The sequence below is a fragment of the Miscanthus floridulus genome, chromosome 9 (assembly GCF_019320115.1).
Source record: "Miscanthus floridulus cultivar M001 chromosome 9, ASM1932011v1, whole genome shotgun sequence".
NCBI lineage: Eukaryota > Viridiplantae > Streptophyta > Magnoliopsida > Poales > Poaceae > Miscanthus > Miscanthus floridulus.
Window position 1 is genome coordinate 120,610,619 of NC_089588.1, and position 71,018 is coordinate 120,681,636.

The 71,018-nt window shown below is 53.2% G+C and overlaps 2 protein-coding genes and 1 pseudogene across 2 annotated transcripts; 1 reads left to right on the forward strand and 2 right to left on the reverse strand.

Annotated features, from left to right (window-relative positions):
- Positions 1-21,233: 21,233 nt before the first annotated feature.
- LOC136480753 (E3 ubiquitin-protein ligase Os04g0590900-like) lies at positions 21,234-21,803 on the reverse strand. The gene has a single exon (XM_066478215.1). The coding sequence runs from the start codon at positions 21,801-21,803 to the stop codon at positions 21,234-21,236; it is 570 nt and encodes a 189-aa protein (XP_066334312.1).
- Positions 21,804-32,010: 10,207 nt separating this feature from the next.
- On the reverse strand, positions 32,011-33,078 carry LOC136482797 (ethylene-responsive transcription factor 1-like). Its single transcript, XM_066479992.1, has 2 exons — positions 32,829-33,078; positions 32,011-32,681 (listed from the first exon to the last, which is right to left on the reverse strand). Exons 1-2 carry the CDS (start codon positions 33,076-33,078, stop codon positions 32,011-32,013), a joined length of 921 nt encoding a protein of 306 aa, XP_066336089.1.
- A 5,207-nt stretch (positions 33,079-38,285) lies between these two features.
- Positions 38,286-39,943, forward strand: LOC136482799 (probable galactinol--sucrose galactosyltransferase 2; annotated as a pseudogene).
- Positions 39,944-71,018: the final 31,075 nt, after the last annotated feature.

Sequence of the window (71,018 nt, forward strand, 5' to 3'; positions counted from 1 at the left end):
AGATGCTCGGCAGCAAACCCAGCAGTGGCTGGCGGCAGAGGCACGCACTACTACACAAATAATTTTTATTAACTGAGGTAGTCATAAAATTCAACCGTTTCAGTTAATGCCTACGATTAACGGAGGCAGTGATTTTTTATTTACCAAGGCGGGCAAAAAGTGACCGCCTCGGAAAATGGATTTATAGAGGCGGTCGTCGTAAGGCAACCGCCTCCAAAATTGTCTATTTTCGGAGGCGGTCGTCTAAAGATACCTGTCTCCATAAATCTATTTTTGGAGGCGGGCACGCTATAAGACCCGCCTCCGGAAAGGCCGAGGCCCAACAGGCCCAGTGAGGCCTGAGATCTGACTTCAAGTATAAATACATAGACTTTAGGGTTTTCACTGCTCTCTCCCTCTGTCTGACCGCCTCCCTCTCCCACCGAGCGGCCCTGCGCGCGGCCTGCGCGAGACCGAGCCATCTCCCTCTCGGAGACGCTCACCTCCCTCTCCCTCTCCACTCTGGCTTCCCTCTCCACTCTGACCTCCCTCTCTCGGTGGCGCGCGGAATCCCCATGCGGTGGCGCGGCGCGCCTCTCCTCCCACCGGCCTCCCTCATCGCAGAACTGGCAGATCCGGTTGGGGCACTCGTGTCCTGGCGGGCGAGCTCCTCCCCCTGCGGCACCGAGCTCCCTCCACCATGGCTACTGTGGCGCGGCGCACAGGGCCGCGGTGGCGGGCGGCGCATGGGCAGCGGTGCACAGACGCGCGGAGCCGCGTTGTCGAGCGGCGCGCGGGTCACGCAAGCAAGGAGGACGCGACAGCGGTGGAAGCCGGCCAGATCTGGTGGAGGGCGGGCGGATCCGGTGAAGGACAGCTTCGTCGGCGGCGGGGGTCAGGTACGGCTCGCCCCATCTCCCTCTCTCTTCACCTCTTCATCTCCCTCACTCTTCCCTCTCTCCCCTTTGCAGATCTGTAGCAAGCAAGCATGATGGCGGCGTACCGGAGTCTAGAGCTGGCACGGACGACTGTGGCGAGCCAACGGACGGTGACGCATGGACCGCCGGCCTTGGGGACGGCGACAGGAGCTGGAGCAGCAGACGGTGATGGCGAGAAAGCACGGACGACTGCAGTTCCAGAAGCTGGAGCCAGCTCAAGGGCCTGGAGTTTTTTTTATTATTTTAATTGATTTATGCAGGCGGGCATTATACTATGCCCGCCTCTGTTAATCGAATTAACGAAGGCGGTTTACCCGCTTCCGTTAATCGATTAACCGAGATGGACAAAGCAACCGCCTCCGTGATTCATCATTAACGGTGACATTGGATTGGAGGCGGTTGCAATGCCCGCTTTCTTTAATAAAAAATGTCCGTCTTCATTGACATTTATGTAGTAACGGCGGACGGGGAGAAAGCCTGTGGCCGTCGTCGCCACTGGCGTTCTACTGCTGCGGGCTCTGATGATGTCATCTGGCTGGTGTGCTCCGGGCAGAGCACAACCGAGCCCCGAGCGGAGGCAGCGGAGTTGCTCTGCATCTGCTCCGTGGATTCAATTCAATTTCAAGACAGAGGGACCGGCCGGTTCTTGTCCGGCCTTCTTCCTTGCTACTGCTGGTACGGTGGCGGGTCTTGTCAGAGTTTGTACATACATATACATACTGCTGATGATGACTTTGGTCCATGTATGTCCAAATCCGGTGCTATTGCTGTGCTGTGTTGTTTACTATCGTTGGAACGAAACAGATTTTGTTAGGTTGCGTCAATTTTCCTTGCCGTGGTTCTATGTACTGTATATGTTTGTTTCTGCGTGCAGTTACCAACGGGTTAACAATCCTTTTCAGCTGGCTGAAAAAACGACCGATGCTGATGCTGATTCGGCTGATAAGTTTAAGCGAACAGATCCTTGAGTTTGAGTAATAAAAGAAGACGAAGAGTTGGAAACATTAACTCACTCACTGACTGATACAGGCACAAGCTCAATTGATGACCGTCTTCTCTTGCGCACCGTTGTTGTACGTATTGTATGTGTATGTGCAACCCTTGGTCGTCCCAGACAGACACAGTTTGGATTCAAGTTCAACTAACGTGCTTTTCTTGTGTTGGTTGCAGCAGCCGACTGCTGACACCGACAGGGATTTCGATCAAGCTAATTAATCACCCACGCATCCCCCTCCCTCTACTACGAAATACGCCACATACCAGAGAGCACAGGTCTTGTTCTCCTGCGATGAAGGCCCACCAAACATACTTTGATTGAACACGCACACAGACCAACTGAGATGGGCCGCGCGCGAGACCAGGATGGGCCGGGCCTTTTCTGCTGCGTTGTCGTGTAACGAATGGAGGGCCACCTCCCCGGTGGTAATCAGCATAAGCATCAGCGAAAGATATAATCATCACTGGTGGTAATTATAAATAGATAAATAGGGTCTCCAATACAGTTACAGCACAGTGATCCTACTGCTTGAGTTCAGGACCGTCACTGTGCTCACACGCGTTGTGTTACGGGTTACGGCGAGACTTTATTACATATTACGTGATTTTTTGTCAAATTTTGCTCTGGGTTTTAACGTACGCGCGACGTTGTTCGGAGAACCTTAGATATAGCACGCGTTGTGTTTTTTTAGTATTTAATATGAAATTAAATACTATTTGTCGGTGTCTTGGACCGGCGGGCCCTCAACCCACTAGTAAAAATGTACTGCGTGCCTCTAATTCCGGATGGTGATGCAAAGAGACACAAGGTTTATACTGGTTCGGGCAATGGGTGCCCTACGTCCAGTCTGAGAGATCGATCTTGTATTCCTTGCACCGAAATGCTCATAGTAGGGGGTTACAAGCAGGGCGAGAGAGGAAGCTAGTCCCAGGTCTCTGCGTGGAGCGGCGTGGATTGCTTGAGATGTTGATCTCAGGCGGCGGAGAAGCGTGCGCGTTACAGAGTGTCGAACGTGTGTTTGTCTACCTCGTGAACCTGTCTATGCCTGGGTGAGTGCGAGCATGAGAGTGAGTCTATTTTCCTATACGTGTTCATCTATCTCGTGAGCTCGGGTCCCCCCCTCCTCTAGAAGCGGCCCCGGTCCCTCCCTTTTATAGTTGAAGGGGGACAGGGGTGATACATGTGTTAATTACGCGGCGTCGTACGAACAGAGGCGGCATGTCCGAGCCCTGTAGCTTGTGACTGTGGCGGCATGGTCGATGGAGTGGTCCTGCCCTTGAAGTGCTGGAGCAACGCGCCGGTCACATCCGATCCTGTGCGACGTGGGAGCTCCAGTGATAGCTTGACGCAGGGCCTGGCAGGCGGCGTGCCGGTCGCTGTGTGTTGACCGCGTGAAGAGCCGAGGCTCAGTTGGTGTCGAGGCCGAGCCATCGTGGTGGGCTCGGCGGGCGCGAATCCCGAGGTTGCCGAGACCCTGAAATAGATTGTCGAGGCATGGAGGGAGCAGTTGGAGTTAGGCAGCATAGTGTGGTATGGGTGTCAGTTGTGGGCACAGTGCTAAGCACAGCGGCCGGTAACCCCTGCTCTGTCCTATCTCAGATGGCATGGCTTCGATGCGACTGGCGTGTCATCGCCCACTCCGCTGTGTCGAGCCGTCGTTCGGCTGATATCGCGGGAGCGGTTGAACGTGCTGGTCGGACGTGACATCTTGTCCGAGAAGTTGGTCGAGGCGGAGGCGACGGGGTTGTTTGCCGAGCCAGCCTTGAGCGAGGCAGAGAATCGATAACTCGTCCGAGGCCTTCCGGGCGGGGCCTCGGGCGAGTCAGAGAATCGGTTCCCCGTCCGAGGCCTCTCGTGCGAGGCCTCGAGCGAGGCGGAGATTCGGTAGGCCGTTCGAGGCCTTCCGTGCGGGGCCTTGAGCGAGGCGGAGAGTCGGTGGTCACGGTCAAGGCTGGGGTTAGCCAATAGTTTGTCTCTTGGCATTAATTTTGATGGGGTCTAAGTGATTTTTTCGGTTGTTGCTTTGGGGACCCCTTCTTATGGTACCCGACAGTAGCCCCCGAACCTCGGGGAGAGTGTGAGCGCTCTCCTTGAGGTTTTGACGAGACTCGGCTCACAGCAGCTCCTGGTAGGATGGTGTTTCATACTCTAGGCCTCGGTGGGTGCGCGCGAGCGCACTCGCCGGGTGTAGCCCCGAGGCCCTGGAGGAGTGGATTTATTCCTCCAGGGGCTTTTCTTGCGTCGTGCGAGGGGTTTATTGCGTTTGCCGAGCCTATGAGTGCGAGTTCGGGTCGCTGGGCCTTGGTTTGGTTGCAGGAAGAGCCCCCGAGCCTCTGCACGGAGCTAGAGGTCGATCAGGAGTTTCCCTGTCTTTTTTGTGCGGCCCTCACGCATCCTTTTCGTTCGGAATGAGGGGTGGGGGTGCCATGCTACCCTCGGTGGGCGCAAGCAGTGACACCTCCGGTGAGCTTTTATCGGGTTAGTCCAAGTGGAGGCCCATGCCCCATTCGATAGGGGTCGGCTAGCGGTCCAGAGATGCACTCCAAGAGTACCAGAGGGCTTCTCTAGTGGGTGCCGGGGCCGTTCGATGGGCCCCGGTGGCTCGGTGCCTGGATCCCATTCGAAGACCTCCCTGCCGGTCTTGGACATGACTTAGGGTGTCCCAAGCGATCGTTTGCTCGGGCCTTGGCCATGCGTGGGCTCACCCATAGTTGTCCCTGACTCTGCTGCCCTGGGGCGGCTGTCAAAATCCTCGGGGCCCCAGCCTTTGAACCCCTGGACCGTAACAGGCTCGATGCCCTTTATCACGTTTTCCGAGCCTTCGAGTGTGAGCTTGAATCGCTTGTCTTCGTCCTAGGTGCAGGAAGAGCCCCCGAGCCTTCGCACAGTGCGAGAGGGCGGTCAGGGGTTCCCCTGGCTTTTTGTGCGACCCTCGCGCATCCTTTTTGTTCGGACGGAGGGGTTGTTTACCGAGCCCCCTTGGGTGCGAGTCTGGGTCGCTGGGTCTCGGCAAGGTTGCAGGAAGAGCCCACTAGCCTCTACATGGAGCGAGAGGGCCGTCAGGGGTTCCCGTGGCTTTTTGTGCGACCCTCGCGCATCCTTTTTGTTCGGAAGGAGGGGTTGTTTGCCGAGCCCCTTCGGGTGCGAGCCTGGGTCGCTGGGTCTCGGCAAGGTTGCAGGAAGAGCCCCCTAGCCTCTGCACGGAGCAAGAGGGCCGTCAGGGGTTCCCCTGGCTTTTTGTGCGACCCTCGCGCATCCTTTTCGTTCGGAAGTTGGGGTTGGTTGCCGAGCCCCCTCGGGTGCGAGCCTGGGTCGCTGGGTCTCGGTAAGGTTGCAGAAAGAGCCCCCTAGCCTCCGCACGGAGCAAGAGGGCCATCAGGGGTTCCCCTGGCTTTTTGTGCGATCCTCGCGCATCCTTTTCGCTCAGAAGGAGGGGTGGAATATGCTAGGCTACCCTCGGTGGGCGCGAGCGGTGACACTTCCGGTGAGCTGTTATCGGGTAAGTCCGAGTGGAGGCCCGTGCCCCATTCGATAGGGGTCGGCTAGCGGTCCAGAGACGCACTCCAAGAGTACTAGAGGGCTTCTCTAGTGGGTGCCGGGGCCATTCGATGGGCCCCGGTGGCTCGGTGCCTCCCTACGGTGGGATCCCATTCGGAGACCTCCCTGCCGGTCTCGGACACGACTTAGGGCGTCCCGAGCGATCGTTTGCTCGGGCCTTGGTCATGCGTGGGCTCGCCCATAGTTGTCCCTGACTCTGCTGCCCTGGGGCGGCTATCGAAACCCTCGGGGGGCCAGCCTTCGAACCCCTAGACCGTAACGGGCTCGGTGCCCAGTTCCTTCATCTGAAAGGAATCAAGTGGGGGATATTCCCCCCCCATCGGCTTGACAACAGCAGGCGCGCCTTTTGAGGCGATTTTCTTGGGGAGGCGGAACGGCGCCTGCCGCTGCTGCGGTCGGACGCGACGCTTTGTCAGTGGATGGGACATAACTGTTCACGCGATTAATAAGGAAAAGGTGGGTGCGTGGGTGGTTAAATCGGATCTGGATTAACTGTGCCGGATCTGAGGGAAACTTTCCCGATTTCGTCGCCCGCTTGTTTCGCCCCCTTCCTGCATAAATACGCAACGAGCCTCGCCCCTCCCCTCCTTACCTTGCCTGCATTCGCCTTTGCCGCCCTTGAGCTATTGCTAGGAACAGAGAGCGCCGGGGAGAAGAAGGGAGAAGGGCGAGGTAGAGAGAGAGAGCGAGAGAGGCTTACCGCCGTAGTCGTATTCTCCATCGCACTCATGGCTGGCGCTGTTGTCATTGAGGCGGACCCTTGGGGTCAGTCCGATGTATCTGTGGAGACGCTCTAGTCGCTCATCGACGACGGCCTTCTCCGTCCGGTTACCGACCCCAACAGGCCAGAGTGGATTGCTCTGTCGGGCGAGCCGGAGCCGAGGCCGAGCGATGGCTACATTATGAGCTTTGTGTCCTTCCACAAGCGCGGTCTTAGCCTACTGGCGGACCGGTTCATGCGGGCGCTCCCACACTACTATGGCATGGAGCTCCACAACTTCAACCCCAACTCCATCGCGCAGGCGGCCATCTTCGTCGCCGTCTGCGAGGGGTATCTGGGGATTGCCCCCCATTGGGAGCTGTGGCTCCACCTCTTCCGGGCGGGGCATACCACCAAGCCGACGGGCATGACGGGCAGGAGGAAGGCGGTGAGGGCTGGTGGCTTCACTCTCCAAGTGCGCCAGGATCGGCAGCACCTTTACATCCTGGCCCAGCTCGCGTCGACCAATCGCCGCTGGTACACCAGCTGGTTCTACCTCCGCAACGACGATGGCGGACTTTCCCCCTACACCGGGTGGATCATGGAGAGCTGTTCGGAGAAATGGAGGTATGGCGTCCCGAAGGAGGATCAGCCCAAGCTGCAGCCGCTCCTGGATGGGCTGGAGAGGCTACGAAACCACAGCCTTACGGCGGCTGTGGTCGTGGCTGCCTTCCACCGCCGGAGGGTGCTGCCGCTGATGGCTCGACGGCGGCGCCTGTTTGAGATGAGACCGGACGAGCCGATCGAGGGCATCCGGATGTCCGCCTCCGCCCTCTCCAACGAGGAGATTCTTCGTCGAGTGAGAGAGATGGTGGAGGGGCGGCTGAAGATCGGTGGTCTGACCCCATTCGTGATGCGCCCATCGTAGGGGTACCTTTCTTTGGTAAGTCGCACGCTGCTACGGCCCCTAAGGCCTCCCCATTCCTTACCGTTTTTTGGTCCTTTATTTGCGTTCGCCGTTCCTACAGGGGATGAGAGACGTGCGAGCCTCCCCGCCGCCCGTTCCTGAGGACGCAGCGTGGTGAGCAGCGAACCGGGTGCACGTCGAGGCGCCGAAGAGGCGGAAGGACGCCAAAGAGGCAAAGCGCACGAGGAAGATCCTTGCGTGCGAGGGACTGGAGAAGCGCTGCCGGCAGCGGAGGCAGGACGGTCTCCTGGTGGAGTCATCTCCATCGCCGTCACTGTCGATGGATGCTTCGGATGGAGATGATGAGAGCAAGATGGGGCGGGGTCCCCTGGACCATGTCCCTGACATCGGGGAGATGACGCCTAGGGCATCGGTGAGCAGCCCGGCGCTCCCAGGAGGAGGAGGAGAGGACGCCTCAGGGCCGGTGATCGCCCGCCCCGAGGCCGAGGCCGACACGCCCGAGGCACGGGCGTTAGGAAAACGCGCCGTCAGCCCGGTGGGCTCGATGGCAGAGGTGGAGCAGGTGGCGGCAGGGGCGATGCAACTGCCCCCGTAGAGGACCGGGGGGGTGCCGGAGTCTGGCGAGGGCCGGCCGGCATCAGTGAATACGGAGGTCGTGTCACCGCCGCCGCCACCGCCGTTGCAGAGGCGGGTCGCAGTGCCGAAGTGGTTGCACCCCTGCTCGAGGTGAGCATTTTTTCAGCAGAGTTCAAATCGTTTCTCGCTCGCTTTATGGTCATATGCTGACCAAGTGGGTGTTTTGCCTTCAGCCGGAAGCATAAGGCGGAGGTGCCTGCCCTGGCGCCGCTTAAGTCGCTCAAGGTGAGCACGGGCTCCACCGCTCATCAGGTGGTGGAGGCGTAGGCCGCCGTACAGCGCGGTGGGGCATCGGTGAGGGCCAACCCGAAGGAGCTGGTCGCCCAGGGATAGGTTACCGGGGCGGCCACGGAGCGAGCGGGGGAGGAAATGCCTACACCCCATGAGGTTGAGGCCCGCGAGTCAGATGGGGCCGAGGTGCAATCAGTTGCCGAGGCCACCGAGGGCGAGACGACAGAGGCCGGGGCGCCCAGGACCGCCGAGGCTGAAGTGGCGGGGACCGGAGCCCTCGAGACCTCCAAGGCCGGGGTGGCGGGGACCGGAGCCCTCGAGACCGCCAAGGCCAGGGTGGCGGGGGCCAGCGTGAGCGCAGTGAAGCCGGCGGCCCAGAAAGTGGAGGCAGAGGTGGGGCAAGCCTCAATACCGCCGCCGGTCCAAGGCCCGCCGCCGTTGCAGGAGAGCGCCCGGGAAGTGGAGGTCCATTCGATCTCCTCCGATGATACTTCCCGGGCGAAGGAGGTGGTCGGTGCCGAGGCGGCCGGCACTATGGAGCAGCCGGCTCCGACCTCGGGCGAGGGAAGCTCGGCCCTCGTGCGGGTATGACCCGAGTCCCACGGGTGGGATCACCCGCGTGTCCTGTGGCAGAGCCAGGATGACCCTAAGGGGAGCCTCTGTTCGCCCTCGAGGATGCGGCCGAGGGGGGGCACTGGGACACCTTCGAGCAATACCGCCAACTAGCGGAGCGGTCACTGCGGACAGCGCTGTCCGTCGTGGCCGACAATCTGCCCGGGGTCACCCAGGTTCGCGTCTTCTTTTCTCATGTGGTGTTGTGTTTTTCCGAGTTTTCTCATAGTGAATGACCCCTGTTTTGCCTATCTAGGAGCTCGAGACCCGGTCCCTCGGGAAGTCATTGTTCCTCCGACGGGAGAGGGACGCCTGTGACCAGCTCTAGCGGCACAAGGGCTTGCTCGCTGATGCCAACAAGCTTCTATCGGCGCAGAGCATGGAGGTGGAGGACCTCAGCCTCCGCTATGCCGATATGAAGGCCGGGGCGGCCACGGCTCAGGAGCAGGTCACCCCTTTGGTGGCAGGGGTCAAGGAGCTAGAGGAGGAGCTAACCTAGGTGGCCAGCGATCGAGACGCCTTTTGGTCTCAGGCTGAAGAAGCGACGGCCTCTACCAAGGCTCTCGCTGGGCAGCTAGGGGCGGAGCAGGGTGCGCACCTACTGGCGAAAGGTGCCCTGGCAGAGGCCCTCAAGGTAGTCGAGACCTCCTGGACCGAGGCTGTGGTCTGGAAGGAAAAGGTCGAGGGTGAGTCCTGTTCTCCTTGTTTTATTTGTTTCTCTTGTGTTCGACTCCTACCTCCCTGGCGTGATGCAGAGCTAGAGAAAGAGGCTTCCAGGGTGGCCGAGGCTTCTTGGGTCGAGGTCCAGGGCTGGAAGGAGAAAGCCGAGACCTTTCGGGTCGAGGCCCAGCGCTGGAAGGAGAAAGCCGAGGCCTCTCGGGTCGAGGCCCAACACTGGGAGGAGAAAGCCGAGGGTGAGTCCCGTAGGCCTCCGCCCCTATTTGGCTTGTTTTCCTTTGCGCTCAACCCCATTCCATTTGTTTTGGCGCAGAGTTGGAGAAGGAGGTCACTCGGGCAGCCGAGGCCTCTGTCGCAGTGCATGCGGTGCTTGAGGCCGAGATCGGGGAGCACGACGCGTTGAAGAGTGCCGCCCGTACCATGTGCGAGGCCCTAGAGGTTGAGGGGGCCCAGTCGGGCAGCTCCCTTAAGAGCCGCTTGGTCGCATTGAGCGGCCAAGTGCGCGAGCGACTTCGGGGGGCGCTGCACGCGGGCGTCAAGCGTGCCCTGGCTATCATCTCCTCGCACTACGCCGGCGTCGACCTCGAGGCCGTCAGTGACAGCTACATCTTGCCAGAGGACGATGAGGAGGCCGATGAGGAGGTCGCGAAGCTGATGGAGTCAGCTGAGGGCCCCGGCACGGCGCTGGCCAAGCTGTTTGAAGAGGAGGTGGTCCCTCCCCCGCCGTCCGCCGATGCTGGAGACCCTGAGCCCTGACCTGGGCCCAAGAGGCCATGTAAATAAATTAGGGATTACGTTACCGTATCATAACGCTGGTGGCCTGTCGAGGCCTTTTTGAAATACTTATGCGTCTATGCTTCTTAATCATTTTTCTTTATTGTATTTCCGAGCCTCTGCCCTCTGTCTTGTTTCTGAACATATCATTCGCAAAAAACTTCCTCGGAGCCTAAGTTGTTCCTAGGGCAAAAAGGTGGTGAGGTAGTGCCGTAGCCCGGAGGCGTAGGCCGTCTCACGACTCGTCCGGCCTTTTGGCCCTAAGATAGACTTTCGGTCCTTAGGTTCTTTACAATTGATTTGTCAGAGCGTGCTAGAGGGTTTGGCATGGAAATTTTTTTGAAAAACGACTAAAAAATGGTGCGTGGGACTTAGGGAGGAGTCCCCCCTTCTAGCCCCCGAGGGAGGCTTGGTTCTATAGAGGCAGAGCCGAGTCTCCCTAATGGAGTTATCGTATCGCTGAGGCCCTTGATGGGCCCGGGGGTTTCTCGAAAGATTAGAACAACTAAAGAACGCTTCTTAATTGTATTTCGAGAAACAATATATACAATGCTTGGAAATTTAAGGGTAAAAGTGATGTAGCTGTTCTATGTTCCAAGCGTTGGTGAGGATTTCGCCCTTCTCGTTAGCTAGCTTGTTGGTTCTAGGCTTCAGCACTTGGGCGACGATGTATGGTCCTTCCCACAGCGGGGTCAGCTTGTGGCGGCCCTTGTTGCTCTGCCTCAGCCTCAGCACCAGGTCGCCCACCTTCAGGTCTTGGCTTTGAATGCGCCGGGCTTGATAGCGTCGTAGGGCTTGCTGGTACTTGGCCGAATGTAGAAGCGCAACGTCTCAGGCTTCCTGCAGTTGGTCGAGGGCGTCTTCGTGGGCGGTGCGGTTGCTTTGCTCGTTGTAGGCCTGTAGCCTTGGGGAACCGTATTCCAAGTCAGTGGGGAGGATGGCCTCGGCTCCGTAGACCAGGAAGAATGGTGTGAACCCCGTGGCTCGGCTCGGGGTGTTCCTCAGGCTCCAGATGACCGATGGGAGTTCGGCAAGCCATTTCTTGCCAAATTTCTTCAACTGGTTGTATATTCTTGGCTTAAGGCCTTGTAGGATCATGCCGTTGGCATGCTCTACTTGGCTGTTTGTCCTAGGGTGTCCTATGGCCGACCAGGCCACACATATGTGGTGGTCGTCGCAGAACGTCAGGAATTTTTGGCCGGTGAATTGTGTCCCATTGTCGGTGATGATGGTGTTCGGAACCCCAAACCTGTGGATGATATCAGTGAAGAACAGCACCGCTTGCTCGGACTTGATTCGATTGATCAGACGAGCCTCGATCCACTTGGAGAACTTATCGATTGCTACTAGCAGATGGGTGTAGCCCCTGGGGGCCTTCTGCAGAGTCCCAACCATGTTGAGCCCCCACACGGCGAACGGCCATGTGATAGGGATGGTTTGGAGGGCTTGAGTCGGGAGATGCGTCTGCCGTGCGTAGTACTGGCATCCCTCGTAGGAGCGTACGAGCTTAGTGGCGTCAGCAACCGCTGTTGGCCAGTAGAACCCTTGGCGGAAGGCGTTTCCGACGAGCGTCCGAGGTGCCGCATGCTGCCCGCAGGCTCCCGCGTGCAAGTCCCAAAGTAGGGCTCGACTTGCCTCGGTAGTGACGCATCGTTGGAGGATGCCAGATGGGCTTCGCCTATACAATTCACCGTCGCTGAGAACGTAAGTCTTGGCTCACCGAGCAAGCCATCGGGCTTCAGTCCTGTCAGCGGGAAGCTCCCCTCGGACGAGGCAATCAAGGAACGGGACTCGCCAGTCCGTGCCCTGGTTGGCCTCGGGAGGCTCTGTGTTGACTTCCATGACCTCGGGCTCGGCCGAAGGAGTCTTGGCGACAGAGGGGGCCTCGACCGCTGGGCCCTCCTCCGCCGCTGAGGTGCAGTTGATGGAAGGTTTGTGGAGGTCCCTGGCGAAGACGTTTGGGGGGACCGGGGCCCGTGCCGACGCCATCTTTGCCAGTTCGTCCATGGCCTCGTTGAATTTACGCGCGATGTGGTTGAGTTCGAGACCGTCGAACTTGTCTTCAAGGCGACGTACCAGCTTGTAGTACGCCTCCATCTTGGGGTCATGGCAGTTCGACTCCTTCATCACCTGATTAACAATGAGCTGCGAATCGCCCCGTACGTCGAGACGCCGTACTCCAAGTTCGGTGGCGATCTGCAAGCCGTTGACGAGGGCTTCGTACTCGGCTACGTTGTTGGAGGCGGCGAAGTGGAGCCGAATCATGTAGCGCATGTGTACTCCAAGGGGTGAGATGAAGAGTAGACCCACGCCCGCCCCGGTCTTCATCAGGGACCCATTGAAGTACATGGTCTAGTATTCCGCCTGGACTTGGGCAGGTGGCAATTGGGTGTCGGTCCACTCTGCCACGAAATCGGCCAAGACCTGGGATTTGATTGCTTTCCGAGGCGCAAAGGATAGAGCCTCCCCCATGAGTTCGACGGCCCACTTGGCTATCCTACCCGAGGCCTCCCAGTTATGGATTATCTCCCCCAGGGGGAAAGACGACACCATGGTTACCGGGTGGGATTCGAAGTAGTGACGCAGCTTGCGTCGAGCCAAGACTATGGTGTAGATCAGTTTCTAGACGTGGGGGTAGCGTGTTTTGGTCTCGAAGAGTACTTCACTGATGAAGTAAACAGGTCGTTGGATGGGTAGAGCATGCCCCTCTTCCTGCCTCTCGACCACTATGGCCGCGCTGACCACTTGGGTCGTTGCGGCGATGTAGAGTAAGAGGGCCTCGCCCTTGGCCGACGGTACCAGGACAGGAGGATTGGTGAGCAATGCCTTGAGTTTGGCGAGGGCTTCTTCGGCCTCGAGGGTCCAAGAAAAACATTACGATTTCCTCAAGAGGCGGTATAGGGGCAAGCCTTTTTCGCCAAGGCTACACCCGGGGGCTCGGGGGCTACACCCGGCGGCCTCCTTGTCGTCCTCTGGCAAGACGTAGCCGTCACTAACGGCCTTGAGGTCGACGCCGGCGTAGTGCGAGGAGATGATGGCTAGGGCACGCTTGACGCCCGCATGCAGCGCCCCCTGAAGTCGCTCGCGCACTTGGCCGCTCAATGCGACCAAGCGGCTCTTAAGGGAGCTGCCCGACTGGGCCCCCTCAACCTCTAGGGCCTCGCACATGGTACGGGCAGCACTCTTCAACGCGTCGTGCTCCCCGATCTCGGCCTCAAGCACCGCATGCACTGCGACAGAGGCCTCGGCTGCTCGGGTGACCTCCTTCTCCAACTCTGCGCCAAAACAAACGGAATGGGGTTGAGCGCAAAGGAAAACAAGCCAAATAGGGGCGGAGGCCTACAGGACTCACCCTCGGCTTTCTCCTCCTAGCGCTGGGCCTCAACCCGAGAGGCCTTGGCTTTCTCCTTCCAGCGCTGGGCCTCGACCCGAAAGGCCTCGGCTTTCTCCTTCCAGCCCTAGACCTCGACCCGAGAAGCCTCGGCCTCCCTGGAAGCCTCTTTCTCCAGCTCTGCATCACGCCAGGGAGTTAGGAGTCAAACACAAGAGAAACAAATAAAACAAGGAGAACAGGACTCACCCTCGACCTTTTCCTTCCAGACCATAGCCTCGGTCCGGGAGGTCTTGGCTACCTTGAGGGCCTCTGCCAGGGTGCCTTTCGCCAGTAGGTGCGCACCCTGCTCCGCCCCTAGCTGCCCAGCGAGAGCCTTGGCAGAGGCCGTCGCTTCTTCAGCCCGAGACCAAAAGGCGTCCCGATCGCCGGCCACCCGGGTCAGCTCCTCCTCCAGCTCCTTGACCCATGCCGCCAAAGGGGCGACCTGCTCCTAAGCCGTGGCCGCCTCGACCTTCATATCGACATAGCGGAGGCGGAGGTCCTCCACCTCCACGCTCCGCGCCGACAAAAGCTCGTTGGCATCAGCGAGCAAGCCCTTCTGCCGCTTGAGCTGGTCCCAGACGTCCCTCTCCCGTCGGAGGAACAATGACTTCCCGAGGGACCGGGTCTCGAGCTCCTAGATAGGTAAAATAGGGGTCATTCACTACAAGAAAACTCGGAAAAAGACGACACCACATGAGAAAAGAAGGCGCGAACCTGGGCGACCCTGGGCAAATCGTTAGCCACGACGGACAGCGTGTCCGCAGTGACCGCTCCGCTAGCTGGCGATATTGCTCGAAGGTGTCCTAGCGCCCCCTCGGCTGTGTCCTCCGGGGCGAACAGAGGCTCCCCCTTAGGGTCGTCCAGGCTCTGCCACAGGACACGCGGGTGATCCCACCCTCGGGGCTCGGGTCGTACCCGCACGAGGGCCGAGCTTCCCTCGCCCGAGGTCGGAGCTGGCTGCTCCATAGTGCTGGCCGCCTCGGCACCGACCACCTCCTTCGCCCGAGAAGTATCGTTAGAGGAGATCGAATGGACCTCCACTTCCCGGGCGCTCTCCTGCAACGGCGGCGGGCCTTGGACCGACGACGGTATTGAGGCTTGCCCCGCCTTCGCCTCCACTTCCTAGGCCGCCGGCTTCGCCGCGCTCACGCCGGCCCCCGCCACCCCGGCCTCGGCGGTCTCGGGGGCTCCGGTCCCCGCCACCCCGACCTCAGAGGTCTCGGGGGGCTCTGGTCCCCGCCACTTCGGCCTCGGCGGTCCTGGGCGCCCCAGCCTCCGTCGTCTCGCCCTCGGTGGCCTCGGCAACTGAGGGCGCCTCAGCCCCATCTGACTCGCAGGCCTCGGCCTCGCGAGGCGTAGGCGTTTCCTCCCCCACTCGCTCCATGGCTGCCCCGGTAACCTCCCCCTGGGCGACCAGCTCCTTTGGGTCGGCCCTCACCGACGCCCCGCCGCGCTGTACGGTGGCCTGCGCCTCCACCACCTGATGAGTGGTGGAGCCCATGCTCACATTGAGTGACTCAAGTGGCGCTAGGGCAGGCACCTCCGCCTTACGCTTCCGGCTGAAGGAAAAACACCCACTTGGTCAGCATATGACCATAAAGCGAGCGAGAAACGATACGAACTCTGCTGAAAAAACGCTCACCTCGAGAGGGGGTGCAACCGCTTCGTCACTGCGACTCGCCTCTGCAACGGCGGTGGCATAGCCTTCGTATCCGCTGATGCCGGCCAGCCCACACCGGACTCCGGCACCCCCTCGGTCCTCTGCGAGGGCAGTTGCGTTGCCCCCGCCGCCACCTGCTCCACCTCTACCGTCGAGCCCACCGGGCTGACGGCGCGTTTTCCTAACGCCCGTGCCTCGGGCGTGTCGGCCTCGGCCTTAGGGCGGGCGATCGCCGGCCCCGAGGCGTCCTCTCCTCCTCCTCCTGGGAGCGCCGGGCTGCTCACCGACGCCCCAGGCGCCGTCTCCCCGACATCAGGGAGATGGTCCAGGGGACCCCGACCCATCTCCCTCTCGTCATCTCCATCCGAAGCATCCGTCGACAGTGACGGCGACAGAGACGACTCCACCAGGAGACCGTCCTGCCTCTGCTGCCGGTGGCGCTTCTCCAGTCCCTCACACGTAAGGATCTTCCTTGTGCGCTTTGCCTCTTTGGCGTCCTTCTACCTCTTCTGCGCCTCGGCGTGCGCCTGGTTCGCCGCCCGCCATGCTGTGTCCTCAGGAACGGTCGGCGGGGAGGCTCGCACGTCTCTCATCCCCTGTAGGAACGGCGAATGCAAATAAAGGACTAAAAAATGGTAAGGAACGGGGAGGCCTCGGGGACCATAGCAGCGTGCGACTTACCAAAGAAAGGTACCCCTACGATGGGTGCATCGCGAACGGGGTCAGACCACCGATCTTCAGCCGCCCCTCCACCGTCTCTCTCACCCGACGAAGTATCTCCTCATCGGAGAGGGCGGAGGCGGACATCTGGATGCCCTCGATCGGCTCGTCCGGTCTCATCTCGAACAGGCACCGCCACCGAGCCATCAGCGGCAGCACCCTCCGACGGTGGAAGGCAGCCATGACCACAGCCGCCGTAAGGCTGCGGTTTCGCAGCCTCTCTAGCCCATCCAGGAGCGGCTACAGCTTGGCTGATCCTCCTTCAGGACGCCATACCTCCACTTCTCCGGATAGCTCTCCACGATCCGCCCGGTGTAGGGGGGAAGTCCACCGTTGTCGTTGCAGAGGTAGAACCAGCTGGTGTACCAGCGGCGATTGGTCGACGCGAGTTGGGCTAGGATGTAAAGGTGCTGCCGATCTTGGCGCACTTGGAGAGTGTAGCCGCCGGCCCTCACCGCCTTCCTCATGCCCGTCGGCTTGGTGGTATGCCCCGCCCGAAAGAGGTGGAGCCACAGCTCCCAATGGGGGCAATCCACAAATACCCCTCGCAGACGGCGACGAAGATGGCCGCCTACGCGATGGAGTTGGGGTTGAAGTTGTGGAGCTCCATGCCATAGTAGTGCGGGAGCGCCCGCATGAACCGGTCCACCGGCAGGCCGAGACCACGCTCGTGGAAGGACACGAAGCTCACAACGTAGCCATCGCGCGGCCTCAGCTCCGGCTCGCCCGATGAAGCAATCCACTCTGGCCTGTTGGGGTCGGTAACTGGACGAAGAAGGCCGTCGTCGACGAGCGACTAGAGCATCTCCACGGATACGTCGGACTGAGCCCAAGGGTCCGCCTCAATGACAATAGCGCCAGCCATGAGTGCGATGGAGAATACGACTATGGCGGTAAGCCTCTCTCGCTCTCTCTCTCTCTCTCTACCTCGCCCTTCTCCCTTCTTCTCCCCAGCGCTCTCTGTTCCTAGCAATAGCTCAAGGGCAGCAAAGGCGAATGCAGGCAAGGTAAGGAGGGGAGGGGCGAGGCTCGTTGCGTATTTATGCAGGAAGGGGGCAAAAGGGGCGGGCGATGAAATCAGGAAAGTTTCCCTCAGATCTGGCACAGTTAATCCAGATCCAATTTAACCGCCCACGCACCCACCTTTTCCTTATTAATCGCGTGAACAGTTATGTCCCATCCGCTGACAGAGCATCGTGTCCGACCGCAGCAGCGGCAGGCGTCGTTCCGCCTCCCCGAGAAAATCGCCTCAAAAGGTGCTCCCCCACCCGATTCCTTTCAGACGAAGGAACTAGGCACCGAGCCCATTATGGTCCAGGGGTTCAAAGGCTGGGCCCCCGAGGGTTTCGACAGCCGCCCCAGCGCAACAGAGTCAGGGACGACCACGGGCAAGCCCATGCGGGGCCGAGGCCCAAGCAAGCGAAACGCTTGGGATGCCCTAAGTCATGTCCAAGACCGGCAGGGAGGTCTCCGAATGGGATCCCACCATAGGAAGGCACCGAGCCACCGGGGCCCATCGAACGGCCCCGGCACCCACTAGAGAAGCCCTCTGGTACTCTTGGAGTGCGTCTCTGGACCGCTAGCCGACCCCAATCGAATGGGCCATGGGCCTCCACTCGGACTTACCCGATAATAGCTCACCGGAAGTGTCACCGCACGCGCACACCGAGGGTAGCCTGGCATATTCCACCCCTCCTTCTGAGCGAAAAGGATGCGCGAGGGTCGCACAAAAAGCCAAGGGAACCCCTGACGGCCCTCTTGCTCCATGCAGAGGCTAGGGGGCTCTTCCTGCAACCTTGCCGAGACCCAGCGACCCAGGCTCGCACCCGAGGGGGCTCGGCAAACAACCCCTCCTTCCGAACGAAAAGGATGCGCGAGGGTCACACAAAAAGCCAGGGGAACCCCTAACGGCCCTCTCACTCCATGCAGAGGCTAGGGGGCTCTTCCTACAACCTTACCGAGACCCAGCGACCTAGGCTCGCACCTGAGGGGGCTCGACAAACAACCCCTCCTTCCAAATGAAAAGGATGCGCGAGAGTCGCACAAAAAGCCAGGGGAACCCCTGACGGCCCTCTCGCTCCGTGCAGAGGCTAGGGGGCTCTTCCTGCAACCTTGCCGAGACCCAGCGACCCAGGCTCGCACCCGAGGGGGCTCGGCAAACAACCCCTCTGTTCGAACGAAAAGGATGCGCGAGGGTCGCACAAAAAGCCAAGGGAACCCCTGACTGCCCTCTCGCACCGTGCGAAGGCTCGGGGGCTCTTCCTGCACCCAGGACGAAGACAAGTGACCCAAGCTCGCACTCGAAGGCTCGGAAAAACGCGATAAAGGGCATCGAGCCCGTTACGGTCTAGGGGTTCGAAGGCTAGGCCCCCGAGGGTTTCGACAGCCGCCCCAGGGTAGCAGAGTCAGGGACAACTATGGGCGAGCCCGCGCATGGCCAAGGCCCGAGCAAACGATTGCCCGGGACACCCTAAGTCGTGTCCAAGACCGGCAGGGAGGTCTCCGAATGGGATCCCACCGTAGGGAGGCACCGAGCCACGGGGGCCCATCGAACGGCCCCGACACCCACTAAAGAAGCCCTCTGGTACTCTTGGAGTGCGTCTCTGGACTGCTAGCCGACCCCTATCAAATGGGGCACGGGCCTCCACTCGGACTAACCCGTTAAAAGCTCACCGGAGGTGTCACTGCTCGCGCCCACCGAGGGTAGCATGGCACCCCCACCCCTCCTTCCGAACAAAAATGATTCGTGAGGGCTGCACAAAAAAGACAGGGAAACTCCTGATCGACCTCTTGCTCCGCGCAGAGGCTCGGAGGCTCTTCCTGCAACCAAACCAAGGCCCAGCGACCCAAACTCGCACTCATAGGCTCGGCAAACGCAATAAACCCCTCGCACGACGCAAGAAAAGCCCCTGGAGGAATAAATCCACTCCTCCATGGCCTCGGGGGCTACACCCGGTGGGTGCGCTCGCGCGCATCCACCGAGGCCTCAAGTACGAAACACCATCCTACCAGGAGCTGCTGCGAGCCGAGTCTCGTCAAAACCTCAAGGAGAGCGCTCACACTCTCCCTGAGGTTCGGGGGCTACTATCGGGTACCATAAGAAGGGGTTCCCAAAGCAACAACCGAAAAATCGCTTAGACCCCGTCAAAATCAATGCCAAGAGACAAACTATTGGCTAACCCTGGCCTTGACCAGGACCACCGACTCTCTGCCTCGCTCAAGGCCTCGCACGGAAGGCCTTGAACGGCCTACCGAATCTCCGCCTCGCTCGAGGCCTCGCACGAGAGGCCTCGGATGGGGAACTGATTCTCTGACTCGCCCGAGGCCCCACCCGGAAGGCCTCAGACGAGTTATTGATTCTCCGCCTCGCTAAAGGCCGGCTCGGCAAACAACCCCATCGCCTTCGCCTCGACCAACTTCTCGGACAAGATGTCACGTCCGACCAGCACGTTCAACCGCTCCCGCGATATTAGCCGAACGACGGCTCGACACAGCGGAGTGGGCGACGACACGCCAGTCGCATCGAAGCCATGCCATCCGAGATAGAACAGAGCAGGGGTTACCGGCCGCTGTGCTTAGCACTGTGCCCACGACTGACACCCATACCGCACTATGCTACCTAACTCCAACTGCTCCCTCCACGCCTCGGCAATCTATTTCAGGGTCTCGGCAACCTCGGGATTCGCGCCCGCCGAGCCCCCCACGATGGCTCGGCCTCGGCACCAACTGAGCCTCGGCTCTTCACGCGGTCAACACACAGCGACTGGCACGCTGCCCGCCAGGCCCTGCGTCAAGCTATCACTGGAGCTCCCACGTCGCACAGGATCGGATGTGACCGGCGCGTTGCTCCAGCACTTCAAGGGCAGGACCACTCCATTGACCATGCCGCCACAGTCACAAGCTACAGGGCTCGGACATGCCGCCTCTGTTTGCACGACGCCGCGTAATTAACACATGTATCACCCCTGTCCCCCCTTCAACTATAAAAGGGAGGGACCGGGGCCGCTTCTAGAGGAGGGGGACCCGAGCTCACGAGATAGACGAACACGTATAGGAAAACAGACTCACTCTCATGCTCGCACTCACCCAGGCATAGACGGGTTCACGAGGTAGACGAACACACGCTCGACACTCTGTAACGCGCACGCTTCCCCACCGTCTGAGATCAACATCTCAAGCAATCCACGCCGCTCCACGCAGAGACCTGGGACTAGCTCCCTCTCTCGCCCTGCTTGTAACCCCCTACTACGAGCATTTCGGTGCAAGGAATACAAGATCGATCTCTCAGACTGGACGTAGGGCACCCATTGCCCGAACCAGTATAAACCTTATGTCTCTTTGCATCATCATCTGGGATTAGGGGCACGCAGTACATTTTTACTAGTTGGTTGATGGCCCGCCGGTCCAAGACACCGACAGTCCTAATAAAGGTTAATAGAAGTTCAAAGGAAATCCAGGATTCTTATTTTTATTCTCCCTTCATAAATGTTAAGTAGGATTTTGTTGGCTTGGATCGTTCGTAGCGAAAGGTGGAACACATTTCATGTTTCCTAAGATAAATGGCTGTGAAATGGAACATTGCAGCCCCAACGTCCTTGCCGGTCCTTCTATTTGTATAGCAGAAACTCTTCTTATAGGTTGTTTGGTTTTAGGAATCAAACTATTGTGGACGAGATGGTGCATCACGAATTCATTCGTTAAATTTGGTGAATAAGGTAACGATGCATCAACCCATTTTATTCCACAAATGAAACAAAAATGTGAGCAATGACAAGATGAAGAACTAGCCCATTCCTGAAACTAAACATCCTATCAGTTCCTCCAAATTTTTCTTGGCGTAGGCAATGTCACTGGTTGTATGTTAGTATCATAAGAGCGACAAGTTACGACACATTGCTATATAACATTGAAGTAGAACAGGAGCAAGATTTAATTTACTGGAATTTAAATCCGAATTCATAATTATTCTCAATAAAAATCACTTTATATTATTTAGCACTAATTCATGAGGGTGTCCCTAATATAAACAAATGTGTGTGGAAATTCAAGGCACCTTTGAATATCTAGATTTTTCTATGGTACCAACACCCAGAGGAATAGTGGCAACAAAGCATAATCTTGCCAAGTCTTCATGAATTAGCAAAAACTTGCTAGTTTTAAAAAGTAAGAATCTCTAAAATGAATTCGAGACCAAGAGAAGAAAATATCTCCAGCTAATTTTAAAATCTTCCTGTCCTATCCAAAAATGCAAGAAATCCCCGCCATGCGCCCTTACTCTGCTTCCATGCATACAAACAACCAGCACTCTGCTTCGCCTTCCTCCTTTGGTTGCTCTGTTTCTCGCTACGCTTCCGGGGACTGGAGCTGCGCCGCACCGGCGTGCTGGAGCCGCAGCCGCAGCCTACGCCTACGCCGTCGGTGCTCCGAGGAAATGGTCCGAGCGCTGCTACGTCCGGACGAGGATCTCCTCGAGCGAGACGGAGAGCTCGAGGTGATGGCGCACGGACGCCGAGCTAGGTGTTGGCGTGGGCGACGGCGTGGGCGTTGTCTCGGCGCGGCACATCGGGCAGCTGGTGCTCCCGCGCAGCCAGGTGTCGATGCACTCGGCGTGGAAGTAGTGCATGCACTCCGGCAGCACCCGCAAGGCCTCGCCGTCGTCGAAGTCCGCCAGGCACACCGGGCACGTGGTCTCCTTCCAGGCCTCCTCCTTGCGGTACCGGCACACGACCGCCGCGGCGACGAGGTGCGTGCGCGACGTCGCGCTCACCTCCACGCTGACGCTCGCCTCCTCCTCGGCGTCGTTGTCCTGCTGGTGCCGCTGCGCGTCTGCCGAGGTCGTGGTGACCACGCCGACGACGCGGCGGTGGTGGTGCTGCCTGCGGCGCCGCCGGTCGGCGTCGTGGCAGCAGTTGACGAGGACGCAGTGGTGCAGCAGCAGCACGGCGGCCACGCACAGCGCGCTCACCAGCGCGATGAACGCCGGCGACTTGTATGCGTCGCCGCTCGTCAGCGACATGGCGGTGGCGATGGATCTAGGAGAGGCACAGCAGCTGAGGCAGCGGCGGCGCCGTGGCGCATGGTCGATTTGACGGGGCGCGATCGGAGCGCCCCCCCGTGCAGTGCCTTATGAGCGGCAGGGCAAGCGGCCAAGCCTATCAGCGATGGTTACGAGGGATCTCTCAGCTGTTGTTGTCTTGCCGTCGGATGCCATTGATGGAAACGTCCATGGCCGTGTTCTTGTTCCTTCGTGTCTCCTTGTGCTTGGAACTAAACAGCTCGGTCTCCTGCTCTCTGTTGCATACGTTGTTTCTCCTTCCTCGCGTCGTTTGTTTGTTTACACATGCATGTTTCTTCTACTCATCAGTCGCCAAGATACTTAAAAGAACGATCGACACATGATCCACTGTGTTGGGTCACAAATGACACGACTAGAGAATTACATGGCCGGCCGGACCCGGACGGGGGGGAGTCATCAGTGAGTCACGAGTCTCGTGGAGAATAATAAATTAAAATTAAAATTAAAAAAATCTGCAGAAAAGCCTTTTTCATCTTCCACCAGCGTGCATGGGCCCCTATGTTCACCGTGATAGCTTGTTTGTCTTCTGTGCTAGATTCACGAGCTGCTGCAGCCTCTGTCAAAAATGATTAGGCCCAGTCGTGAAGGGCCAGACAGGACACAACGTTGGGGGATGGATATCAAGTGAGGCCGGCCCATTACCTCCCCACCAGCGGGCCAGTCACTAAGCCACCCCAGCCCAACAATGTACTAGTAGGCTTGTAGTCACTACAATGTTGGTTTTTGGGCCCTGTTGGTTTCAACTTTGCAGAATCATCTCAACTGATCATAGTTGGTTGGGTTTCTTACGGTGAAATCTGCCCACCGGGGTTTTAAGTCATCAGGTGCTCGTATTTTTTTAAATTTATTCTACGATTTAACGACACAATGCTTTCCATGGTAGGCAACGTCTCTGTTGACAGCGTGGCGCCCGTGGTAACTTTGTGAATTTCAAAATCTGCTGGCTCAGTCCTTCGGAGGTGCTCATAGAAGTAGGGTTTTCATACCTGTGCTCATAGGGTTGAGCGTGCACGCGTGCATGTTGTAGGCATCTACATTGTATTGTGTAATTCTGAAAAAAAATCTATTGCAATAAAGGAGAACAAGCTGGTTCAAAATAAAAAGAAAGAAAAAAAAGAGAACAACAAGCTTAATTAAACGATTTCTCTGCCGTGGCATCAAAATTGACAAATAAGTTTTGGGAACTGGGCTGTGTAATCGCCAAAAAAAAGTTTTAGAAACTGGCCAGGTCTGTTTTGGTTAGGGCAGCCCCCGAAAAACTATTTTTCTTCATCTGGGCTTTAAATGAGATGATCCAAATATATTTTCTGACTATCTCGACAAAAGAAACGTCATGGCAGAGTCCACTGTACACTTTTGACTACCTTTGATTGTCAACTGAGCGTTTTGCTTTCCCCTTGTTTTTCTTTAATTGCTTATTCGATAGCGGTGCCGTACAATTCTTTTTTCAGTCCGATAGGGCAGTCTAGGTGTGGGAGTTCCGCGGTTTTTCCGTTTACCTTGCATTCGATATTAGCCTTGTTTGGCTAGCTAGTTGCCTAGTTGGCTAACAATTAGTTGAAGAATTGGCTAAATAATTAGCCACCCATTAGCTCTTCTATTTAGACGCACTAGAACTAATTTTTACTTAGCCAGTAATTAGCCCTTGTATCCAAGTAGGCGATTAGTTGCATCACTTGCAATTGCAGCTATCTGCAGACAGAACATAGTCACCACTGAACAACCCGGGCACTGTGGCAATGCCTGCTCTGGTTAGATCGTTGCTAGCAATACCATGGGCACTTCCAGTCCACGGGCCATAGGCGGCGGTCCGAGAGTCCCCTGGGTTTTCTACTCCCACAGACTTTACCACTTGCACAATTGCATCACCTACAGCTATTTGCAGAAAGAAGGGAACCACGAGGTGCATCATCCCCACATCACTTGTATAAGACCATGTCATTACCCCATTTTGCAGAAAGTGTTGGGAGCCCTTTGGTTTGATGCGTACACACATGGAGTCACATTACTACTTATAGCATCCCGGGCCATGTACATTTCCTCATTTGCTAGCTCTTCTCAGTTGTCAGATGGAACCCTGTCCAAGCTGATGCCTCAACTCTGAAGAATTGCCAGCATCGACTGTATTGGTTTCGGCAGAAAGAGGTGAATTTAGCGAGGCCCCTCAGCCCTTCTTTTACATGTAAGTGACGGATCACCTACATTTCGTCTCTCTTTTTGTTTGTCTGACTTGTCTCAACATGAACAGGTGACCCAGCTCAGATTACGAGGAAACAGATTCTTCAGAAAAAACCATGTTGCATGCCATCTCTTCCAGATTTTACTTCCAAGGAATGGATGGTCGATCGGAAGCGTTTCCGGCTCTGCAGCTACAGAGCCATCCAAACTCTCTTGCAGAGGCTACAATCCTTGCCTATAGGCAAACTTGTAACAGTCACTCGCATTTCTCTTTGTCCACTCCGGTGCTGATTTTTCAGAGCAAGAAACAGATACATTGAGACATCAATTACAACATTATGAACTTGATTTACCTACAAATCATAGATTTCAGAACTTGAGAACAATTCTTGACCTTTGTTGTCGACTAGCTAAAACTGGAAAATCAGATGATTATTATTTGATCGACAGGTATGCAATATTTATTCTTTTAATTTAGTCGATTACATTGTATTGATTATTATTTTAAATGCTAATAATAATTTTCTTGGTAGGTTAATTCGGATTGTTCTAACCCTACCATTTTCAACAGCAACAACAGAGCGTGCCTTCTCTGCAATGAAACTTGCTAACACAAGACATCGAAATAAGATGGAAGATGGGTTTCGAAGAAATTGCTTAATAACTCATATTGGAAAGGAGATAGCAATGAAGTTTACAACAGATAGACTTATTGATGACTTCGATTCAATTCAGTCACGTCGAGTACCATTCACTTGAAGCATGTAAGTCCCTTTAATACTTTTTGTTTGTATAGAATTTTACATTATAGACTTGCTGCATGCGTAATTAACGGTGTTAGTGATATATGTAATATATGGTTAATCCCTAACTATATTGGGATTTACATTATATTATACTATATGTATTTTGGTAGTACGCCCCCCCGCCCCCTCTATAAAATTCCTAGCTCCCACCTGTTTCCACATTCATGGACAAGTAGCAGTAACAGACGTCTGAAGATGGTAGAGATGCTTAGTCACTGATATGGTTGTATTGATCTTGCAAGTTCTTTGCCAAGGAAAGGATAAGCATGCCACGACCTTTTCACGCAGAAAACTTACTACAAGTTGGAGTTACGAGGACCAAATTATGTTCTTTTCATAGGATTAGGATGTGTTGGGAGAATCCTCATCCTCTAGCTAATGGAACAGGTGGAAGTAGCCAAATGAACTACTGAGGACCCAGAGAGCTAGTATTTATTTTACCAGCAACAATGCACGAGCATCCAATGGTTGTGAAGAATCAGATTCCATCATTAGTATTTATTTTACTTGAGCCAGGTCGCTGTCGCCACCACACCGAGGCAAGCAAGATGTGCAAATTGCAGTCTAAATTGTTTTCTTTTCAGCAACTTTGCCGCGCGACTGAATTATACCGTACCCATGCTGGAGTTCAAAACCAGCTGTGTATTGTGTGGCGGTTTTTCGCACCCGTCGCATGACAATTTCTGGGAAAGTATCTAGGAAAATGATGCATTCATTTGCAGGAGGTCAACAATATGTGTCATGGAATTAAACAAAATGGAAAACAACGGTTGCCAGTGTCAAGCGCCTTAGCGCTCAGCGACGGCGGGCCGCGACTACGTAGTTCGTAGTCGCGCTCCAGTCCTCACCGCAAGGTTATACCCCTCTGCTGGTGGCTTAATGAGAGTAGAGGTAGTAGATTAGATGATAACTGATTATTTTCCTTATTGCTTGGAGTCCCCTAGAATATATAAGCCAACCGGCTAACAAACTTGGAAACAAATGATCCTAATTTTAAGGCCTAATTTTCTCCTAGCCACTGGGTCCGGCCCTGCCATCTTCATCCGAGGAGATCGCGGCCCTTGCCGCGTCACGCGCTGCAGCCCGCTCTGCTGCCCTGCGGATGTCTCGCGCCCTGCGCTGCCTTGCAAACGTCCGGCCCCACATGACATCTCTCCCCTCCTCGAGAAGCAGCTCGTCCTCGAGCTGGAAGCTTGGAAATTGCTCGCGGAACGTGTCGAGGTCTTCCCAGGTCGCCGACTCCGGAGGTTCGCCGCGCCAGTGGACGAGCAGCTGGCGAACGCCGCGCGCCAAGCGAGCCCGCTCAACCCGAGCCGGCTCTGGAGTGACCATGCCATGGTGGATGTGTGGCAGTGCAGGTGGAGTAGACGGAGGCACGCCGCTGAACTTCTTGAGGGCGCTCACATGGAACACGTTGTGGATGCGAGCCTGCGGCGGAAGGTCCAAACGTACAGCCACGTCGTTGATGAGCTCGGCGACGCGGTAGGGCCCGATGTGGCAAATGATTGCCCGTAGTAGCCTGGGGTAGGGAGGACATGGTGCGCTGTCGGAGGCGCAGCAACGCCCAATCGCCCACCTGATAAGACACTTGTCGATGATGTCGATCATAGTGGTGCTTCTGAACAATCTGCGCCTGTTCCAGGCGATAGCGGACGTCGGCAAGAAATGCTTGGCGTTCCTCCATGTCGCGAGCCACAGCAGCAACCCGAGTCTCTCCCGGCTCGTAAGAGCGGATGGAGGGTGGGTCGCGGCTGTACACCACGCAGAACGGGGTCTCCCGGAGCGAGGACTGGTAGGCCGTGTTATACACGTACTCAGCCCAGGGAAGCCACCGCAACCATTGCCGGGGTCGGTCTCCCGTGAAGCAACGTAGGTACATGGTGATGACGCAGATGGCCGCCTCCGTCTGGCCGTCAGACTGAGGGTGGAAGGCGGATGTCATGTGCAGCTTGGTGCCCATCAGCCTCATGAGCTCGCGCCAAAACAGCGAGGTGAACACTGGGTCGCGGTCCGAGACCACGGACTGCGGCATGCCGTGGAGGCGCACAATGTCGGTGAAGAACGCCTGGGCCACGGTCTCGGTGGTGTACGGGTGCGCCAAGGGAATGAAGTGGCAGTACTTGCTGAAGCGGTCGATGACGGAGAGGATCACCGACTTCCCGGACACTCGCGGCAAGGCCTCCACGAAATCAAGGCCGATGTCGGCCCAGACGATGGTAGGGATGGGCAGCGGCAGGAGGAGCCCGACGGGGTGGAGGTGCTCCGACTTGTACCTCTGGCAAGTGACGCAGTCCCGAACAAAGTCCTGCACACAGCGACACATGTTGGGAAAATGAAAATCGCGGCGTAGTCGATGCAGCGTGCGCTGGACGCCCTCATGTCCATCGTCGTGGACGGTCGCCACGATCTCTTGTAGCAACGGCGAGGCCGGCGGTATGTAGAGTCGCCCGTCGTATGTGACCAGGCCGTCGGAGAGCGCCCACGGGGCGGCGCGCGTGCCCGCGCTGATCTCGTCGTGGACAGCTACCAAGGCCGGATCCGTGGTCTGGGTGTGGCGGAGGCGGCTGATGAAGTCGAAGCGGGGGCCCGAGACTTCCATGAGTGTGCCCGAAGAGTCCTCCTCGGTGTCGCGGCGTGAGAGGGCGTCAGCCACCGTGTTCGTCGCGCCGGACTTGTACTCAACGGTAAAATCAAAGCCCAGCAGCTTGCCGACCCAGTGATGCTGGGGAATAGTCGCGAGGCACTGGTCGAGGAGGTACTTGAGACTGTAGTGGTCTGTCTTGACGATGAAGCGGCGCCCCCATAAGTACGGTCGCCAATGGCGGACGGCGAGGACGAGGCCGATCAGTTCTCGCTCATAGGCCGCAAGGGAACGATGGCGAGGCGCCACCGGCTGGCTGAAGAATGCAATCGGGTGCGCCTCCTGGATGAGCACCGCCCCGAAGGCGTAAGTGGACGCATCACACTCCACGATGAAAGACCTAGAGAAGTCCGGTAGGGCCAGCACAGGGGCTGACGTCACCGCCCCTTTGAGGGCTGTGAAGGCCGCCGCGGCGTTGTCGTTCCAGGTGAACTCCTCCTTCTTCAGGAGCGCAGTGAGGGGTGCGGCGATGGCGCCATAGTTGTGGACGAATTTTCTGTAGTAGCCCGCTAGCTCGAGGAAGCCGCGCACCGTGCGCGCAGAGCGGGGCCGCGGCCACTCATGGATGGCCTGGACCTTGACGGGATCCATCGCCACGCCGGATGCGGAGATGATGTGGCCGAGGTAGCTGACGGAGTCAACGCCGAACGAGCACTTGGATCGCTTCACAAAGAGGCGGTGTTGGCGCAGAATGGTGAGGACGACGCGGAGGTGTCGAAGATGGTCCGCCCAGCTCTTGCTGTAAATCAAAATATCGTCGAAGAAAACGAGGACAAACCGGCAGAGGTGAGCGCGGAGCACGTCATTCTTGAGCGCTTGGAAAGTCGCTGGGGCGTTGCACAGCCCGAACGGCATGACCAAGAACTCGTAGAGGCCGTCGTGGGTGTGGAACGCTGTCTTGTGGATGTCCTCCGGCCGCATCCGCACCTGGTGGTACCCCGATCGAAGGTCGAGCTTGGTGAAGAAGCGCGCGCCATGGAGCTCGTCCAGGAGCTCATCGATGACGAGGATGGGGAACGCGTCCTTGACGGTGAGGGCATTCAGGGCGCGGTAGTCAACGCAGAAACGCCATGAGCCATCAGCCTTCTTGACGAGGAGGACCGGTGAGGAGAACGCCGAGTCACTACGTCAGACGATGCCCTGGTTGATCATGGCGGCGCATTGGGCTTCCAGCTCGTCCTTGTGTGCCGCCGGGTAGCGGTAAGGACGGACGGCCATAGGCGGAGCGTCCGGCTTGAGAATGATGCTGTGGTCGCGGGCGCGGGGTGGGGACAGTCCCATGGGCTTGGCGAAGACGTCCTCAAAGGTGGCCAGCAGCTCGTCGAGGAGGGACGTGCTGGCCATCGCGGAGTGGAGCCCTGGCGCGCTGGAAGGTGGGACCCCGGTCCAGCAGAAGTCACGCCCCCGTAGCTGGAACGACATGGTGTGCTTGGCGAAGTCCCAGACAATCGGTCCGAGGGTGGCCATCCATTGGGTGCCCAGCACCAGATCATATCCTGCAAGGGGCATGACAAAGAGGTCGATGGTGAAGTCAGTGCCGTCGACGGAGACTGGTGTGGCTCGGATGACGCCGGGGCATGTGATCCGCTCGCCATTGGCCACAATCGCCGTGAGTCGAGGCCGGGGCTGGACCGTCAGCCCGGTGCGCGGCACGGCGCTGGCGGCGATGAAGTTGTGGGTAGACCCACTGTCGAGGAGGGCGACGAGCGTGGTACCGCCCAGTGAGACGGCGATCTGCAACATCCCGCCGAACGGCACTCCGGCCACTGCGTGCAGGGAAAAGATCGGCGACTCCGTCTCTTGCTCGTCGGTCGCGGCTGCTTCGTCGGTGTCGGAGATCTCCACGCCGCCGATGTGGAAGATGCGCCGGCAGACGCGATTGTGCCCCCTGGTGTACTTTTCGTTGCAGTTGTAGCAGAGGCCCAAGCGGCGGCGCTCCTCCTGCTCCTCCTTGGAGAGGCGCTTCGTCGGCCGGCCCTCTCCCTGGTTCGCGGGCATCGGAGCCTTATCGGTGGCGGCCGTGGGCGCTGGAAGGATCGGACGCAATCCCGGTGCTCCCAGGACGCCGCGTGTAGGGCCCTTGGCCGGAGCGGCGGTGTACTGTTCGATGAGCTCGAACTGCCGGGCAAGGCTCATGGCGGCCGCAAGGGTTTCCGGGTTTTGCATCTGGACCTGGAGGCTGAGCGGCGGCAAGAGCCCCCCATGAAGAGCTGAACCCTCTGTGCCTCGTCAAGGCGCCCGGCGCGGGGGAGCAGTGCCTGAAAGCGGTCCTGGTAGTCGGTCACCGTCCCCATGCGGCGGCAGGCCGACAGCTCGAAGAGGGGCGTCGAACGGAGCGGGGGCCCGAAGCGTAGGTTGAGGAGCTCCGTGAAGCGCGGCCATGTCGGCGTGCCCTCGTCCTCCTGGACCTGCATGTACCACAGTTGGGCTCCCTCCTGGAGATTGTACGATGCCATCCAAACGCGCTCCTCGTGCATGATCCGCTGCTACAAGAAGAAGGACTCGCATTTGTTGATGAAGATCAGCGGGTCACTCTTGCCGTCATAGTGCGGAAATTCGGGGCGCCAGTGCTTCGGCGGCCGATCTTGGTGGTGTTCGCCCGTGCCCGGGCGCCCTCCGGATGCTGAGGAGCCGTTGACGGAGAGATCATGGATCGCCTTCGCGTTGGCCTCGATCGACCTGTGCATCAGTTCCATGTGCTTGGTGAGCGCGTCGATGGACGCCTTGAGATCGTCTCCCATGTCGTCGGCAGAGCAGGAAGCGACGGACGACGAGGGTGGAGATGCGGCGGCGGCAAATGGTGGTGGGGCTTCAGTGGTTGAGGGCGGGGCGGGCCGGGCGACAGCGGAGGAGGAAGCGGATCGACGAGACCTAGATACCAGGTTGTCAAGCGCCTTAGCGCTCAGCAACGGCGGGCCGCGACTACGTAGTTCGTAGTCGCGCTCCAATCCTCACCGCGAGGTTATACCCCTCTGCTGGTGGCTTAATGAGAGTAGAGGTAGTAGATTAGATGATAACTGATTATTTTCCTTATTGTTTGGAGTCTCCTAGAATATATAAGCCAACCGGCTAACAAACTTGGAAACAAACGATCCTAATTTTAAGGCCTAATTTTCTCCTAGCCACTGGGTCCGGCCCTGCCATCTTCATCCGAGGAGATCGCGGCCCTTGCCGCGTCACGCGCTGCAGCCCGCTCTGCTGCCCTGCGGATGTCTCGCGCCCTGCGCTGCCTTGCAAACGTCCGGCCCCACATGACAGCCAGCGCATTGGAATATTGTATCTTTGTTCGTTTGAAAATGAAGAAGAAAAAAAAGAACTATGTTTGTGTTCTCTGAACTCCTTCGGGAATCAGGAGTGCTAGCTGGCATAAAAAAACGCTAAATCTATGCGGCACTCTTGTTTTAAGCGCTCTTCTCACTCGATCTTGCTGGCCATATTCGTTTGCTGGTTTTAATCCAGACTTATCAGTCAGTCAATAGTATTTTATTCTCACAACAAATCAACATTAGTCTAATTTATCAGCCCAGAAAGACTCTTTGAGCCATCGAGGGAGACGAGCGGTAAGGCCATCAATTCGTGGTCTGTTTCCTAAACTACTGGAGGACCCGTGACAGGTGCATGTGGCAGCTTTAGGTGCATGCTGATCCATGGTTCTGCGGGTGCACGCTGACCCGTGGTGCAGGTCGATGCTCTGGTGTGTGGTCCTGAGACGTCACTTCACCATACATGTATATAGATTTATTTTTTTTAATAGGACAAGATTACATCTCATTGCACCGTATTTTTACTATTTCCGTTTATGTGTAAATTATATATTTAATTGGTGTAAATTGACTATTCTTAATAAAAATGGTCAGAATTACTCGAACAATTATCTAATATTTTTTGTTTTTTTATTTTCTGTATGTTTTATTTGGTTTCCTTTGAAATTTTCTAAGGTACCTTCCATAGATATAATCTGGCTAATCTTTTTGCTTTGTCTATTTAATATTTTGCAGTGTTTTTATAATTTTTTTTTGGTTCATTTGATCTGGATCTAACGTTCATGAGAATCAAGTGTTGAATGGATAAAAAACACCTGATGCGCCATCCTACACTCGAGTGTCCAAGGCCCCTGGAACACCCGACCGCTGACTAGATAGACCACGGCAGGGGACACTCATAAACACGATACCATACCATATATATAGAACCAGGTTCACAAGCTTATTTGGCATACACATGCAGTATAGATGCAGAATCTAACGAGCAAACACATGCAGTACTATGACATATATGATTACAAAGGGAGATGGAGTGGACGAACAGAATCTGATAAGGAACGGCTGCGTTCCGCTGGTGTGAAAACCAGCCGGATTTCACTGTTCCTAGATAAAAAATACTATTCACGCTCTCACAAATTCCTCTCGATTCATCCTGATTTCTCCAGATTCCTCCGAGCGAACAGAAAGCTGGTGAGTTGGTGATGAATTCAGATGCTTACAAGTTACAACTGAGTAGTACAGCTGATAGCTAGGGCATGTCAGAAAACAGAGCCGTCGACGGGGAAGTCGTCGAAGCTCCACAGCCTGACGCCGTTCATGTCGGTGTTCACTTCCTGCTGCACGGCCTCTGCGGCGAAAAGGCCGTCCAGGGAATCGTACTCGTAGCCGCCCGAGTAGGTCATCTGCAGTAACATAAATCGATCCAACGCCAGCTCGTGACCGAGCTCTAGCGCGGAGCCACCGCCACTGCCGGCGAAGGAGCTCTCCATGGCCGGCGGCGCGGCGGGGAAGGTGGGGAAGGTCACGTCGAAGAAGCTGCCCACGTCGAAGGAGTCCATAGCTTCAGGCTTCACGGCAATCCCTTCCTGCCTCTGCTTCTCTCCTGGAAGCAGCAGAGCGGGCTGTGCTGCTGCTGCTGCTGCTGCAGCAGGGTGCTGCGGTTTCGGCGCGGTTCGTGGGTTGCCGCGGCGTGCTCCGGGGAAGTTGAGCTTGGCCTTGCTGCCGCGGAGGCGGCGGGCCTCGACGTCGTAGGCCCGGGCGGCGTCCTCGGCGGTGTTGAAGGTGCCGAGCCAGAGGCGGGTGCCCTTTTGCGGGTCGCGGATCTTCGCCGCCCACTTGCCCCAGGGGCGCTGCCGGATGCCGCGGAAGGGGTGGCGGCCTCGCTTGTTATGGCTCCCCGCCGCCCGCGCCGCGCGCCCGTCGTCGTGGGCTATAGCACAGCCAAGAGTTCTTTCCCTTGAGATTACACTAGCATGCATGCAGTTCTTGCCAACGTTCCCCACCTTACAACATTCTGTCCATACAGATTACAACATTTGCACCTTGACATGAAAGAGAAACGATCGATGTTGGTTACCTGGGGAGAAGGCAGATTTGGAGGAGAACACCACGTGTTCCTCGTCGTCTTCAAGCACGTCAAAGTCGTCGTTGAACTCCTCGAAGGCGGCCTCAAAGTCATCGTCGGCGTCCTCATGGTGGTGCCTCTTGTCCCTGCCGCTGCCGGCATTCTTGGAGCTCGCCGGCCAGAGGTGGCCTTCAGTCACCGGCTTCGACGCCACGCGCCGCGTCGGCGGGATCAGCTCCGCGGGGATGACGCCGCCGCACATTGTTCCGTGTGTATTCTCGAGAAAGTGTTTACTCGATGCCAGTAAGGTTGCCGGCGGAGAGAGGAGATTTATAAACCAGCTAGGACCGTTGGTGGATGACTTGGCATGGTGACTAGCAAGATATGCCACATGCCTCGCGCCTAGCGCATCAGCTTACTGGATGGCACGGTGCATTTTGATGCCACGTGGTCAGCCACGTTAAGTTCCCTTTCGTTTTTACGGTGGTCAGCCACATGTAGCAGGGACTACTGTTGGATCCAGTAGGTCGTCCTGAAAATTACCTGCAAATAAGTAAGAGACTTAGTCTAGTTAAAGACCACATCATTCTTGTTTAACCATAAGGCCCAACAGATAGCTGACGTTACAAAATCTGGTTTCGAGGCTTAGGACAAAAGCCATTTAGCCACGAGCCAAACATATTAGAGAAACCATTGGGTGGTTGAATTCCAAATGTGATGCGCACTGCATTCCAAACAAAGTTCAGAAAATGGCAATTAAAGAAACAAATGTTGAATAGTCTCAACAGCACTATAAAAACAACATTTGACGCTTCCTTGTCATTTTCTTTTTGCTAAGTTGTCCTTAGTAAGTGTAACTCCCTGTTGAGACTATTAATCCGGATGACTCCTTGCCTAATCATAGTCCTGTACATAAACCGGAACGTGACCAAGCTATTCTTCTTTCTTACAAGTCATACCAAGAGTTGAGATTTTCATTCACTAAACCCCTTCTAAATGATACTTGGTACAGTCCGTAGAACATTTGCCACCATACCATCCTTCTTCCTTACAATTCTGTAAAGATTACTTAGGCTAAGCATGTATTACGTACCGTTGCTGATTACTTTAGCACTAACGGAGAATCGTTCTACTGCTCAGGCTCCTGCAATTGGAGGAGCATCTTTTATTGCTGTTTGTCAGTTTATGCCACTTGTTCTCCAACTATCTAGGCAAGTGTCCCTTAGCTGCCGGTTCAGCCCTCCTCTTCGCTCCTCGGACCAGAGCCTTGGCGAGTGCCGACCATCCAGAGCAACCTGTGACGGCCACCTTCCGCCCACCTGGCCATCAACAGTGATAAACTTGTGAAAGGATGACGGCGAGCTAACCTGGTTTACCTTGTAGACTGTATTCTTGTTTCACTGCACTTGCCCGTGTCGTTGAGTACTCGAGCAATGATGTCACGGTTACATGACAGCAACTGTCGATAGTCGTACGTCACCATCCAGAGCAACGATTTTTTAGCAACGCCGATCGCCCCTATAAATTGGGCATTTCTAGCATAGGGCGGCTGACAAAACCGCCCTTACAAATAGTCTATAGCCGCTCCTACAAATAACGCATGCAGTAGTGCGTCACACCCAGGACACATGAGCTAATAGGGGATTTGAACGGGCACATCAGCTAAACAGAAATCTTATGTGCCTAACCCCTTTATTAAGCGCGTCTCCATCATAGTGCAGTTGGCGCTTTGACTAGTTTATCTATCTCGAATGGCAAGTTTAGTGTTCCTATGTTTGGGTATGGTTTGTGATGACCACGTTCTGGCCACGAAGAGCGCGATTTTCACGCGAAAAACAACACGACTTACGACGGAGCGGGCTGGTGGCCGACCGGTGGGGCCTTCCCGGATTAAAAAAAATTGCTATTCTTTTGGCCTGGATTTGTGAATTACAAATACGATTTGTAGAGACGGCTGGCCAACTGCCCCTACAAATTGGGCATTTCTAGCAACGGTTCCGTAGGGCGGCTGACAAAACCGCCCATACAAATAGTCTAGAGCCGCCCCTACAAATGATGGCTGCAGTAGTACAACACACCCAGGACACATGAGCTAATAAGGGATATGAACGGGCACATCAGCTAAACAGAAATCTTATGTGCCTAACTCCATTATTAAGCGGGTCTCCATCATAGTGCAGTTGGCGCTTTGACTAGTTTATGTATCTCGAATGGCAAGTTTTGTGTTCCTATGTTTGGGTATGGCTTGTGCTGACCACGTTCCGCTTACCTGGCCGAAGCACGAAATAATATACTTCCTCCTTTTTATAAGAGTAAATTGCACGGCCGGTCCTTAATGTATTGGACTGATTTCGTCTGGGTCCCCAAAGTATGAAATCGCACTCTTGGCTCCCCGATCTACTTAATTCGGTCCATGTAGGTCCTAAACAACCTAGGCGGTGTCAAGCAATCGACGTGGCTGTCCACGTACGCACGTGAGGCTTCGCCCGTCCGCATGCACTCTGCTCGCCCGAGCACAGCCCGCCCGCCCCCATGCGCTTCGCCTGCGCTTCGCTCGCATGGGCTCCGCCTTGCTCGCCCGCCCGCATGCGCTGCCGTACGCGCTCGCCCGCGCTAGGCTCACAGCCTCTTCTGCTACGACATGGCCCCGGCGGCGCGGCGCCTCACGCGGACGGATGCAGCAGGCGCAATGCCGCCAAGCTCGCCTCCTGGACCCTCTCTGCCGCCGAGCTCGCCTCGGAGAAGTACTTGACGTTCGACAGCCCGGACCCCAGAGCTCTGCATGGTTTCGTTAATGGAGCCGTCATCACATCATCATCTAGGACTAGGAGTAACATGCAGCGGAGCAAACTGATGATAAAATCACGGTCACGTATAGGCCACCGACGACAATGGCAGCGGAGACGGCGAAGACGGTGCCGCCCTGGTATCCGTGGTACATGACGAGGCGGCTGCCTGTTAGGATAATCATGACTTGGAGTGTGTTTCAAGTCAGTTGGTTAGTTAGCGTGTGTGTGCTTGCATGTCGTTCATCAGGTGCATGCGTGTGTGTAGGCTGATCGAGTCTAGAGGCCAAGTCGTTGGCGGTTAAGCGCATGCAGGAGCACGTCACGCGAGAGAAGGATGGAGACCCCTTCATGTGAAGGAGTATGTGGCTCACGAACGCATGAAACCAGGTCGTCCAGGCTGCCATGCGTACGTGCGCGTGAAGCTTGCAAGGTGGGTGCATGGGCGCTGCGTTGCCGTGGGTATAAACTGGCCATGTAGGCTCGTGGTTTGGAGTGTCCCGAGTCGTGTGTTTGAATAATAGAAGCCAAGATATGGGCGTTCGTCGTCGCGGCGTTTGTCGCCGGCAAGTTTATCTGTCTACTGTTCATCTTCTACCTCTGTTGAGTTACAGTGACTCGGTTCCAACAATTGGTATCAGTGCCTAGGTTAGGGAGTGGAGAGCAAGTTGAAGATTTCGACTTTGAAGGTCAGAGACTCGAGCTCCAACAGGCCCCGCGATGGCGCACCACGTACGATCATGGTGGAGCACGTCATCGGTGGCATGGCAGAGATTCCAAAGCCTCGTCGTGGGATTCGTTCGTGCTGGTGGCGGTCGGCACGAGGTGGCCATCAACGGCGGCGGTGTGCTAAGGCACCGGGCCGTGTGTCGGTCTGCGAGTGCATGCCTGTGGCGGCACGAGGCACCATGGCAATGGTCCGTTCGTCGGTCCCTGCCTTGGTACGACCATGGCGTGCTGGTGGTGGCGGCGTTCGCCAGCGGCTACGATGCTATGAAGCTCTAGGCCGTGTGTCGGTCTGTGGAGGTGCGGGGCACAGAGTTGCCTTGGTGAGGCGGAGCCGGAGTATCGGCGTGTGTCGCCGGCCGGAGAAACGGTGTGTGTCGCTGAGAAGAAGACTGCGGTGTTTGCGCGGAGATCGGGCATGCAGAGGTGGCCACGTCAGGTCCGAAGGCCGTAGCGGCGGCCTTCGCGATGAAGACGACGGCAGCTGCAGCAACTCCGGCAACGGCAAGTCAAGATTAGGGAGAGTTTGTTAGGATAATCATGACTTGGAGTGTGTTTCAAGTCAGTTGGTTAGTTAGCGTGTGTGTGCTTGCATGTCGTTCATCAGGTGCATGCGTGTGTGTAGGCTGATCGAGTCTAGAGGCCAAGTCGTTGGCGGTTAAGCGCATGCAGGAGCACGTCACGCGAGAGAAGGATGGAGACCCGTTCATGTGAAGGAGTATGTGGCTCACGAACGCATGAAACCAGGTCGTCCAGGCTGCCATGCGTACGTGCGCGTGAAGCTTGCAAGGTGGGTGCATGGGCGCTGCGTTGCCGTGGGTATAAACTGGCCATGTAGGCTCGTGGTTTGGAGTGTCCCGAGTCGTGTGTTTGAATAATAGAAGCCAAGATACAGGCGTTCGTCGTTGGCAAGTTTATCTGTCTACTGTTCATCTTCTACCTCTATTGAGTTAGAGTGACTCGGTTCTAACAATTGGTATCAGTGCCTAGGTTAGGGAGTGGAGAGAAAGTTGAAGATTTCGACGTTGAAGGTCAGAGACTCGAGCTCCAACAGGCCCGGCGATGGCGCACCACGTACGGTCATGGTGGAGCACGTCATCGGTGGCATGGCAGAGATTCCGAAGCCTCGTCGTGGGATTCGTTCGTGCTGGTGGAGGTCGGCACGAGGTGGCCATCAACGGCGGCGGCGTGCTAAAGCACCGGGCCGTGTGTCGGTCCGCGAGTGCATGCCTATGGCGGCACGAGGCACCATGGCAATGGTCCGTTCGTCAATCCCTGCCTTGGTACGACTATGACGTGCTAGTGGTGGCGGCGTTCGCCAGCGGCTACGATGCTATGAAGCTCTAGGCCGTGTGTCGGTATGTGGAGGTGCGGGGCACAGAGTTGCCTTGGTGAGGCGGAGCCGGAGTATCGGCGTGTGTCGCCGGCCGGAGAAACGGTGTGTGTCGCTGAGAAGAAGACTGCGGCGTTTGCGCGGAGAGCGGGCATGCAGAGGTGGCCACGTCAGGTCCGGAGGCCGTAGCGGCGGCCTTCACGATGAAGACGACGGCAGCTGCAGCAACTCTGGCAACGGCAAGTCAAGATTAGGGAGAGTTTGTTAGGATAATCATGACTTGGAGTGTGTTTCAAGTCAGTTGGTTAGTTAGCGTGTGTGTGCTTGCATGTCGTTCATCAGGTGCATGCGTGTGTGTAGGCTGATCGAGTCTAGAGGCCAAGTCGTTGGCGGTTAAGCGCATGCAGGAGCACGTCACGCGAGAGAAGGATGGAGACCCGTTCATGTGAAGGAGTATGTGGCTCACGAACGCATGAAACCAGGTCGTCCAGGCTGCCATGCGTACGTGCGCGTGAAGCTTGCAAGGTGGGTGCATGGGCGCTGCGTTGCCGTGGGTATAAACTGGCCATGTAGGCTCGTGGTTTGGAGTGTCCCGAGTTGTGTGTTTGAATAATAGAAGCCAAGATACAGGCGTGCGTCGTCGCGGCGTTCGTCGCCGGCAAGTTTATCTGTCTACTGTTCATCTTCTACCTCTGTTGAGTTAGAGTGACTCGGTTCCAACACTGCCGTACCAGACGTTGAACGCCCAGATGGTGAAGGTGATGCCGTTGCTGCTTTGCGGAACGTTGCAGCTTGGCGGAGGGTGGCACGCCGCCGCGGTTCCTGATCATCGACGACGGGTGGCAGCAGATCGGCAGCGAGAACAAGGAGGTGTCCAACAACGCCGTCGTCCAGGAAGGGGCGCAGTACGTGTGACTGCCGTCTTCATCTTATTGCGTGCCAGCTCTGCTCCGGTGAACAAGCGAAGCTCAATTTGGTCTCCAATGGTGCTTGTCGTACAGGTTTGCCAGCAGGCTGACGGGATCAAGGAGAACGCCAAGTTCCAGAAGAAGGAGAAGAAGACGACCGACGACGACAAGGACGGCGGCGAGCAGCAGTCCCAGGTGCCGGGGCTGAAGCTGCTGGTGGAGGAGGCGAAGCGGGATCACGGCGTGAAGTACGTGTACGTGTGGCACGCCATGGCGGGATACTGGGGCGGCGTGAAGCCGGCGGCGGAAGGGATGGAGCACTACGAGAGCGCGCTGGCGTACCCGGTGCAGTCGCCGGGGGTGATGGGCAACCAGCCGGACATCGTCATGGACTTGCTCTCCGTGCTGGGGCTGGGGCTGGTGCACCCGCGCAGGGTGCTCAGGTTCTACGACGAGCTGCACTCGTACCTCGCTTCCTGCGGCGTGGACCGCGTCAAGGTGGACGTGCAGAACATCATCGAGACGCTCGGCGCCAGGCATGGCGGCCGCGTCGCGCGCGCTCACCCGCGCATACCACCGCGCGCTCGAGGCCTCGGTGGCGCGCAACTTCCCCAACAACGGATGCATCTCCTGCATGTGCCACAACACCGACATGCTCTACAGGGCGCGACAGACCGCCGTTGTGCGCGCCTCCGACGACTTCTACCCGCGCGACCCGGCGTCGCACACCGTCCACGTCTCCTCCGTCGCCTACAACACCCTCTTGACGATAGCACCACCGACGCGAGCGTGGCCACTGTCTCCAGGATGGCACCGGTGCTCCTGTCGCTGCCACTGCCGGTCTGCACTGGGAGTTCGGGAAGCCGCTGGGGACGCCCGCGCCGGGGCTCGCCGCGCAGGGCTGCGCGAGGGGCCGCTCCGCCGTAGCCACGCGAGGACCTGCTGTATCCGGCCGCACGAGGGGCCGTTGCGCCTGCTGCATCCGTCCGCGTGAGGGGCCGCGCCGCCGGGGCCATGCCGTAGCAGAAGAGGCTGCGGGCGCTCACCGTTGCAGAAGAAGAAAAGGGCGCATGTGAGCGTAGCGCGGGCGAGCGTGTACGGCAGCGCATGCAGGCGGGCGAGCAGGGCGGAGCCCATGCCAGCGAAGCGCAGGCGAAGCGCATGGGGGCGGGCGGGCTGTGCGCGGGTGAGCGGAGTGCATGCGGACGGGCGAAGCCTCACGTGCGTACGTGGACAGCCACGTCGACTGCTTGACACTGCCTGGGCTGTTTAGGACCTACATAGATCGAATTAAGTAGATTGGGGAGCCAAGAGTGCGATTTCATAGTTTGGAGACCCAGACGAAATCAGTCCAATACTTGAAGGCCGGCCGTGCAATTTACTCTTTTTATAACATGGTGGGTGTTATGATTAAGAATGATCTTCAACAAGTGATCGAGTCTTGACCGTTGGTTTCTTCTAGCATATATGATTAGAGAAAATTCCTTATTTGACTAAAAAAAGAAACTTGTTCTTCCAAATTTAGCACCTAAACTTGAAATCTTCTTTTTATCTGGCATCTCTTCAAATTTTTATTCCTAAACCGACACTACCGTGAGATGAGACACACAACAGTGTTAAGTTCTATTGCGAAAGGACATTTTTGTCCCTCCAATTGTTCCAGCTATTTTTGGTGATTTTCTTTTTCTAGGCACATGAACAGCAGGTAAATTTTTTTGGGTAGCGGATGTTGGACATGTCGGGCCTGTGCCTGCTTGGGGTGGCCGCGGAGGCCTCGCCATGGGTCCGCCGGGTGGCCTCGAAGGACGGGGGCGCGCGAGGTGGCTGCAGGGGTAGGGGGCACCGGGGTTGCGCGAGGTCACGCGCAGGGTCGCGTGTGGTGTGCCCATGTCAAGGTAGTGCGGGTTGGCCGTGGAGGCTAGCCTTGCGTGCGAACATCCAAGTTTCGGACTTATTTCTTTATTAAGCAGACAGGGCATTCTCGTCTTTGTGCATGTAACCCCACATGACAGTTCATATTATATGATGCCAAAACAGACGGTATTGTCAGTTTGGGAACAAAAATTTCAAGCGGTACCAGACAAGGAAGATTTCAAGTTTAGTTGCTAAGTTGGGAAGAGCAAGTTTTTTTGGCACATAAGGAATTTTCTCATATGATTATCTGTTACCAAATCAATATCACACACACACACACACACACAGATATATATATATATATATATATATATATATATATATATATATATATATATATATATATATATATATATATATATATATATATGAAATGCAAATATATAGATATACAGATTTTAGGCACTGAACATGCATACCATTTGTTGATCAAAACCAAAAAAGTTTGGCATTTTCAAATAATAATAACAAGCCATAATATGGCTTCCTAGAATTAAAAAGTACAAGTTGGGTCAATTTCTTATCTAGATGAGTCATACCATTTACCAAAACCGCCATATACATACTTGGCTGCTAGAAACTTGTATAGCGTCGCCGCTGTTTGTAACATCGTCCATGTATGTGGCTTTAGCCTAATCTTGTTAATTATTTGTTCTTGGTGTGGTACACCCAAACCGCTGCCGCTATCTATTTTGTTCCTGGTATTGCTATAAGGATCGGACTACATCATATAGCGCTGCTCTGCTTTGGGATAGGCTACTGGCTACTCATTAAAATTTGTTTACTTTAGATAGGAAATCATATATAATTTATACAGATACTTTACACTCAAGAAGGGAAGGTTACCTCTTCGTCATAGCGTTGCAACGGCCTGATGCGACTATGCAAGCATCACAAAACCACAGATAAAAACCGTAGGACGTGTTAGTCTATACTTGTTTTTAATTTTTTATTTACACAAGGTAACGTGCCCGTGCATTGCTACGGGACAACTAAATCTTTTGTACTAAAAACACACGGATCGCACGATAAGATAACAATAATGTTAAATTAAATACCGACGTCAAAGTGATATTTAATTCAAAAAGCAAAGTTCATGAAATTAACACAGTCACGGAGAGCGCGATGTTGCAGGCTCACAAACTCTATTGTATAGACTTTTTCGTGATACGACTAAGATAATATTTTATATCGGCAGAAAGAATTCTACGATATCCATTTCTTTCATGCGCCAATAAATCCATGAATAAGTTTCACTGCATCTCCATATAATCATGTACACACAGATTCGAGTATATATGTAAATAGGTTCGTGCCCGTGCGTTGCTACGGGACAACTAAACTTTTGTACTAAAAACACACGGATCGCACGATAAGATAACAATACTGTAAAAGTATATGACCGACGTTAAAGTGACATTTAATCCAAAAAGCTAAATTCATAAAATTTACACAGTCACAGAGAGCATGGCGTCGCAGGCTCACAAACTCTACCGTGTAGATCTCTAAGATCATTTTTTATAACGGCAGGAAGAGATTTTCGATATCCATTTCTTTCGTGTGCCAACAAATCCACGAATAAGTTCCACCACATGTCCATACCATCCTGTACACGACGCTGGCAAGCGAATTAGCCACAACTTATGTAATTAGTTTTATAATTAGCTCATGTTTAGTCCTCCTAATTGATATCCAAAAATTCAATGTGACAGGGACTAAAGTTTAGTCCTGGGATCCAAACACCCCCTAACTCTCGACTCCTGCTGGCTGCTTATTTGCACCACCATGCCTATGTGTCTGCACGTATATACTCTAATACCAGAACGTCTAAGATGGTCTTTATTGTCCACCCTTTGAAAATATCATAACTTTAAGGTTGCCATTTGTGTATGCTGTAGGATTGGGATGCTTTGCACTGATCCATGAGGGTGTCCATGAGAGTCAAAATTTTTGATGCCATTATGATGTCTAAGCTTATCAATTAGACAGAGACGAACTTGATTGTTAAAATATTTTCAACACTGCTTTCATATACTCCCTCTATCCCAAAATAGAATTCATTCTCTCATCCCGAGAAGTCAATTTTTTTAACTTCGACCAATTATATATAAAAGAATATTAATATTTATAATACATAATTAGTATCATTACATAGACCATTGAATATATTTTCATAATAAACTTATTTGGAGATATAAATGTTGCACGTATTTTTTACAAACCTAGTCAAAGTTATGAAAGTTTGACCTGCACACATCCCATAATGACTTATATTTTGGGGCAGAGGAAGTATATGCTAATGGGAGTAGTCAACTGTAAGTCGTGGTGAACACAATAATACTTTCATATTATATGCTAATTGGAGTACGAAGAAACGCAGGGGAATTGACCTATATACGAATGGTGGGAATATTCGTTTAGGAAATTACAGAAGGTTCACCAGTCTCACCAGGTATAACCTGCACATCTTTTATTTGGCACCACTGATGTTCTCAAGGAACAGCCACTTTTTAATTTCAGGTCCGCATGCTGAAAACGCTAAAATTAAGGGCCTATCTCATTGAGTCGTCTTGCTTGATCTTTGCCAATTGTTTCCTTCCATGTATGATTATTGTTTCCTTCCATGCATGTGGCCTCAGGTGATCGATTTGTTTCCTTCAAAGCAGGCGGGGATCGCAGGGATGGCAGTTTCTTTTTCTATCGCGCGGGGTATCGCATGGCCGGAAGGGAGGAGTCTTGCTTGATCTTTGCCAATTGTTTCCTTCCATGCATGATTATTGTTTCCTTCCATGCATGTGGCCTCAGGTGATCGATTTGTTTCCTTCAAAGCAGGCGGGGATCGCAGGGATGACAGTTTCTTTTTCTATCGCGTGGGGTATCGCATGGCCGGAAGGGAGGAGCGACCCAAAAAAAAGTCGCACAAAAAAATAGTCTTACTTTTAGTCTTTTTAGTTGTATAGGAGATTTGTGTGAACATCCCACACTTCTTTTTGTTTCTTTAGCATCTATACCTTCTATTTCTTTCCCATTTCTCATATAAAGGTTTAGCCTAATAGCTCTAGCTGCAAGAGTTATGAAGGATTTGATGTTTTTCCTCTGTATATAAAACCATTTAATTATAGGATCGCTCAATCGAATACTATTAATGTGGTGGCTTAGGAATTTCAAGATATAAGTAACCTACTCCGTAGCTAGAGCATCTCCATGAGTCCCCAAAAGCCTCCTAATCTAGGATTTTTGGCAAGAATAGAAAAAATCCATCTCCAAGAATTCCTAATCCCACCACCCAATCTTTTGGCAATTGGAAAAAATCATCTAAAGCGCGGATATATCCGCGCGTTGAAGACGTACGTATCCGTCTGCCAATCTAAAGTGGAAGGGCGTGCAAAAGAATAAAGAGTAGGAAATGATTCCTAATGCAAATATACAGGATAGAATGAATATATAAAAATGGTTAGGATAATTTAAAAATAGTATAGGATTGCTGATGTAAAATTGTCTTCTATATTTTAGGAGTGAATTATAGAAAACTGTTGAATATGGTCTTATTTATTTTTCCGAATACTTTTTGGCGAGTTGGAAAACTCTATGGTTTTGAGAAGAAATTCTTGGGAACTCTGGGAGACGCTCTAAAAAAATACATAGTTAAAGCGCTATTGTCAATTGGCCCCACCTGCTGGTAACAATAATTCCACACCGATCATGGGCCATCTTGGTAACAATAATTCCACACCGCTCATGGGCCATTTCAGTGCAGACAGTCAGAGGCAGATGGTGCATCTCCGGACAAAATTCCAGGGCTTCGTGAGTCCACAGCGCCATCCAACTTGCGCAACTCAGGACCAACTTGTGTTGCAACTTGCAACGGTAACTCGTCGTTCATTTGTCCAAGCGATCCCTAGCACATCGTCTGCTCACAGGCTTGATGGACATGAGCATCTCCATCCCCGTGAGTTCACAGTACCAGATGTATTAACAAAAACCATATATCTAAAAAAGCAAGATTGATTCACAATTTGAAACAACGAAGGGAGTATCAATGAACTAAACTTGCAGCCAGCTTGCGTCGAGTGGTTTAGTTTATTTTACACCGATGAAAATTAGTTTTTCTTTGAAAAGCGAACAATTTCTGTATCTGCGATTGCACACAGCCAAGTTCCGGATTGTCGTATATTAGGACATCTCTAATAGGACAAGTCAGCTAACTCTAACCACAACAATTTTTTCTTACGCGTCATTGCCAAACTACGTCTTATAAATTGTTCTGAAGACGATAAAGGTCGTTTTCTGTGTTTTCCCTCTGTCAGGTCCTGTTTGGATTCAAGAAGATAATAGTTAGCTGATAATAATTATCTTCTTGGATCGAAATAGGTCTTGCTAATAGTTTTGCTAATTGTTAGAGTAGTAGTCAAGTAACAATCACTACTACAAAAAACATTTATAGCAATGGGATAATTTTTTGGGTGGAACCGCACCTACAGTGGGCGTGCTCGGAACCCACGAGACCAGCCGCCACTACAAATGAAACAATAGGGGCGGCTGGTGATACAAGCCGCACCTACAAATGGGTCGATTTATAAGGGCGGTTGGTGATTGAGCCGCCCCTAAAAATGCCCCATGTATAAATATATGCGATTTGTAGGAGCGGCTCAATCACTAGCCGCCCTTATAAATGACCCACGTATAAAAAACTGCAGCCCCTTCTTCTTCCTCAGGTCACTAACTCCAACCCATGAAAAAATGTGGGGAGGCTTTGGGCACCTCCCAAAAATTACTCTATTAAGGGAAAATGTTTTGATCTCAAATCCTTTGGTAGAGAGATTGTAAAAGGTAAAAAAAATGCTATTCCACACTTTTTTTTTGAAGTTTTAATGGTTGGTTAGTGAGTAATTAGAGTTTTGCTTTTCTCTCTCTTCTATGGTGCTTGAGCTACTTATGAAGCAAATTAGACCCAAGTTTTGAATGTACTAGGGTAAATTAGGTAGGGAAACAAGATCATACCCTTATCTGGTCCATGTTTCTTGATTTTAGTGAATAATTAGTTAGTTTTATGGATGTTTCATGTGCATGTAGATCTAGATCTAGGGTTTATTTTTTTTATTAATTTCATTTTTATAAATTGATGTTTGATGAAATTGGAATATGGTTTGCATGAAAGATATTGGGTAAAATATAATTGTTGCTAATTATTGTCTTTGAAATTGTTTATTGTAATCAACAAATATGTATTTTAATTATTTATGGATAAATGAGACATTAATTAATTTTTCTCTACCATGGTGTGTTTGTATGCTTCATATAATTATATTTGATTTATATTCATATATATCTAAAGTATATACAATTATTCTCAAGTAATTATTAATTTGATTCATTTATATATATATATATATATATATATATATATATATATATATATGAATAAGTAGTCATTTAATGTTTGTTTTGTTGTTGTTGTAAAAGATAGAGTACATGAACTCTTGGATGTATGGTTCATTAAGGTTCATGGTAGGTTTCTATGAAGAGGTGGATAAATTTATTGAAGCCGCAGAGAAGCTTGCAACGACGTTGACAAAGACTAAGGATACAATTATTTGTCCCTGTAAAGATTGCAAAAACCGTATGGTATGGACAGATGCGACTATCATTAGATCACATTTGATTATGCGAGGATTTATTGAGGACTACACAGTGTTGATTCATCATGGTGAAATGGTTATTGTTAACGACGAAGATGAGGAGGAATACGACGATGAAACCCTAGAATCCCTGTCCCAATATTCAGCAGAGCTTGATGCACGAATGAATCACGAGTTTGACAATGATCAAGGTGGTGATACTGGTGGTTGGGATGGTAACAATGAAGGTGGTGCCAATAATGATGGTGGAGCACGTATCGGGGATAAAGATGATTTGGAGGACATGATTCGAGCCCTTGGACCAGAGCTTTTACTAAAGAGCCTGAAAGGTCTAGAAAATTTGGAAAGGGTGACAAAAGCATCGAAGGAGACTATGTATGGTGTTGAAAAGGGCTATCCGACACATTGGACATTGCTACGTTTTGTGCTTGAGCTACTCATCCTGAAGGCTAAGTACGGCTGGTCAGACTGTAGTTTCAATGATCTATTGCGTCTCCTGTCATGGGTGCTGCCACAACCAAACTCAGTTCCCGCCAACACATACCAAGCGAAGAAGGTCATAAGTCCATTGACAATGGGGGTTGAAAAAATCCATGCATGCCCCAACCACTGTATCCTTTTTCATGGAGAAATATTCAAGTCACTGGATAAATGTCTCTAGTGTGGGGCCAGCCTATACAAGAACAATGACCTTTATGGTGGGGACGAAGCCTCCACGGGGAAAAAGAGGAATAAGAAGGGTACAAAAAAGGTGGTATAAGAATCTCAGCCCCTAGAGGACACTCCATTAGGCAACGATGCAAAGCAGAGAAGAATTACTGCCTTGATAATGTGGTACCTGCTAGTGACCGACCGCTTGAGACATATCTTCCTAAACCCTAAAGAAGCCGCACTCATGACATGGTGAGATGATGAGCGCAAGGTGGATGATGATAAGATTGCACACTCGGCTGATTGTAGTCAGTGGCAAAGGATCGATAAGAAGCACAAAGAATTCAGCGATGACCCAAGGAATGTATGGTTTCGCTTGAGCACCGATGGAATGAATCCCTTCAATGAGAGGATGAGTGACCATAGCACTTGGCCAGTGATCTTGACCATGTACAACATCCCAACGTGGTTGTGTTAGAAGAGAAAGTACATTCTCCTCACTATTCTTATTTTTGGCCCTAAACAACCATGCATTGATATAGATGTGTTCCTCGAACCTTTGATGCAAGAAATAGAGAGGCTATGGAGGCATGGGGAGCCGATGTACAATGCGTTCCGAAAGGATCAGAGGACTTCATATGTAGAGCAATAGTATTTGTTACTACCTATGATTACCCCGCGTTGTTTGCTTTGTTTGGACAGATCAAAGGGAAGATGGGATGCCTAGTTTGCTTGGATGGTACTACATGGGTGTTCCTAGATGCATCCAAGAAGATAGTTTACCTAAGGAACCTGTGCTTCTTAAAGACAAGTCACAAGTACCGCAACAAATTGTTCTTTAGATTTTATAACAACACCCCGGAGATTGAACCCCCTCCATAGAGATGTCATAACGGAGAACACGTGTACAGAATGGTGAAAAAATACACGTTGTCTATGGAAAGAAGAATCCGGATGGGACGAACAGAGATAGAAGCACACCTCCTGTCGAAGGCGTACCTTTCAAGAAACAATCGATCTTGTTTCAGTATCTGCCTTATTGGCTAGACTTGGAGGCCCCCCATGTCATTGATGCTATGCACGTGCAGAAGAATGTCTTTGAGAGTCTCATTGCTACCTAGATGGACACAGGCAAGTCAAAGGATGGTCTAAAATCTTAGAAAGACATGGTGCAGCTAAACATGATGCCACAGCTTCACCCAGTACCTAAGGCTAATGGAAAATACACTCTGCTCGCAGCGTGCTAAAACCTAACACCAGAAGAGGAGAGCTATATGCACTTTCCTAAGGGGGTCAAAGTCTTGACTGGGTTTTCAGCGAATGTGAAGAAGCTAATGTCGCCGAAGGACTTGTCAATAACACACTGCAAGGCTCACGATTGTCATGTGATGCTGATAGTGTTTCTACCTATTGCAATAAGGGCAATAAAGACAGAGTTCTTGAAAATGGCCATCACCCGCATGTGCTACTTCTTTTCGAAAGTCTCACAGAAGACGATCGGTAAGCAAGAGCTGAGTGACCTACATGAATTTATGGTGGAGACACAAAACCAACTAGAGATGTGTTTACCTCCTGCTTTTTTTGACATAATGCCACATCTTATGATTCACATGGTTCATCAAATACAGGCGTTGGACCCTTGCTACTTGCATGAAATGTGGTCCTACGAGCGGTTCATGTCGGTTCTAAGTCGATATGTGCATAATCGAGCATACCCAAAGGGCTCCATGATAGAGGGTTACAGTACTGAAGAAGTCATTGAGTGCTGTCAAGAGTACCTAAAAGTACAGAAAGAGATTGGTAAACCCGATTCTCGTCACAAGGGTAGGCTGGCTGGGAAGGGCACCAGTGGTAGAAAAGTGTTCATCGACCATGATTACAAAGAGGTGAGTCAAGTGCATTACAGTGTCTTGCAGAGTACACAACTGATGCAACCGTATATTGATGAACACTTGGCTATCATTATGGCAGAAGGAATTGGTCGTTCAGATGATTGGGTCATGAAACAACATAAGCAACGACTAACTACTTGGTTGAAGGACCAAAACATATCGCCTAGAGAAACCATAAACTCTATTACCATCAATAGGTTGGCGGAGGGGCCATCGAGACAAGTGACATCTTAGAAAGCTTATGACATCAATGGGTATACATACTATACCCACGCAAAGGATAGTAAAAATGTGAACCAAAACAACGACGTTTGAATAGAAGCTCTCGATGGAGTGGGGCGAAAGATCCAATACTTTGGCATCATTGAAGAGACGAGAACTTGACTATGAAAGGTATATAACGGTGGCCCTGTTTCAATGCCGTTGGATCAAACAACACCAACTGAACGAGATCGGATTAAGAGTCCTGGACCTCGAGAATCTAGGCTACCAAGATGACCCTTGGGTGCTCGCTTCACATGTCGCACAAGTTTTCTATATGCCTGGCCCACAAAGTAACCTCCCCCAAAGAAGAAGACAAAGCACGTGGTTGCCTCTGGGAAACAGCACATTATCGGAGTTGACGGCGTGGACGATGTTGAAGCTTACAATAACTACGATGAGATGCCACTATTCATAGACTTTCCTAAGAAGATCAGTGTTGTGGAAAAGAACCTTCCCGAAGACATATTGCCATGGGAACGAAAAGGTGTCAAGGAAAAGTCTTTATACCGGGCTAGCTAGTTGTTGAACATGGAGTGTTTGTGTAAGTGTGTGTATTTGTAAGACTTTATTTATGCATGCGTGTGAGACTATATATTTATGTATGTGTGTGAGACTATATATTTATGTATGTGTGTGAGACTATATTTTTGCATGTGTGTGAGACTACCCTTTGTAATATCCAGATGAATCTATTTCAACATCCACTCTATTACTACTATGAAATCACTTAACACTTTATGAAATGAAGAAATAACCAAAATAAAAGTTAGAAATCTTGATGAGTTATACAAGTTTTATATTCATCACCTTTACAGCTAAAATCATTTAGTGGTTGAAAATAAGATTTGAAGTTGTCATTTTTTGAAATTCAAAATTTGAATTGTCCAAAATTAGTGACAAAGATAGATGACCAGACTAAAATGATAGAGCATGATTTTAGAATTTTTTTTGGAAAAAACCCATCACATTTGGAGTTAGTAAGAGGGAGAAAAACTAGTTATAAGTTTCAGCCATAGATTAAAAAGAGCAATCACACTTGTTCATCATTGATCATCATGAACAATTGTGATTTTTCTTTTTAATCTCTGGATAAAATTTGTAACTATTCTTTCTGCCTCATACTAACTCCAAATGTGATGATTTTTTATCCGAAAATTTTCTAAAATCATGCCCTATCCTAGCTAGTCTTTCTCCCTCATACTGTGTAAACTTTTTGTTTAATAAAGTTTGAGCAATTCAAATTTTCAAATTTAAAAAAATGACAAGTTCTAACAAGATTTTGAAGCACCAAATGATTTCAGCTGAAAAAGTGATGAATACCAAAGTTGTATAACTCATCAAGATCTAAAACTTTTATTTTGGTTATTTCTTTATCTGATAAAGTGATAGTAAATATTATTTACAAATCAACATGTCTCTCGTATAGTTTATGAAACTATGAGTGATACGTGGATTTGTGAACAATGTTTACTAACACTTTGTTAAATAAAGAAATGATTAAAAAAAAGTTGTAGATAGTGATGAGTTCAATAACTTTTATGTTCATGACTTTTTAAAATCTTGTTTGAAGTTGCCATTTATTAAAATTTAAAATTTGAATTGTTCAAATTTAGTAAAATGAAAAGATGATCAAAATAAAAGTTGTAGATAGCAATATGTTCAACAACTTTTATGTTCATGACTTTCTTACTTGAAATCATTTAAGGTTTCAAAATCTTGTTTGAAGTTGTCATTTATTGAAATTCAAAATTTAAACTTTTCAAATTTTGTCAAATGAAAAAATGACAAAAATATAAGTTGTACATCTTAATGAGTTCTACAACTTTGATGTTTACAAAATTTTCAATTGAGGTCATTTAGTGTCCTTTAATTCTATTGGTTGTTTTAAAATTCAAATTTGAAAATTTTAAAATATTATTTTTGTAAATAAGAAAATATAGAATTATATCTATATATATAATAAAATTGTTTATATATACATATATTTATATATATAGAATAATAAAAAAACTAATATATAAATTTACATTGTGTTCTTTATATATGAATGAATTATAGAATTAGTAATTAAAATAAATTGAAAAATATTTGTAGGGGCGGCTAACTCAGGAATCACCCCTAAAAATCAATTTGTAGGGGCGGCTAATTCTGAAGCCGCCCCTACAAATGCCCTCCAATATATAAGGCAGAGCCCGCGGGAGGCCAAAAATATTCTAAGTCAGGGTGCGATTCTTCTTTTCAGACGCCGTCAGGCTGCCGAACCCACTGCCACCGCCACCATGCGCGCTTCCTCTCACCTCCGCCAGCCTATGCGTGCCCGGCTATGCGCTCTGGCAGTCCTCCCATGAGCTTCCTTGGCTCCATCTTCCTTGGCTTCGTTCGCCGCTAGGACCCGCTGTAACACCTCTGATGTTACGACCTCGTTTAGCATCGAGATTTAGGCCTAAGAAAAAAAAAATTTCCGAAACAAGTTTCTCGAATTTTTGATGTAAAACATATTTGAGGCGATAAGTGAATCCGGTGTGACTCGGTTTTGTGGTATCGAATCAACGTCCAAGTTAAATTATTCAGTACATAAAAATATTTAGGAATGTCTGACAACAATTCTAGTAAATAGATAGCGAACGGTTTGTTCTATTAGATTAAGCATGAAAAACAATTTTTATAAACAAAATAAAATATAGTTTGTATTTAGTACATGAATAAATCTGGAGCGCAAGTTTAATAGATGAAAATGCAACTCTTGTTTTGTTAAGTAAAAGTTATTCAATAGTATATATATGATAGCTCAAAATCGAATTTAAAAATTTAAAAACTAGCTTTTCGCGTCAATGGTAAAAATCAAAAATTAGATTTTAAAGCGTTGTTTGTGACGATTTGTTTTGTGCAAAAATAATTACTTAACACCCTAATATTTTGCTCTACGGCTGGGTATGGAGTAGGAGTTGTCGCGTGAAATGTTTAGCGATGGAAGTCGATATGATTTAGATCTTTTGGAGTGCCGATGACGTATCCTTGTTCACATCCGCGTCGCACGCGCAGGCAAGCAGCTAGCAGAGCCACGCGACGCCCATGCATTCAGCTGCTGTCCTTGCCTCACTGTCATCTTGGTCGCTTGAATACGGTGGTGCCCCTGCTCTGAATCCATCAATCGTTGGTGTTATTCGTGTCGCGCCGCGCTGTCGAGTCCCATCGCCGTGCAGCTACTCCCTCTCCCTCACATCCTTTTTCTGAGAGTGTCTTAAAGAAAGTTGGCTAGGCCGCTGCTGCCGTGTAATGCTCTTCCTTGCCTCCGTCCGTTTCTCCTCTCTCTGCCGTGCACCACCGAGTAGCCACTGCCTCCATTGTCCCATCGAACTAATGACGTTGTCGTGATGTCGCCTGCCTCCATTGTCCCATCGAACTAATGACCTTGTCGTGATGCCGCTGCTCTCCCCACATCGCCTTGTGCATTAGTTTGCGCGGTGGGCTCTGCACGTGGACGCTGTTCCGCTGCCGATGTCCGCACGCAGACAAGGCCGAGCCCTCTCGTCATGGTACTTCGTGGCATGTCCTCTATAAGCCGCATCACGCGAGCACCTGCCCTGACTGCGCCATCATCACTTGGCCACCACGCGTGCGTCCTTGGTCCCGCGCGGTTGCCGCACGCCGCCGTGTGTGCCCGCGCCAGGTCACGCCCGGTGCCGTAGAGCCTGCCCGTGCCTCCTGCTGTGCCTCGCCCGGGTCCCACGACACGTCCCCGCCGGGCCATGCCACCACTGCATCCCTGCCACTGTTGCCCCTCCCCTTCCCCTCGCGAGCGAGTGCGCACCCTCCCTCGGCCCCACGCTGGACCCGCCGTGCTGCTCCACGGCGCTCCCCCTCTAATCGCGCCATGGCTGTGCCTGCCGCCGTGCGTGTTGCGCGCCCGTGTTGCCGCACTGCTCCTCCTCACAACCCGTGGTTCCTCCCATGCCCCGTGCACCGGTGCCCCCATGGCCGCTAGGCGCACCTCGAGTGCGTTGCTCTCCGCATCGGCGCTCCCCGTTGTCGTCCACACTGGTCGCCTGCTGCTGATGCCACCGTGGAGCTCCGCCCGGTCCATGCACCTCCCGTCCGTAGTACCCCATCCTGGCTGCGCCACTGTCGCACCTACCGTGGTCGTTTTCGCTACGCGCGCGAGCACGCCTTGTCTGCTGGTACCGAGGGGCCCGCCCTCACCGGCCATCGCGCCTATGCAGCAGCAGCACCGCCGTTGCCGTCAGCCGCTGGCCGTCGTGCCCGCTGTTGCACGTGGCCATGCCTCTGCTGGCCATGGTAGGGATTGCCTTGGCCACACCGTGCGCATCTAGGCCCGTAGCTATCCCACGGCCTGTCCTGCACCATCGCCGTGCCACCCTCCATGCCAAATCGACGTCGGCCGATGTTCCCCTGGCATGCTCTACTTTTGTGGAAGAAGAGAAGTTGAGAAATAGGAATAGAAACCTTTCCTTGGGTCCAGATGTGAAATGCTAGACTTAGATGAATAGTGTACATTAGACTGTAGCTCGATTTGGTAGAACTGCAAGGTCCTTTCTTCAAAAATGTGCATCGCGCCTGGGCCATGCCGCGTGGGCCGGCCTACTGGGCCACTCGCCTATGCCTCCACGGTCGTGGCCTACTCGGCATCCACATGGGCCGGCCATTCTGGCTGCTAGGCCACCACGCCGCGTTGGGCCGTGCGCGCGCCTGCAGGCCCGGCCGGCTCGCCGGTTGTCGGTGTTTCGAACAAACACCAACTAGTAAATTTATATTTGTTGCGCGTTAGGCTCGGATGGCGTACTAAAGGACACAAGGTTTATACTAGTTCGGGCAGAACGTCCCTACGTCCAGTTTGCTGCTGCTCGTGTTATTACTTTCGAAAATGGTTCGTAGTAGGGGGGTACAAACGGTCGAGAGAGGGACAGGTCCCAAGTCTTTGATGGAAAGGTCGAAAGGATGCCAAGAGCTCAGTTGCTACTTGACTGTGTGTTGTGTGTGGAATCAATCCGTCCCCTCTGTGGGGTGTCCTACCCTCCCTTTTATAGACCTAGGGGAGAGCAGGGGTTACAGATGGGAGAAAGAGGAAAAATCCAAAGGTAGAGAAGGCCCTTCGAGGGTGCTGGGTCTTCCTTTTCCCTTGAGCCTGCCCTACCAACATGGCAGACCATGTCAGGGATAGCATGTCTCGCTGATCCTGGTAGGGCTGGGCTCTAGCTTTGTTTCAGTGAGTGGTCATGTCCCATCCTCCCCCGGCGAACGATGCGGTGTGTCAGGGCACCGAGCCATGACTCTACAGGGAGTAGACAGGGAAATGACTATACGCCTGTTACTATAGATGATGTGAGTTCTTCCTTGGATTGTAGTGGTTGTCGTATGCTTGTGTCAGGATCCACGCCCGAGGGCTGAGGGCAGCGCCAACAACACTATAGGACCAAAGTCGGCGTCTACAACACTATTTGGGCTCTACCATGCCTGGGAGGGCTTAAAGCACCCGTCTCATCGTATCCTGATGGTACCTTCTCGTAGGTGCGCAGGGCATGGTCCTAGGTACTGCGGTTGACCTAAGTGTCCTATCTTACCTTTTGCTCGTCATCATGAAGGAGCAGAGTGTAGTCGTCGAGCGAGACAGGGCCTGCCCTCAGCCATCGGGCGAGGCAGAGCCAGCCCTCAGAGGTTGAGCGAGGTGGAGCCTACCCTCAGCCGTCGGGCGAGGCGGGGCCCACCCTCGGACATTGGGTGGGGCGGAGCCCACCCTCGAACGTCGGGCGGGGCAGAGCCAGCCCTCAGCCATCGATCGAGGTGGAGCCAGCCCTCAGCCATTGGGTGAGGCAGAGTCTAGCCCTAGGGGGTCGAGCGAGGCGGATCTAATCTTCCGTCGTTGGGGCAAGAAGCGTAGTAGCGTTCTTGTCTGACCAAAAGCATCAACGTTCGATGGTTATTAGTTCCACCTCATTGGGTACCCCGGTATTAGGTCCCCGACAGTAGCCCCTGAGCCCCTGGGTGATTTGGATAGAATCATCCGGGGGGTGATTTGACTTGCCAGAGGGTGCGCGCGAGCGCACCCGATGGGTGTAGCCCCTAGGTGATTCGGGCAAAATCGCCCGGGGGGTATTTCAATTTGCTAGTGGGTGCGTGCGAGCGCACCCGTCGGGTGTAGCCCCTGAGCCCCCGGGTGATTTAGATAGAATCACCTAGGGGGTAATTTTGGACCCTTCGCGGGTATGGCTGTGAGATTTGGTTTTTGTCAACTGGACAGTTTAAAGGGAACCCTGGTATCCCATTCGTGTGGATTCATCCAAGGTTAGCCTGGTTGAGACTTGTTTGAGGATCAAGACTCCTTTGAGGTTCACGAGCCTGAGTCTTGGCCATGCGCGGGCCCATCCCTTATTGGGACGGTCATCGAGACTATTGGGCCAGCCCTTGAACTCTTGGCCCAGGTGGGCCGGAGAAAAGCTTTTTGACCCGTATCCCCTCTGTGGGAAAAACATCCGATGTGACTTTGGTGGGAAAGGATAGGGATCATGGGCGCATATGCCATGATGTGACATGGTGGTGTATCATGGCAGGCTCGGAGACCTAGGTGGGCGGTTGCTCTTCTCGCATCCATCGCCCCTATAAAACCAAGGGGTTCGCCCCTAGGGTTTCATACTTTGCTTCCTTGCCTTTGCATCTATAACCTCCACCACCAATCGCCTGAGCCTCCCACACCCGCATCACAGCCGCCGTCAAGCTCGCATCCACCCCCTCCCAATTGTTCAATGGATCCGTGGTGTAGATGTGACATCACCTCTCAGCGCCAGGAGTGCCTCGTTCGCCATGGCCTCCTTCGCCCGCTGACCGCCGCCGAGGAGTGGCGGCTGCTCGGTTATGAGGACGAGTCGTCGCCGCTCGAAGGGTATGTCATGTCCTTCGCTCACTTCCACGAGTGGGGATTCACCATACCTGCCCACAAGTTCCTTCGTGGGCTATTGGATTACTACAAGGTGGAGTTGCAGCACCTTACACCCAATGGGGTTCAACAAATTATGGTGTTCATCGCCCTATGTGAGGTGTTCTTGGGGATTAGTCCCCACTTCGACTTGTGGCAGTATCTCTTCGCCGTCAACCTTTTGAAGAAGTGGGTCGGGAAGCATGATCTTAGCGTGCCGATGGGATGCGCCGGCATTCATCTCCGCAACAACCGGGTGAACGAATAGCCATCGATGTGTCTGTTGACCTCCAACAAGGGGTGGCATTCACAATGGTTTTACGTCAAGGACAACGTTGCCACCCCCTTGCTGGCGTTCTCTAGGCGCATCATCGAAGAGGTCCTAGGGTCATGGAAGTGGGGTGTACTGGACAAAAACAAGAAGAGGATCAAGGACCATCTCGCCACCCTCCAAATTCTGAAGGAGAGGGGTGTGAAGGGATTGGGGATCATCGGCGCCTATCATACGTGGAGGGTGGCGCCACTGATGAGCCACGCGCTTCCCCTGTTCCTGATGGGGCACGGAGCGTCGCTTGAAGGGACAACACTTGTCGATGAAGTGCTCCCCCCCTCCGAAGTGGCCTAGCGCATCAAGGAGGCGATGGAGCCTTCGAAGGACAATGCCAGCATTGTCCTTGATTTCATGTATCTGGTGCCAGCGCATCCCCCAATGCGGTCGGAACCGGGGTTCATTAACTTCATAAGTTCTCTTTTTCTCGTGCCTCCTTTTTACTTGAATTCCTAGCCCCTTGATGCTGACCTCGGGATAGCGGGACCAGTCGAAGAGACTAGTCTTTGGGGATAGCTCAGCTCCACTGCCGAAGGACTAGATCGTGGCAACGGCGAATCGCACCGCGGCCGAGTGGGATAGGAAGACGAGGGAGCTCAAGAGGAAGAAGATGCTATGGAAGCAGCAAGCATGGGAGAGAGGAGAGGAGACAGGCAGTGACGATGACAACGACGATGATGAGTTTGATGAGGTAGTTGCCGATGTGGAGTGGGATGCCCTGGAGGATGAGGATATGCTAACAGGTACCCACTCGTCCACGTAGAGACCCTTCCCATTCCATGCAGGGGGAAGTGAGTCCATGAGGCCGACGGAGACAGGCCAAACCATCGGCCCATCCTTAGGACCAGTGGGAGCAGGCGGATCAGCCGTCACACCCGGGGTGCCGGTGGAGGGGGCGGCTCCACTGCCGTGCCCCATAAGCTGATAGGGGCAGGTGAATCTACCACTGCGCCCGAGGTGCCGACAGAGAGGGGTGGCTCCGCCGCTATGCCCTCGGAGGCAAGGGAGATAAGCCCCTCCGCCCGGGAGCAGGGGGCAGGCTCGAAACGGTCCCACCCGGACGAGTTAGAGCAGGAAACCGGGGGTTTGTCCCCAAAACGTTCCTACCGCCCAACAGCGCCAGCGTAAGTCACCGATTCCTCTATTTTTTTTTGTTTTTTTGTTTTTTCTGTGTGACCTATGCCTTTTAACTCTTGCATAGTCTTAAGACGGGGCCGTTCTTTGTCGATGGCTCCCAAGAAGAGTGTTGCTCTTCAGGCGGAATGAGTGCCATCGCCCGATGTCGCCCCTATTTCAGGCAGGAGTGGAGCCGATGTTGCGGCGTTGTCGGCTGGTCAGGCGCCGCCCGCGATGGCGCCCGTGCCCTCGACGGGTCAAGCAGGCGTCGGGCTAAAGAAGTGCCTCTAGGGGTCACCGAGCAAACAGCGACAGAGGTGATTCCGTCACTTACATTGCAGCGGATGGAGCCACCACTCGCACATGTGGTGCCCTCTGTGGTGGGCGCAGCTAGACGTAGCCATGGTGGTGTCCGAGGGAGCGGCGCAATGTGTTGAGGATACTACCAAAGGGTCCCGGGGCATCATGGCAGTGGTGGAGAGGATCAGTGGGGGTGCCCTCGGTCCTGATGTTGAGGGCCAACCACTCTCCCACGCGGGGTGAGCCGCCGCTCTAGTGGATGGCTCCTCGTGACCCAACGTCGACTCTCTTCTCGCTCGACGATGCTACCGAGAGCATAGAGTGGGAGAGTCTCAACATTGGGTTCTTGGTAATGACAAATGCCTTGAGCCAGGCCAGGGCATCCTGCGTGACATCATCGTTCCCACTGGCTAGGTATCCGCTTGATCTTCCCTCTCGCTTTCATCTTTCTTCATGTATTTTTGTATTTTTGTATTTTTGATACTGGTCTTCTTTTCAGTCCCTCATTGCTCATAGCCGAGAGAAGTCCCGGTTCCTCCGTGAGTAGAAGGTGGAATGGGACCGCCTCACCGAAGAGGCCTAGCTATGCGGAGATGTGAGCTCCTAGCTTGCTGCCGCCCAATAGCAGGAAGCCGAGGCACGTCGGGACACGGAGGAGATCCATGGGATGTTCCAGAATCTGTCGGTGAGGGTGCAGCAGGACGAGGAGGTGGTCGTTAGGGTCTGAAAGGAGTGGGATGAGCTGCTCCAGAAAGACGCCGAGGCTAGCCAGCGGGCGGTCGAGCTCCTAGAGGAGCTGGAGAGGGAGCGGGACCTCAAACTAGAAGCCGAGGAAAGGAGCGCGGCCCTACAACAGAGGGCGATTCTGGATGCCGAGGTGATCGCTCGACTGCTTAGGGAGCGAGACAAGCTACACCAGACCATAGAAAGGCTCCACTCAGAGCGTGAGAAGGCCCGCGAGGAGCATGACTAGGCCATCCGAGAGTGCGACGAGGCGCGTCAGGGGGTCAGCTCCCTCCGGGCGGATCTTGGAGCTACGGTGGCCCGAAGGCTGGAGGCCAAGAGTGTCTCTGCTGGGCTGGGCACGGAGCTCGTTGAGGTGCAGGGGATTCTTCAGGCTGAGAGTGATGAGCACGATGTCCTGCATGCTACCGCCGAGGTTGTTTTTGATGACCTGGGGGTGGCGCGGCCGGAGCAAACCGGCTCACTTGCGGCCCGTGCCGTAGATATCATGGCGTGGGTGCGCCAGCTTGAGGAGAACGCCTTCCACACTGGGATCACCCAAGACTTTGCTATTGCCTGCTCTCAGTATGATCAGGAAGTTAACTTGGAGGCAATGGGCCTCGGCTTCACGCCTAGCTATGAAAACTCTGAGCTGGATGAGATTGAGATGGCGGTGACTCCCATTGTGCAGGACCTGGCAAACAGGCTGAAAGGCATAGTTCTCCCTCTGAGGAACTAGTTAGTTGAATAAGTTTGATAAACATTTATCTGTAATATGTGGACAAGTGTTGGTACTTTTGTGTCCAAAAATAGATTTGTAATTTTGTTTCGCATTTTTGTTTTGTTCATTTGAGCTTACTTTCTTCCCTTTTACAATCGATAAAAAAGGTTTATGCGATCTGACCCTTCTATTTGTTAAGACCGTTGGGACCGAGGTGTATAACTGGGAAATTTCGATTATGCTCGTGAGCAAAGTTACCGTAGCCGTCGGGGCGTGGGCTTTTTGCAGTCTTACAAGGCATGCTCATTTATCTGCTCCCACAAACCTTGCCATTAACCTCAACGCGAGGAAGAGGTCTGATGCAATGACTATTTCAAAAAGGAGGTATTTATACCTTTATCAGCCCTGAAGTGAGATCCGACCCCTTGCGGTCGCTGGGGCCGGATGTTACTGGAGACCGAAGTGAGGGTAGCAAACTTACTCTTGTATTCGCACGTACCTCTTACTTAGGATTTTGGCGATCGTTTCGTGACCGTGCGTTTGGTCTCTTTGCTGGCCTGACCTTCCCTGAGCCCCCGCATGTGGTGGGGATTCGGTCAAGGGTCGGCTCGTTTTGTGATTGTCATCCCATCCGTGGTTTCCGCAACTAGAGGGGTTGAGGCGACACCACTTGCCTCGACAGTTCGAGTGATGTGCTTGATGAGCTCACTAGCGGGGACGTTCGAACGAAATCCGATCCCGTTGCTTTGTGACAGGGTCAGCAAAGCCCTTGAGTGGCATTTCGTTGCTCCTTGACCTGCCTTCCAACAGATTCCCCCTCAATGGGGGATTCTATGGGCTCGGCTAGAGGCTAGATTGAACTAGAAGGTTGAGATGACCCTATCAGCCTCAATGCGGGTTAGGCAAAGGCCGTTGAGACTCATCTACGTTTTCTCCCCTAGCTCTTGTTTGACACGAGGCGGCCTTGGACCCTTTGTGGGCCAGCCTTCAATCCTCGGTCTCTCGATCTTGGATCGAGCGACTCGAGCCCTCGAGCCCCTTGGGGTCTGATAGGGGTCGGCCGTGTTTCGTGCATGACGCCGTCCTCAGTTTTCGAAACTAGAGGGGCTGAGTAGACGACACTTGCCTTGACGGCTCAAGTGTCGCGCTCAATGAGCTCACTAATGGGTATGTTCATGTGGAATCCGAGTCCATCAATAGCTAACGGGGTCGGTAGAGCCCTCATGTGGCATTCCACTACTTCTTAACTCACCTCCCGGTAGATGCCAGAGCCATTCGATAGGCTCAGGTGGCCCATTGGCCTCTCCTCGATAGAGATTCTATGGGTTTGGCTCGAGGTTAGAATCAAATGAGAAAGGTCGAGATGTCCCTATCCGCTTTTGAGTGGGGTTGGCAAAGGCCACTAGGGCTCCTCTCGGTTTTTCTCCCCTAGCTCTGTTTGACGCGAGGCAGCCTCGAGCCCTTTGCGGGCCAGCCTTGGAACCTCGGTCAGTTGCCACTCATATCGAATGAGGCGGGTGCCGCTTCATGGTGCGACATGAAGGGTTGAGATGCGACGATCGCATATGCAATGTTTGGATGTATGGGTTTAATGTATGATTTAATTGAAATGAAAGCGGGGTCAGTAATGTTACGTTGGTGGTATGAGCAAAGGGAAGCTCTTACGGGATGTTCATGCGGGGTTCGCGTCCGACGTTCGCAATGGGGCCGGTGTGACCTGCATGAGCATCGCAATTTTTTGTTTCCATCTCTTAGTGGCGATCTGAGCCATTGATTGACTTTAAGCGACCTGATAGCTTCTCCTTGAAGGAGATTCTACAGGCGGACCCCTCCAAACCCTTCTCGAGAAGGCGGATGCTAAAGCTTGGGGTATGGGGAACTGTGAATTCGATTGTGCTGGTGAACAAAAACACCGTCGCTGTTGGGGTGTAGGGTCTAGCGGTTCATCTAGTTTTACTCAAAGTTTTACACCCGCACACCGCATGTCCAGTTTTTAAACGTAAGGAGGGGTTGGGTGAAGAGGATGTCTAAATGAGTAGACATTCTTGGTAGCCCCCGAGCGATGTCCGTGCCCCTATCGTTGCTGGGGTCAGAAGCTCGGTAATGAAATTAACACGCAAAGTAATTAAACAGAGGTGCTTATCTTTCGGTGGCCGTTCGTTCATCATTTTACCTAGGCCATCCGATCGACCTAGGAGGCCCATTGGCCCCCCTTGATGGGGGTTCCATCATTGGGTCATTCCATGGTCCTGCCTGGGGAAGCGTAGAGTCGCCTGCATGTGGGTGCACCCTGATTCTCGCACCCAACGCACGGTAGTGGTGGGCCATGCCCAGGCAATGTCTCGTTTGACCAGGTGATGTCTTGTCGATCAAAGCATGTCCCGTCGGTCCAGGCGTGTCCCCTCAGATTCCCATCAGCATCGATTTCCCATCTGCATTGAATAGGGGAAGGGAGAGGGTTTTTTGTCCCAACCTTTCGCCTTTCCTCAGCTGCTATGCCTCTTCCTTAAATAGGGAGGGGGAGGGGAGTTCTCGTCTAATTCCTTTGGCTGTTCCTGAGCCGCTACCTCTCCTCCTTTCTCCTTCTCACCGAGCGCGTTCGTATGTCGCGATGATTCCTGAGTGAGAAAGGGTAATGCGAGGGAGAGGAGAACTCACAGATCCATTCATGAATCCAGAGTGTGATGTCGAGCTGGAGGTCATCCAACATAGATGAGAAAGTGCTGGCCACCTTTATCGAGAAGGGGCCACTGCTGTCGAAGGAGGAGGTGCACTGGAGGGTGCTGAGCGTCGTTGACTTTATCATTGTCCGTGAGGCCTTCATCGGAATGGAGCCGTATGGGGACTTCTTCTGGCGAACCTTCTCCGGGTGAGCCTTGTTGGTGGGGAAGCCGCCCAGGACTGCGTCGATAGGAGGTTACGCCCTTGCTGCTGATTAGATCGGCCAGTTCATGAAGCTTGATGAGATGTCAGAGACATCCATCTGCCATGGCGGCCTTTCTTCAGCGAGGAGCCCCCTTTATGTTCTGAATCAAGCCCATCCTTTCTTCGGCGGGGAGCCTGAGATCCTTATTGAGAGGCCCAACCAGATCGAGCCCCCAGACCATGATGGGGATCATCTGGAGTGCCTGGGCTAGGAGGTGAGTTTGCCGAGCGTAGTACTGGCACCCTTCGTAGGTGTGTATGATCTGCTCAGTGTTGGCTACTACAGTGGGCCAGTAGAAGCCCTGTCGGAATGCATTCCCCACCAAGGTTCTAGGCGCAACATGGTGACTGTAGACCCCACTGTGGATATCGCTCAGTAGATGCTTCCCCTATTCGATGGGGATACAGAGCTATAGAATCCTGGTGTGGCTTCGTTTGTAGAGTTCGCCTTCTACAAGGATGAAGGACTTGGCGCGATGTGTGAGCCTTCAAGCTTCCATCTTGTCTATAGGCAGCATGTCATGGAGGAGGTAGTCAAGGTAGAGTGTTCTCCAGTCATCCAGAGGGTCGGGCTCTGTCGCTAGATCCTCTTCATGCTCCATGACCTCAGGGCCGGACAGAGCTGTTGGTTGGTTAGCCCCCGAGGCTAGATCGGACGGACCATCGTCGATCCATTTCGACCCTTCGTAGCATACCGAGGCCTTGTGTTGGTCGCTGGTGAAGACACCCGTTGGCACCGGCTCTTGACCAGATGCTGCTTTTGCAAGCGTGTCGGCCGCTTCGTTGAGGCGCCTTGGGATGTTATTGAGTTCGAGGCCGTCGAATTTGTCCTCTAGTCATCGGACTTCTTGGCAGTACGCAGCCATCTTGGCATCGTGGCAGCTCGACTTCTTCATGACTTGGTTGATGACTAGTTGGGAGTCGCCCCAGATGTCGAGGCGTCGGATGCCCAACTCGATGACGATGCATAGGCCATTGATGAGTGCTTCATACTCAGCCACATTATTTGATGAGGGGAAATGGAGATGAACCATGTACCTCATGCGGACCCCAAGGGGTGATACAAAGACCAGCCCTGCGCTGGTGCCCTTCTTCATCAGCGATCCATCGAAGTACATCATCTAGTACTCTTGGTCGACGACCGCTGGTGGTGTTTGGACCTCGGTCCAATCCGCGATGAAGTCAGCCAACACCTAGGACTTGATCGCTATTAGGGAGGCATACGTGATGCCTTGATCCATCAACTCGAGTGCCCACTTCGCAGTTCTTCCCATGGCGTCCTGGCTCTGGATGACATCACCGAGGGGGAACGACGTCACGACCATCACGCGATGTGACTCAAAGTTGTGGTGTAGCTTCCTCTTAGTGTTGAGGATGGTGTATAGGAGCTTCTAGATTTGGGAGTAGCGGGTCTTGGAGTCGGATAGTACCTCGCTGATGAAGTACACAGGGCGCTGCACCTTGAGGGAGTGCCCCTCTTCCTCCCGCTCTACTACCAGGGCGGCGCTGACCACTTGCAAGGTGGCTGCTATGTATAGCAGGAGGGATTCTCCATCGCTTGGTGGAACTAGGATCGAGGGCCATGTCAGAAGTAGTTTGACCATGTCAAGTGCCTCCTAGGCCTCGGATGTCCACTCGAAGCGGTCGGCTTTCTTCAAGAGTCGATAAAGGGGGAGACTTCATTCACCGAGGCACAAGATGAATCGGCTGAGGGCGGCGAGGCACCCTGTGATTCGCTGAACCCCCTTTATGTTCTGAATCTGACCCATCCTTGTGATGGCTGAAATCTTCTCTACGTTGGCTTCGATGCCACTCTCAGAGACGATGAAGCCGAGCAGCATGCCCCTCGGGACCTCAAAAACACACTTCTCGGGATTGAGTTTGATGCCATTCGCCCGGACCTTCACAAAGGTTTGCTCAAGATCGACAACGAGGTGGTTAGCCCATTTGGACTTAACTACGATGTTGTCAATGTAGGCCTCAATAGTCCGCCCGATGAGGTCCCCGAAGCATCTGAGCATACAATGCTGGTACATAGCCCCAGTGTTCTTCAGTTCGAACGGTATTGAAACATAGCAGAACGATCCGAAGGGGGTGACGAAAGACATCACGAGCTGGTCGGACTCTTTCATCATGATTTGATGGTAGCCGGAATACGCATCAAGGAAGTAGAGGGTTTGGCACCCCGAGGTAGAGTCGACTGTTTGGTCTATACATGGCAAAGGAAACGGATCCTTTGGGCACGCTTTGTTGAGACCCGTATAGTCAACACACATCCTCCATTTCCCGCTCTTCTTTCATACAAGAACGGGATTATCTAACCACTCTGGGTTGGAGCCTGGATGGATCTTCAAGGTATGCTCGATGACCTCCCTCAGAATGCCTGGCATATTCGAGGGTTTCCATGCAAAGATATCTTTATTGCCATAGAGGAAGTCGACGAGCGCGCTTTCCAATTTAGAGGAAAGTGTGGTACTAATGCGTACTGTTTTACCCTCAGAGCTGCTGGGATCTATGAGGACCTTCTTGAAGCCCTCTGCCGATTCCAATGACCCAGTCGACTTCTTGGTGTCGGGCGCTTCTTCGGCTACCTTCTCCTTGAGGGTGGCGAGTTCCCCGGAGGCAACGATTGTTGTGGCATGGCTGCAGCACTCGACCTCGCACTCATAGGCGCGCTAGAAGGAGGTGTCGACGGTGATGACCACATGGGGGCCCGACATCTTCAGCTTGAGGTATGTGTAGTTGGGGACGGCCATGAACTTTGCGTAGCATGGACGTCCCAGGATGGCGTGGAAGGTTTCGGGGAACCCAACTGCCTCGAAGGTGAGGGTCTCAGTCCTATAATTGAACTGATCCCCAAAGGTAACGAGCAAATCAATCTGCCCAAGTGGTATGGCCTGCTTCCCGGGCATGATGCCATGGAAAGACACTCGGGTTGGGTGGAGGTGAGTCCGGTCGACGCCCATCTCATCGAGCGTCTTGGTGTACATGTTGTTGAGGCCGCTGCCTCCATCCATTGGTACTTTGGTGAGTCGCTTTGGGCCAACGATTGGGTCGACCACAAGCGGATATCACCCCGGGTGCTGGACGGTATCTGGATGGTCGGTCCGATCAAACGTTATGGCAGACTCCAGCCACCGGAGGAAGGGAGGTGTGGCCGGTTGGGCCATGTAGACTTCGCGGCGCGCGACCTTCTGACGGCGTTTGGAGTCGTAGGCCGCTGATCCTCCGAAGATCATAAGGCAGCCGTCCGGCATTGGAAAATTGTCGTCCTTCTCCTCGGCGTCGTTTGCAGTGGGGGGAGGGTCTTTCCCCTGCTCCCCTTTGTTGGAGCCTCCGCACAAGAACCGCCGCATGAGGCCACAGTCCTTGAGCAGATGCTTAACAGGAAAGGCGTGGTTTGGGCAAGGCCCCTCGAGTAATTTTTGAAGTGGTTTGGAGTGCCCTCCACGGCTTTCGACCACCCTTGTGGTTAGTAGCGGCCACGAGCAAGTCCTTGCGCTATTGCTTCTTATTCTTTCTTTTGGAGGAACGATTGGAGGTGCCTTCGCCGGCACCCTCGTCCCGCCTTAACTTACCCTCGAGGAGATCGAAGATCGCTCCGACCGCCTCTCCTCCTGAGGCATAGCTGGTGGTGATGTCCAGGAGTTCCTTGGTGGTTCGTGGGCCCTTGCGTCCCAGCTTATGAACCAAGGACTCATAGGTCATCTCGGATAGGAAGGCTCCTATCATGTCGACATCGGCGACGTTAGGGAGCTCATTGCACTGTCGGGAGAAGCACCGAATGTACCCACGGAGGGTCTCACTACCTTCTAACGGCAGTTCTTGAGGTCCCATGGGTTCCTAGGGCGCTTGTATGTGCCCTGGAAGTTTCCCACAAAGATCTCCTTCAAATCCGCCCAACTCTGGATTGCGTTGGACAGCAGGTGCTCCAACCACGCTCGCGCCGAATCGGCCAAGAATGGTGGAAGGTTGCGCATAATGATGTCGTCATTATCCGCACCACCGGCTTGACAGGCAAGCCAATAGTCTTTGAGCCAAAGTTCGGGGTTTGTCTCCCCAGAGTACTTAGGGATATTGGTAGGTGGTCGATACCTTGGCGGGAAAGTAGCGTTGAGGATGTGCCGGCCGAAGGCCTGAGGGCCTGGCAGGTCGGGGCTTGGGCTCTGGTCCTCGCCGCTGTTGTAGTGTCCGCTGTGACGAGGATGATAGCCACGGCGGGCTCCTTCTCTTGGGTCGCTGTAGGTGCATCTGCGGGCGTCGAGGGTGCTGCGTGCATCGCGGTTGCGGCCAAGACGTTGATGTATTGGGATTGCAGCGCACTGCCTGCTGCCTTGTGGTGCCTGGTGGACTGATGTGTCCCTGGCAGGGCGCACCAAGGGCGTGCGCTAGCTAGTGTCGAGCTCGCGTCGCTGAGACAATGAGCTCTTGAAGGCCATGGAGCAAGACCGTTGCGGCGGTGATGTACTGGCTTGCCCGAGCGAAGTGAGGAAGGGTTTCATCATCGCCGATGATCCTTCGGTTTATGTCACGGGCCAAGGCGTGTGCGCGCCCACCATCTCCGTGGCGTTCAATCTCCCGATCGACCTCCGCGTATTCCTGAACAAGCTGTTGTCCGGCTTCATTGATCTCCCACTTTTGGGCTCTCAGCTGCTCCACCCCTACGCGAGGTGGGGCCGCTGTCTCCCCTTCGGTTTTGCTGCCGAGGTTGCTTGCCGGGGTAGCCTCCTCCACGGAGACGCTTTTGATGTGTCCCTCGGGGGCACCCGCCATGAAACATTCCAAGGAGGGATGATGGCTCCCCCTGCTGGAGTCAGAGCCAGAGTTCGACCCTGGCCCTTCCGTAAGGAGGCCGTTGAGGGATTCCATGATGCTTTCGATCATCCCCATGAACTCGTTGTTCGCGGGGGACGGGATTGTGCGCTGTGCCACAAGGTGGCTAACGGTCGCCACGGCATTGCGGAGACCAAACAGAAGCGTCGTTGGGGCGCTCCGTGTAGAGTGTTCCAGAGAGAGGATGAGGCGGCGCGGGTCCTCCCTGGACGGCTGGGGTCTAAGGGAGACGCCGGGCTAGCGCTCAAGCCTCCCGTGGTTGAAGCCGATGGAGGGGAGAGATTGGATGGCGGCGTGGGCTAACACCAACACTCCTCCCACCGTGACGATGAAGTCCACGTCACCGAAATGCACGTGTGCACCTAGGACCCTACTGATTACGTGGCTAGCCATCCGAGGCCTGATTTGGAACGTGCAAAGGCCCCTACCTAGCGCGCCAACTGTCGGTGTTTCAAACAAACACCAACTAGTAAATTTATATTTGTTGCGCGTTAGGCTCGGATCGTGTTATACTGGTTCGCGCAGAACGTCCCTACGTCTAGTTTGCTGCTGCTCGTGTTATTAGTACCGAAAAAGGTTCGTAGTAGGGGGTACAAACGGTCGAGAGAAGGACATGTCCCAAGTCTCTGATGGAAAGGTCGAAAGGATGCTAAGAGCTCGGTTGCTGCTTGGTTGTGTGTTGTATGTGGAATCGATCCGTCCCCTCCGTGGGGTGTCCTGCCCTCCCTTTTATAAACCTAGGGGGAGCAGGGGTTACAGATGGGAGAAAGAGGAAAAAAACAAAGGTAGAGAAGGTCCTTCGAGGGTGTCGGATCTTTCTTTTCCCTTGACCCTGCCCTGCCGACATGGCAGACCATGCCAGGGATAGCATGTCTCGCTAATCCTAGTAGGGCCGGGCTCTGGCTAACAAATTGCAATTACATCTTGTGTGCAAATTTTAGTATCTAAGGAATTATAATTGAGTGCTAAGTAGAACAAGGCATGCCCCACAGGTATGCCGTGGCCCACCTGGCATACCCCATGGGTCCACCCCTGGGCGGCTATAGGAACTATTGAGTAGTTTCTGGAATGGAACTATCCTAATGCATTGGCGGAAGCATGCATCATCGTTTTATCATCAAAATCAATTTCTTGTATCGGAGCATCTTGCACCCTATAATGTGTTTGGTTCCTTGCATCCCACAATGTATCCACTCTAGCGTGTGCATATAGGCTAGAGGTGAAGTTTGATTGATTGCCTGCTTTACATGTGTGGAAGTAGATATACAGTGGGATGCAGGCCGGGTGCATTCGGCCACAACGAGCGATGCAGGATGGGAGTCGTGGGTGCACATGTAACAGCAACTCCAAGGGAGATGCTATTTTTTTTTTTATTTTGAGTCTAATTTAGACAATCTGTGGTATAAAATAGACTCCAACGCATATTTTATTTGAGTTTCTAAAATACCAAATGAGTTATCCCATCTATTCTGCTTGGTAAAGAAAGCCAGTAGACGGGCGCTCGCCATCAGCCCTCCCTCACCGATTTCACGGGTTTGACGCGTCTTTTCCCACGAGAAAGCATCGCACGTGCGGCACGGCTCTATGGTTGCGCTCGTCTCCGGCCGTGCCATGGTGGCGCACGTCTTCGGCCACGCCACGGCGGCGTACTTCTTCAGCTCTGAGTCGTGGCGCATGGGGTTCAGAGACTTCATCGAGTGGAAAGATCCGGAGAGGTCGGGCTGCCTCAAGGACGATAACCGTCCAATGTGATATATCAGCGTCTTCAACGTTTACTAGAGCGCCAATGAGGACGGTGACAGTGGCGGTGGCGACGCTCTGACTCCGATGAAAGTAGCCGTGCCGCTATCCTCTGTCCAACCAGCACAAGCATTTCAACAATCTGCTGGAAAGAAGCAAGGGACTAATGCCACTGTTGATGTCGCCGGGGTGGCCTTCGATGCCTACGTGGCAAGTTTTGAATATGGAAAATAGAAAATTTACAGAGTCTGTTGGACAACCCATATCTTTTTAAGAGATTTTATTTTTAGAGAATGGCTAAATCATGCATATTGGAATATATATTTTTAGCTAACCTCTTGGAGTTGCTCTAAAGCTCTAAGGTTAAATAGACTGTACATACAACCAAACAATATTTTAGTTTTTGACATCCTCTTAGGTAACCTTATTATCAAATACTTTCTTTTCAGAAATAGGTCCCACCCATCTTACATCCACTCGTGCATGATATACGATACAATCAACATCTGGCAACCAAACACACCGTACACATATATATCCATGTCTTTCTTTTTTATATAAAAGAACTTCTTTAAGTTAGGAACATAGTACAAGGAGGAGGTCTAAAAGAACCTAGGATACATCGCGGATGGTATGATCCAAGTCCTGTTGTCTTTACGATACAGGATATAGTGGTCGAGACAAGAGTATATTTCGTGCATATCAAATGATAGCAGACAAGTAATCTTCTTCGTGAATAAGAAATTAACCTTTTGGAATTATGACTTTGGACATTTAATTTTGAAAGTATGGCTTTATCAATTTCTAGATCTGGCACATTAATCTTCCAGATCAAGTTGCTGATCGAATATTCCATGATTTTTCGGCGTTGTGCATTTAGTGGTAGGCGACGTTCCTGATGACAGCGAGGCGCCTGTTGTGACTTCGTCAATTTCGAAGATTTGCCAACTCAGTCTTCGGAAATGTTCATATGTTGGGGGAAGTGCCCCCGGAAGGCCGCCCCGGCGGACCCTCAGCCACTGGTACAACCCTCGCGTGATTTGTTTGGCAGGAAGGGGGTTCGGGATGGGGTTCACGGACCTCCCTGGTGGCGCGAGTTCGCGTGGCACTCGACAAACCCTGCATGAAACCTCGCCGATCGAGGCCCACAACGAGACGGCCGCGGAGCAACCCGAGGAAGGCGCCAAGAAGACGGAGGCAGATGGCGCTGTTTCGGAGTGGTTGGCCATGGGACGGGGAATTACTGTTGTACCCTTGCCTATGCGCTCACCAATAGTTGCACACAGTTAGCCCTTATATAATTTCGCACTGCCCTGGGCACTGTTTTAGACACGATCTTTATGAATTAATGGGCATTTACTCCGAAATTAATCTTGTCCCCTACCACTCCGCCCTCGGTGCCAGACTTCACGTTATTCTTCTCCCTCGTCCTCCCCCCCCCGCCTAGCCTCTAGCGAGGACGGGAGGCCAGGAGTAACCCCACATCATAGGGGTAGGTTTATTTTTGCGGGTTCATAGGGGTAGGGTTTGCGTGCGTGCGTTAATAGGGATGAGTGTGCGTGCGTTGTAGGTGTCTACCGTCGAAACAATACAAATTTCGTTGAATTCACGAGAATCAAAATTAATTTGTTATTCAAACACGAGCCATAAGTGAACTGCGCAGATTAATTAGGTGCTAGGGAGTCTTCGAAACTCAATATTTTTATGTGATGTGAAGAAAAGTTGATAAAGAATACACATGGCATGCGCATGTATGGTGCGTGCTCAACTGGTTTTGCCAGGACTGATCATGTGGGCAATCTAGAAAAAAGTAGTAATCTATCTATCTATAATATTGATAGGTATTCCGAGTGCTCATGTGGACCTTTGCTCTCTTCCGTATCAGCTCATTTCGCGATGACTTGGAGTCACTGTTCGCCTAAACGGTCGTTTAGCCCGTTTAAACACCGTGTAAACGCTACACGGTGGTGCGCCGTTTCTGTTTAATCACCCGTTTACCCCGTTTAATCGGCCGTTTAGCCCGTTTAATGGGACGTTTTGCCCAAATAATGGCTAAACGGTAGGTGACCGAGTGTTTACCGTTTAGCGTTTAAGAAAACACTGCTTGGAGTCACCTATTTCGCGATGAGCAGACCAGCTAATGAACTCCCAGATGCTGTTTGGTTTAGTGTTAAGAGAATGGCAATGGGCACTACCGGAATGAGGAAGTTTGCCATGTGCCCACGTCACATGGCGAAGCCTAAAAAACACTCGATAAAACCTTTGCCGAGTGTTACACTCGACAAATGGCACTCGGCGTACACAGAGTCGGCAAACGTTTCTTTGCTGAGTGTTTTTTATCGGGCGCTCGGCAAAGACTTTGCCGAGTGTTTTTTGGGCACCGACACTCGGCAAAAAAAATTATAAAAAAACCCGCCGTCACCGCCACCACGCGGCTCGCCCCGCCGCTGCTCACCCGCCGCCGCCGCCGCTGGC

Bases quoted from the DNA above. Each gene is read 5' to 3' on its own strand.
- LOC136480753 (XM_066478215.1), bottom strand. From the start codon at position 21,803: ATGTCGCTGACGAGCGGCGACGCATACAAGTCGCCGGCGTTCATCGCG.
- LOC136482797 (XM_066479992.1), bottom strand. From the start codon at position 33,078: ATGTGCGGCGGCGTCATCCCCGCGGAGCTGATCCCGCCGACGCGGCGC. The intron at 32,682-32,828 runs GTAACCAACATC...GCTGTGCTATAG, and splicing joins CAAATCTGCCTTCTCCCCAG to CCCACGACGACGGGCGCGCG.